This window comes from Choloepus didactylus, chromosome 8 (assembly GCF_015220235.1).
Source record: "Choloepus didactylus isolate mChoDid1 chromosome 8, mChoDid1.pri, whole genome shotgun sequence".
In the NCBI taxonomy this organism is placed as follows: domain Eukaryota; kingdom Metazoa; phylum Chordata; class Mammalia; order Pilosa; family Megalonychidae; genus Choloepus; species Choloepus didactylus.
The window spans coordinates 85,603,930-85,661,278 of NC_051314.1; the positions used below are offsets into that span (position 1 = coordinate 85,603,930).

Below are 57,349 nucleotides of genomic sequence, written 5' to 3' on the forward strand. Positions count from 1 at the left end.
AGGGAGAAAAGAACTTCTGTCCCCGCCTCCCAAGGGCCTCCCGGGTCTGCCCTCCCCCCACTTCTCTCCTTGGCCCCACAATCCAGGCATGTCCTTGCTTACTCCTGTAGTTCAGCCAGTGTGCACATGCTAATGACCAAGTTGTCCCTAACCTCCAAGGCCAGCCCAGGAGTTGGGTTCTGGGGCGGGAAAGGAAGTGGCATTCCCACAGAATGCAACGTGCATGGGGTTGCCTGGAGCTGTGCAACAGGAGGCCCTGGGCAGCCACTCTCTGCAACACCAGAAACCCCTAGCTAACTGCTCAGGGACATCACCTGGGCATCCCCCGGGCACCTCAAACTCAATCTGACCCCACCTCAACACATCAACTCCTTCTTCCTTTTTTAATAATTGTATCGTTCTCCCAGGGACTCAGCCTCCAAACCTCTGTCCCTTCGGACTCCCCTCCCTTTATCCCACATTTAGCCTCTTCCCAAGTCCTATCTGGTTCTCTCCAACTTTTCTGTCTCTGGATCATTTGTTTTTGTTTTTAATTACCAAACACTTCTAGGGCACTCATCATATGTTTGGCATCATTCTAAGTGGTTCACAATGTTAACTCACTTAGTTCTCCCATCCATCAGTTTTCAGACAAGGAAACTCAGGCCCAAAGGAGGTAAGTGTCTTGCCCAGGACTGGGATTTGAGTCCAGACAGCTGGCTCCAGTGTCCACTCTGAACTGCTGTCACAGATCACACACTCCTCACTGCCCCTTCAATCTCTCCCCCTTTGCATCCCTTCCACATGCTGCTCTCAGACTAATCTGTCTTCCTTTTTCATTTAGGAAAACACTGTAATGACAAAAATTACTAGAGCAGTTTGGTCTTTCTGAAGTATGGCTTTGAAAATGTCATTCCCCTGCTCAAAAATCCTTGAACCATGCCCTTGCCCCACCTCATACTAAGAGAATCAAGCCATCCTCTGGCTGAGGATTCAAAGATGTGACCCCAGCAATCCATCCCCAGCTCCCTTGGGGGAACCCCTTACTGTTCCCGACTCCCCTCAGGTACCCCCCACCCCCCACCTCTAGCCTTCCTACCTGTGGCTGCCCACCGCGAACCCCCCTGCCCCCCAGCACTGCCCACTCCCTTCCTGCACGGGGTGAGCTCTGCAGGACCTCAGAGGGGCTGCGTGTCTGGTTCCTCTTTGAACCACCAAAGCTTCTGCTACAGTGGAGCCCACAGAGACACACAGAACAGGCGTGATGGATGAAAGAACCAACGAAAAACTGTGTAACCAAGCTGCCGTATGAGGGTGGAAATTAATTACTTCATTAAACAATCTTTGTGGAACCCTTAAGGCTGATACTAATAGCTAACACCGAGAGAGCTTATTATGTGCTGGGCACTGTGTTTAACACTTTACATAGATCATCATTTAATCCTCTCTACAATCCTGGGAAGTTGGTATTACCACTAGCCCCCATTTTACAAATAAGGAAACTGAGGCTCTAAGCAGGGAACGAACTTGTCCAGAGTGATACGGCTTTTAAGTAGAGGAAGTGGCGCATAACCAAGGCTGTCTGACCTGTAGGCTGTGCTTTTGCTCACCATAACTAACCACTTCCAGATGCTACAGCAGTGTTACACAAACGGTCCAAAATCTGGGTAGTGTCTTAAGACCACAAAATGAGGGCAATACAAGTAAGGTCAAGGTAATAAAGTCCGACATCCACGAAATACCACAGCACTGACAATGTCAAATGTCTGAGGAATATCAAAATATCATATAATTTGCACCTTATTCATCCAAATATTTATTGAGCACTTACTACATCAGTGTCTGGCACTAGTTTAGGCCATGGGTGTAGAGCAGTGACATAGGTACAAATTCCTGACCTCATGGAGCTAATATACCAGAGAGAAAGAGAGGGATGATAAGCTAAACAAAAAACATGTCAGAGGTGATAATGGAGAAAAATAAAGCTGGGTCCAATGTGCCAGGTGAGGGTAAGCTGGGGGCACTGCTACTTTGTATAGGATCAGGGAGAACTCCCTGAAGAGGTTATGTGAAGTGAGTGAGGGAGTGAGCCATACAGGGATCTGGTGGTTATTCTAGCCAGAGGACCCAACAAGTGCAAAGACCCTAAGTTAGAAGCATGCTTGGCCCAGGCAAGGAATAGCCAAGAGGTCTGTGTAGCTGGATCAGAGTGAATGAGGACAGGAAGGAACAGGCGGGATTCTCAAACACATGAAAATGCTGACCTAAGGATAGGCTCTGCATAAAGCCACATGTTTGGGTAAGAGTAATAGCTACAATTTATTGAGTGCTTGCTACAAGCCTGGCACTGTACTCAGTTCTACAGACACAAAGACTGCTACAGACAGGACATATTAGGAGTCTAATGGGGGAAAACACCACAGTGCATGTGACAGGAGACCAAGGAGGCTTCCTGGAGGAGGTGGAACTTGAGCCCCCTTCCTCTCTGCATCCAGAATACAGATGCAGAGAGGAAGGAGGCGACTAGAACCTGGAACAGCCGGGCAGAGCTTGAGCAGTGATGCTGGGGCCTGGGAGCGGCTTGCCGGAGAAGAGATCAAGGAGCAGGGCTGAGGAGGAGAGAGAGGGGAAGGTGAGACAGAAGCAGGTGGACAGGGTGAGTGTTGGTGTGTGAGGGGCAGAGAAGAGAAAGCGAGTCAGGGAGATGAGCACTGGGGTGGACGAAGGCCAGAGGAGACAGGGAGGGGCTTGGCTTGTGGGGACCAAGAGAACCGCTGGACAGGGAGGCCCAGGTTTAGGTATGTATGGGGGGTAAGTAGGTGGTTATGGAGTGGGGGTGGGCAAGGAAGTAGAAATAGACTAAAGACTTAAATCATTTACCCACCCATCCAGGGCCTAGCTTTCTCACCAGTCCTTAGATGGCTCTAACCGGGAGATGACAGGAAAGCAGAAGGTAATTGTATAGCTCCCGCTTGCACCAAGTGATGGTTTCTCATCCCATCCAAGGAAGTTCAGATCTTTCTCTTGGGCAGATCTTTGAGTCCTCACCTCTGGTCCCCTGGTGCAGCCCAAGACACCCTGGTCGGAGATTCTTTGGTTAATAAAAACTACAACTCACATGCTTGCAGAACTTGGTGGTTTTCAAAGTGCTTTCACCACTGTAACCTGTGTGTCTTACGATAAATTTAGGATGGATAGTGCTCTGTGGTTATCCTTCTTTTCATAGGAGGATTCTGCAGCCCAGAGAGGTTACGGGCCTTGCTAAGGTCACACAGCCAGTGGGTGACTAAGTTAGGACTGGGGTACAGCTCTTGAGATTGCAAACCCCACAGTGACATTGTGGCAGCTGTGGGAAAATGGGCCGTGGTGATGGCTAAGTCCAAGGACGAGGCTGGGGAAAGTGATGGAACAAGTTCTGAAATGGGGAAAGGGGAGGAGGAGGGAGATGGAGACAGGGTTGATGGAGGCTGAGATTGGAGGCAGGAAAAGAGAGTCAGGCAGCAGGTGGAGAGGCTTTGAGGCAGAGCTAGAAGACTCTCCAGAAGGACCCTCAGGGTGAAAAAAACAGAAGCCAAATCTTCCCATCTCATGTCTCTGGGAGACAAGGTAGCGAGAGGCTTAAGGCTCCCATTTCACAGGTGAGAAAAAGGCAAAGAAGAGGTGCCTACTGGGCTTGCCCAAAGACCCATAAGCACTTAAAGGCCCAGGGGCCCTGTTAGGAGCCTGGCAGGGTAGACAAGACGTCCGGGGCTTTTCTCACTATCCAGTGGATGATGAAATGAAGATGGTGAGGGAGATGGAGATGGAGAGGGAAACCAGGGCTGCATCCAAAGAGAGCTTTAAAAACGGCAGAGGCGTGGATGGAGCCTGTTATCCGCAGAGATGAGGGAGAGCTAGGACCCTGACACCCTGCTCTGGTTACCGAGCAAGCGGTCTCGGCTGATCCGGTGTCACCGAGACACCCGCGCCTCCTCCGGCCCCCGCGGACCCGTCCACTTGGGCTGCTCTACAGCGCGACGCTCCTTTGTCCCCGGGGAGCGAGGGTGGCCATGGGGGGAGCGGGGAGGAGGGGGCCGGCGCGCACCTCCTCCCCCCGCGCGCTCGAAGCCGCAGCGTCCCCAGCAGCATCCTCCAGGCCCGCCCCCCGCGCCCCCGCTCCCGGCGCCCGATGGTACGGTCCCGCCCGCCCGGCCCGGCTGCGGTGGATGTTGCTAGAACCCACGCGGAGGAAAGAGGAGACGCAGGCAGGCTGCGGTGACCCAAGCGGCCGCCCCTGCCTCCGGGACCCCTTCCTCCCTGAGAGACGGCAGGATGACCCAGGGAAAGGTACGGGCATCTCCCCCGGACTCCCCCCTTTCCTGTCATCCCAAGCAAGCTCCCTGGAGCACTAGAAGTGTCCTCCGTCGGCTCTTGTGTAAAGGGTCCTCTGTGGTTCTTGATGAAGTCACAGGACCAAAAAGGGGCCGTTTCAAGGAATGGGTATGGGCTCCTCCCACCCACCAGGCTCGCTTCTCCTTCAGGCCCTACCCCTGTCTCCGTCCCACCCCATGCTTTGGCATCCCAGGACCCTTCATAGGTGACGAGGCCCCCTCAAAGAGTCAGCCTGGGTGATCTGTGTGTGTGTGTGTGTGTGTGTGTGTGTGTGTGTGTGTGCGTGCATGCGTGTGCCAGGCTGAGCTGGCACAGTGCTTATTGGGCATCCCCCTGTGATCCAGCTCTCCTATCCCAAACCCAACCATTTCATTCTCATCTTTTGCACCCTCCACAGAAACAGCCCCTACCTAAGTCCCCATGGCTATTCCACATCTGGATACATCCCTGCTTGGGGGTTGCTATGGCAACCCTGCATCAGGATGCTCTGATTTTTGTGTTGTTTTTGTCTGAGGCATGGGAATGGATGGGACTGGATAAAATGTCCTCCCTTTTTATCCAGTTTCAGACCTGAATTTTAGGGGAGGGGCTTGGACAGAGACTTGGCTGACCTAATGGGGTTATGTAACATCAACAGCCTGTGGCATTATACAACCACCAGGGCCTGGGCAAAGGAGTGGGGGCGGGGGGGCGTCCTCTGGCCACTGTTTATGTATAATAAGGATTGGGCAGAGAAACCAGGAGAGGGACCTATACCCCCCACCCCCCATTTCGTTTCTCCAGAATAAACCCAAGAACCAATGGCATCCTTCGCTGGGTCATCAGACCCTCCTCTCCCTGTTTTTAAGCTCAACAGGCCTCAAGATGATGTCATTCGGTGAATCCACCTCCTGCCGTTGGTCATACCTCACTTGGGAATGCCGGATGTGGGGGGCTGGGGAGCAGGAGGCTGTGGGTCCCTGAGGGGCAGGGTAGGGGGCTGGTGAGGAGCACCAGGTTTGGACAGGGCTGAAGTTAGAAGGGACAATCCTTTTCTCAGGCATGAGCCCTGGGGCTGGGTGGGCCCTGGTTCCAGGGGTCTGGGATGGAGTTTCCTGGGCGTGACCCTTCTGGTTTGGGTGATAAAGGGGACTGGGGAGTGAAGGGAAGCGGAGGAGCCGGGGGGGCCCCATTCCCACAGACCTGGGCCCCAAGTCCCTTCCCCCAGGAGGCCTGGGGAGTGATCCTGTGGTGGAGCTGAAGCACAGGCCCCTCTATTGAATCTCTCCCTCCACCTCCACCTCCACCTCCAGGCCCACGTCCACCAGGGCTGCTTCCTGTCTTGGGGTGAATGCAATTACCCCTGCCTCCTCAGTGCCTCGCCCCCAGCTTGCTGGCCAGCTCACAGGCTTTCTAGGGGGTGAAAAAGTCTCCTCCAGTTCAAAGGTCCATAGGATTAGATGGGAACCAGAGATCTTCTGGTGTCTGACCATCTCTGGGCTGCCTCAGCTAGAATCGCCAGCAGAGAAGGAACTCTGGGGCCTTCCTCAGCAGCCCTTCAGGTTTAACATGTACTTTTGGGAATCGGACCTAAATCCTATTTCCCAAGGCTCTGTCCTTTGGTTGCTCTCTCAGGCCCCCCCACCCCCTTTCACCCCAAGCTCTCCCCTGGCTGCATCATCCAGGCACCCACAGGTCATATCCTTGCACCAAAACCAAGCATACACTGTGGTGCAGGAGTGCATCTGAGTGGAGATGGACTTTGAGTTTTCGACCTGCCATTGGCACATTGCTCTCTGCGCCTCAGTTTCTTCATCTGTAGAACGAAGGAAGAGGCTGGACTAGATGCCCCCCACCAGGGTCCCTTTACAGCAGTGACATTCTGTGATTCTGTTCTGGTTTGGGGAGACGGCTGAGGTTTGGGTAGGCTGAGGCCGGAAATGGGCCTCTTGCCCTTCCTCCATCCTAAGGCCCCTTTTCCTCCTTATTTCCTCTCGTCTCCCCCTCCCTGCCTGCCCCCTGCTCGCCCCACCCACCTCCCATGTCTTCTCCAGCCCAGTAGAAGGAGGCCAGCCGCAGTGGAAGGTGCCTGGGCTCTCTGCAGCCCAGCAGGCCATGCGTGGCTCTGTGACCTTGGCCAAGTCACTTCTCTCCAATCCTCAGTTCTCTCATTTTAAAGCAGGGGTTAAAATACAACTAGTGAGGTAGCAGGGAGGTTAAATGAGAGGACCTCCCATTTGATAGGAGTTTTGAGGGTCTGCTCTGTGCCAGGCCCTTGCCTAGGCCCCATGGAAACAGCGGAACCAAACAGATCCAGTCCAGGCTCTGGTGAGAACCCCCCAGTGCTCATATTGGGCATGCCAAAGGATTTTCTCCTTCCTCAGTACTTATTTCAGCTACACTGTGTGTCTCTGGCCAGTCTTGACCATCCTAGGGCTCAATTCTCCCATCTATAAAACAGGGAGATTCTTGTCTGCACCCCACCCTCCTAGTGCAGGTGAGAAAATATCCATTGAAGTTCCAGGAAATGAAAGTCTGATAAGGAGGGGCGAGAAGGCCCCCTTTCCCTGGTGACTGTCTCTCTCTACCTCTCCCCCACAGATCTCCATGGCTAACAAGGCCCCTGGGACCGAGGGGCAGCAGCAGGCGAATGGCGAGAAGAAGGAGGCTCTGGCAGTGCCTTCGGCCCCACCCTCCTATGAGGAGGCCACCTCCAGGGAGGGGCTGAAAGCAGGGGCCTTTCCCCCAGCCCCTACGGCCGTGCCCCTCCACCCCAGCTGGGCCTATGTGGACCCCAGTAAGTCTCTCACCTCCTGGAGGCCAGAGTGCCCGGGGGAATGGTGGGACCAGATGGAAAAACCTGGGGAGGAGGAAGTTGCCCAGAGGAGATGTACTGTGTGGTTGTTCCACAAGGCTCTGCTATCAGAGGCTTAGGATTTGGAGGACTGTTCTGAGGGTAGATCAAGAAGGACTCCATGAAAAGGGGGTGATACGATGTCTGCAGTCAGGATACCCTTGGATGGGGGAGAAGGGATCTTTTCAAGTCACTGAGCTGGGGCAAATGGAAAGGATGGATGGGGGAAGAAAAACTAGGGGCTAGTATCGAAAGGCTCTCCTTTCTCCTAGGAGAAAGGGATTCAGGGAAAGGGTGGGAAAGAGGTTAGATTGAACTAAGGAAGGGGCAGTGTGAGGCTGTAGTGGCCAAGGTCCTGGCTGGGCTGGCTCCCAGGGCCTCCCCTGTGAGTGGGTTTGTAATGTTTACACATTGGCTGGTCTGAAATCTTAGTGGACTAGATCCCACCTCCTCTGGTCAGTCTCCTTGTTCCCTCTTCTCTTTCGCAGGCCTTTGCTAGGGGCAAGAGGGCAAGAAGTGGGAGAGGTATGTGGATACCAGCCAGAGACCCCTGTGTCCCTCACAGCCAGACATAATTCGTAGGCAGACTTAGGCTGAGGTGAGCTCCTTGCTGATCAGAAATCCCAGCCAATAGGAACTCATTTGGTGGGAGCTCATCTGTTGGGTTGCTTAACCTCAGGGCTAGGAGCAAGCAGCTCCCCACCAGCCCCCAAGAAGGGCCTCCTCTTCAATCCTCCTCAGCCCCTTCACCCTCCTTTGCAGTCCCTCAAACTTCCCCTCCCCCCACCTTACCAAGCCCTCCACCTGCACCCACAGCAGGATTCTAGAAGGGAGCTCAGGGACAATGCTCCAGAGAGAGCCTCTGCTCATAGGAAGTGTCCACCGTGGTCCACAGCTCTCACCACTACCCTCCTCAGCTGCAGACCTATCCCAACGTGACCTACTAGAAGGTGGACAGAGGTCTGGCAATTATGGGTGTCCTTCTCCCTGCCCCCAGAGACCCAAAAGACTGCTTTCCCTCTCCTTTTCTCCCGCCCTGTGGCCTGGCTGCTTGGGCTTTTGGCAAAGGGGATGTAGGTGGAACAGGAGGGAGAAGTGAAGGATAAGAGGCTGGGGGTCTCCAGGCCCCAAGCTGCTAAAGGGTCTATGTCTCTCCCCCTTCCTCACTTCGCATATCTTGGTTGCCAGTACTGGCTGCATTAAGGAGTGTCTTCCAAGGAATGCTTACTCTCAGTCAGTGTTTGACAAACATTTACTAAGCGTGTGCCAGGCAGCGACTGCACTGAGCTAACTTCTGGGGATACCCTGATTTGCAAGGCCTGTTGTGATTTCTGCTCCCACAGACTGACTGTTTAGACAAGTAAATGGATGACTACAACACAGTGAAACTGATACAGTGATAGAGGCTTGGGCAGCTCACCTAACTCATCTGATGATCAGGGAAGGCTTCCTGGAGGAAGGGGTAACCACACTGAGTCCTGAATGATGGGCAGGAATTAGCCTGGTGCAAAGGGGGAAAGAATCTTCAAGGCTGAAGGACTAGAACGCCCAGAGGCCCAGAAGCAAGAGAGCACATGGCTGAAAAAATATACGGAGGCTGGAGAAAAAGTGGGAGGGAGTAATGAGCAGTGGGGCTGGAGGGCCCTGCTCGTGCAAGGCCGTGGAGGCCTTGTTAAAGAACTTAGAACTTGAGTAAAGGCCAGTGGGGGCCATTGAAGAGCTCTAAGCAGGGTAGGGCCATTGTCAGCTTTGCTTGTTTTGAAAGACCAAGAAGGAGGCTGTTGCTGTGGGGCAGGGAGGGGTGGGGTGGTCATGGGGACCTGGTAGGAGGGATCAGACCACTGAGCCCACATCCGTGGGCTTGGAGCCATGTCTGACTGTGGAGCCAGTGCTCTTCCAAAAGCCTGAGTTCTGGGACCAGGTCCCCGACCTTCATCACCACCCCACACTCCCACCTCTTACCCTCCTCCTGGTTTTAATTTCCTTCCCAGTCCTCCCTCCTCACCCTGATTCCAGCTGGGGCTCCATCAGGTACACCTTCTGCCTGCATCTCCACATCCACCTAGTCCCCGCCCCAAGGGCCTCAGAACAGGCCCTGGGATGTGCTGGGTGGCAGGGAGGGTGGCTGTCCCTCTCTGATCCTTGGCTTACACCACAAAGGAGTCAGAGTGTCCATAGAAGTGGGGCAGGACACACAAGATGACAGGATGGAAGGATTATGCTTATATGGCAGGGCTTGGCCCCCAAGGAGCCCCAGTCAGAGTGGGGGCAGGAGGAGGGGAGATGTCACTTCATTCACAATACTTAGGGCATGAAAAGTAAGAAGCGACTGGAAAGAGAAGGGTATGAGGTAGGATGGGGGCTTGCAAATGGTGCTGGAGACGAGGGCCGCAGCAGATCCAGAGAGCCATTTTGACCAAAAGGCAGCTCTGAGCAGTGACCCTTGGGGACAGTATACATATGGGGAGCTCTTCATGGTTCTCCTCCTGTCCCCACCCCAGGTGGCAACTCCAACTATGATAATGATTTCTCCACTGGAGACCACCATCTCTTCACCACCTTCAGTTGGGACGACCAGAAGGTTCGCCGAGTCTTCATCAGAAAGGTAATTGCCTCTCCCCAACATTCCAGGTTTGGGGGACTGGATAAGGGGAGCCCTCAAGAGGCCCCTGGTCTGGCCCTTTCCCTCTGCAGAGGCCATCCCTCGCATCCTCTCTTGTGATCCCAGCTGATAGCACCTCTTGGGAAGTGCTTCCTGGGGTCTCACTCCAGTCCTCTGTGCTTTCCTGTAACCTAAACTATAGAGTGTCTTTTCTCCTATTCCATGCTGGGTCCATTCCAGTGACCCCCAGGAAGGAGGGTGGAGGACTCCAAATGTGGGTCTGGAGAGTAGATTGAGTGACTGGGAAGCTGGGGTCTTCCTGAGCCTCACTGGCCCCACAGGACTTCCCCAGCTGAGCAGTACCCTCTCCCACCCCCCAGGTCTATACCATCCTACTGATCCAGCTGCTGGTGACCTTGGGGGTCGTGGCTCTCTTTACCTTCTGGTGAGTTAGCAATGGTGGACCAGCACCTTTCAGGGGTGGCCGTGACCAAGCATGGGTCAGACTTCTCTTGGCATGTTTGCTTGAAGAGATCTGCATGGGGCATCAAGAAATTGGACAGCAGGCCCGAAAGGACACCTCCATGCTGGGGAAGAACCTTAGAGCATGCACATGGGCCGAGGCGTCCTCTGGCCAGTGTGGGGTGCCCAGGGGCTGGAGGCACGGGTGCCTAGAGGGCCTGCAAGTGTGAGGCAGGCCCTCCTCTTAGATCCACCTCCCTTCCCAGCCCGGTACTGAGGACAGGACTCCCTGAGCCTCCAGGGGCTGCGTTCCCTGCTTTCTTCCTGGGAACTGTGTAGGGCATGGGTGAATGCTGAACCAGAAATAGAGACTTGGGGTAAATTCTGCTGCTCTCCCCCTCTCTTTTCCCTACAGTGACCCTGTCAAGGACTATGTCCAGGCCAACCCAGGCTGGTATTGGGCGTCCTAGTGAGTATACCCCAGTCCCCCAGGCCTCCCCCCAGAGAGCTGCCAGAGACAAGGGGTGGGGGGATCTCCACTGATGGAAACCAAGCCCATGGCCTCTCCCTATCCCAGAGATGCCCCCCAGTTCTTCTGGCTTCAGAAGTATCCCTTCTGGGGTGTTTAGATATGAAGGGGAGGGAGATGGGGGCAGGTTCTGATGTCTGCACAAGGAGGGAAGGCTGGGAATGGGGCCCTGGCTGGAGAGACCTGACCCTGAGGGAAGAGGGCTAGAGCACCTTGGCCCACACTAGCACTAATGGTGCTCCTTTATTAATATTGGTATCATTAATGCTGATGAATTATTAATCATAATAGCTACCACTTATGGAGTGCCTAATAAGGGCTGAGCATTGTGCTATGTGCTCAATGTACAGTACTGCATATGATTCTCAAATCTGGGTATGATTAACTCAGAAAATTGAGACTCAGAAAGGTTGAGTAATTTGCCCAAGGTCACACAGCTAGTCAGTGGTGGAACTGGGACATGCCTGAACACAGGATTCAGGTTAAAGCCTGAGCTCTAAACCCCTCTGTTCAGCTGGCTCACTTCAGCTCTCGGGCCACCTGACTTGCTGTTCCTGTACTCCTCAAGGAATATGGCAGATAACTTGGACGTAGAGGTTTGAAGGTATAGGTGATTCTGACCCACCCTGTCTGGGCAATTCAGGGATGGTCGTGGATAATTCCAGGCCAGAACTACCCTGGGGCTCATAGCAGAGCTGCTCTTGCCACAGTGCCTCTGTGAGCCCAGCCCTGTGCTGGGGCTTCTGGGTAGGGAAGGAGAGAACCCTGTATACCCAAGCGCTCAGTCCATACCAGGCGTGCACCTCAAAAGATGGGCCAAGAGGACAGGGGATGGCATTTTGGGGGGAGAGAGCATGGCTTTGGGTGTAGACTGAAGGAGGGCTGGAAAGCTCCGTGTGGGGGAATCCTGGGACCTGTAGGAGAGCAGGGGGCCCTAGATGCAGAAGCTCTGAATGCTGTCTGAGGAGCTCCTGCACTGCAGCTGTTCCTAAAGAGATCAGCCCAGAGCTCCGAGACAGTCCCGAACCCTGAGCAGTCTCAGAGTAGGCCTAGAGTTAGCACAAGCCAGCCAAAGGCAAATGGGAAGGAGACCCTCCTGTGCGGCTCCTCAGAGCAGATCTGGCTTGATCAGGGTGGGGGCTCCAGGGGAGAAGTCACTCACACCCAGATCCTTCCTTAGGGTACAGGATGGAGGAGCCGTCTGCGGAGCAGGCACAGAGGCCTGTGTCTTGGGGAGCTGGGAGGCACTGTGTGGTAAAGCTAATGAGCCCCCAGGGACTGCCACCTGGGCCAGCCCCCATGGCAGGTTGGCATGGCTCCTGGCCCGTCAGCACTGCCTGGCAGCCTTGGGCACCCAAGAACTCAGCAGTGGAGTCCCCAGGCCTTCTGTGGGAGCGTCTGTGGGACTCCGTGCCCTAAGCAGAAGGTGGCAGGGGGCCAGCCCATGAATGAGCAGGTCGGCAAGTGGAAGCAGAGTCCTCTCCATTTGGGAGATGGTGGTGGTGCACGAGAATCTATGGTGAGAACTCGAGTCCCTCCTCCTCAGCCTTCCTAGGCAGAAAACAGAGCTGCTCTCTAGCCTACTGGTTTAGGGCAAGGGAGTCGGGTTGGGGATGAGTCAAAAGTGGACTTGGCCTGTGAATTCCACCACCAGGGTGCTGCCCTTTTCCTCCAGGAAGGCTGCCTGGGGCTCTTGCCCTCAGATCTATCCTTTCTGACCCTGAGTCTGCCTTAGTGTCTGGGTCCTGGTGGGGCTCACCTCCTCTGCACACACTGGGCTCATTCCTAGTTTCTTCCTTTTAGAATAACAATAGCAGCCATAAGAACAAAACAACTTCTTTTCTGTATGCAGAACTTCTTTTCTGTATGCAAAACACCGTGCTAAGCACTTCTCATTTCATCCTTTCTACGACAACCCTAACCAGGCAGGTAGGATTATTGTCCCCATTTTACAGATGAGGAAACAGATGAGGCTCAGAGAGAAGTCATTGCTTCCTGAAAGCAGCCTAGCCAGGATTGCAACTGAGGTCTTTGGGATTGCAGTGCCAGTGCACTTATCCTCTGTGCTTGCTGCTTCCCCAGGGCCCAGGGCTGGGTCCTCTGGCGGGCCAAGTTGGGAGAGCACACTGGGTGGGCCTTCACCTGAGCCTCAAGTCCCTGTCCTGATGCCTGTCAGCAGCGGTGGCTCCGGCCCAGTCCCTGGAGCTCAGGTTCTGACGTGCAAGTCAGTCTTTCTCTCACTTCTTCTGTGAGTCATTCTCTGCCCCCTGGGATGGCAGCCTCACTCCCCAACCCCTAGTCATCTCCCTCAGTGGGTTCTTGCCTTATTGTTGGATTGTTCCCACTGAGCCACAGCAGCTGGGGCAGCAGGAACTTCACTGCAAGGCTCCCTGCGGTGGGAAGGCGAGAGGGCTGAGGGGTGGGAGGGTGCAAGGGTGGGGCATCAGATACAAAACCAGGAAAAGTGTGAGACACTTGACAGGCAGTATCTCATTCAGTCCTGGCAACAGCCCAGCAAGTCAGTCCCATTATTCCTGGTTTACCAGTATGGAAATGGGGGAGGAGGGACTCAGCCATCAAGGAACTGGCCCCAGGTCACACGATAGTAGTTCTAGCGCTGGGACATGAATGCGTCTTTGCCCAGCTCCAAAGCCTGCACTCCCAGCCCCTCGCTGCTCTCCTCAGTCCCCTGACTTGCCTCCTGACCTTCTGTTTTGAGGGCGGAGGAGCTATTGACCAGAGAGAACAGGGGACCGGGTGCTTGTGCTCAGGAAGCTTCTAGTCTAGCCTGGAAGATGGGAACCACTCCCAGGAGACACACAGACAAGGATGTTGTTATTGTTGAGGTGACCAACCAGTGACTCAAATGAGACCAGAAGGAGGGCAGATGCTGGAGTGTTTCTAAACTGAGGCCACTGGCATTTTGGGTTCTACTGTCCTGCATAGGTCCAGTAGCTCCAGCCCCCAGCACTAGATCCCAGTAGAAAACCCTGATCACTGTGACAATAGTTCCACGTTATTTGAGAACCACTGGAGAAGGAAAGGGTTAAGATGGAGGGGTTCTACTCCCCAAATCCTACAGGCTTATCTTAACCCCTCATGCCCTGCTGACATTTCACTCAGCTGATAAAGAACAATAGAGAGCACCTCTGAGGTGCCAGGCCCGGGTTAGCTGGTGAGAATACAAAATGAATGTCACAGGCTGGCCCTCCAGGCGAGCAGGCCTGCAGGGAATGGGGGGTGTGCGGCTTTGGTTGAGGTTTGCCCGTGGGGTGTAGAGGGAGTCCCTCTGAGTGGGCATCCGGCGTTGAACCTTTCCAAGGTGGAGGAAGGCATAGGGGCGCGTGGAGAGGGTACAGAGTGGCTGTGCTGGGAGGGTTGTGTGGAAGGGGTGGAGGGTGGTCAGGGGTCTGCAGGGGTGGGCGGGCACATGGCCAGGTCTTTGGGACCTGTTAAACAGGGGAGTCACATGATCAGATCTCCCTGCGGCTCAAAGGATGAAAGGCAGGGCTGGAGGCCGGAGGCCCGGAGGGACCTGTAAGGGTGGTAGCAGGGATGGAGAAAAGAGGACAGCTTTCAGAGCTGCTTGGCAGGAGGATCAGCAGGTCCAGGGGATTTAACCGGCTGTGGTGGAGGCAGAGGCAAGCAAGGCGGAGTGGAGCTGAGGTCTCCGGCTGATGACTCAGTGGTAGCTGACAGTCTCTGCAATAGGGGGTGCAGGAGAAGGTGCAGCGAAGACAGAGTTCATTTCTAACCTGTTGCGTTTGATACGTTTCTGAATAGCCATATCTGCCCAGTAGGCCATTGGATATTCAGGGTTGAGAAGAAAAGTCTGGATGGGAAACGTGGGTGTGTGAGTTGTGAGCATTTGCCTGATAAAAGGTGTCCCATGGCACCCACCTGGGAAGAGTGTGAAGTGGGGAGTGCCCAGACAGGACTCTGGGTTGAGGGATCCAGGCATAGAGATGCCCTGGAAGACCAAGAAGGTGCGGCCAGGGAGGCTGGAGGGGACCAAGTGTGTGTCATTTTGGAACCAGGGAGAACAGCAGGAGTGATGAGATATTGTTAAGAAGTCACATAAGGTAAGGACTGACAAGTGTCAGTTGGCCTCAACGAGGTCACAGGGATGTGGCAAAACCAGCTCTTGTCAAGTGGGGTTGAGACTGGGATTGTTGGATGGAGGAGTGAGGAGGAGATGGGGAGAGGACACAGCGAGCAGAGACAAGCCTTGTAAGAAACTGGTTTGTGAGAGGGGATAGTGGCCATTGCTAGAGCCGGGGGAGATGTTGGGTACAGATAGGAAACAGCCGAGGAGGTTTGGGTGGGAGGAGGTGTACCTGCGGAAAGGCTGAGGGTATTAGGGGTGGCCGTGGCAGTGGAGGGGGTGGGAGCCAGAGCCCAGGTTGGGGGCCCTGGCCTGGGGTGGGAGGACGGATGCACTGCGTGAAGTTTGCAGTTGGCAGGCAGGTTGCTGAAGCAGCCCCATCTCACCACCTCCGACCTTCCCGGGACATATCAGGCCAGGCTGTTTGGGAGAGTGAGGTGGCCAGGGAGGTCTGCAGATGGGGGAGGAAAATGGGGAATTGCTGCTGTGGGGGATGGTTGAGGGAACTGAGGAGGGCAAGGGGGAAGGATGGCAGCACCACCTTGAGGGCTCACAGGGGCTGGAGGCCCTGCCCTGGTGGAGGCACTGACCTGGGCAGGTGTGGACTTGCCCCATCGTTGGGTCCTCCGCCCTCATCTCCTACCTCCTAGACTGGCCTCCACCTCCACTGCCCTCAGAAAATCCTCTGTCCTCCCATTGGACATCATCACCTGACCCAGCAATTCATTCCACAGCAGGAACTTCCTGCTCTGGGCCAAGTCCTGGCAGGACAGACAAGGGCCCTGTCCTTGCTGATCTTTCAGTCCAATAGAGTAGGCCAACAATAAAGTAACTAACAAGGTAGTTACAGGTAGAGATGAGGGCTGTGAAGGGCCTGAGTGAGGCAGTGTGGGGCAGTAGTTACAAGCATCAACACTGTGGTCAGAGTGCCTGGGTTCAAATCCTGCTTCTGACACATGGTGGCTGTGTGACCATGGACAAGTTGCCTGACTTCTCTGTGCCTCAGCTGTAAAGTGAAGAGCATGCTTCATGGAGAGCCAAAGATTAAATTAGTATTTGTAAAGCACTTACAACTGTGCCTGGCACATGGAAAGCACTGTATACAAGCTTTTTATTTGAAGTAATAAGATAGTGCCTGGGGAGGCCACTTTGGATTGGGTGGTCAGGGACAGCTGTCCCACAACACCCAAGATTCCACAGTTCTAGAAGCAGGCTCAGTCCATCCCCCTGGTCACCCTGCCTGGCTGCGGGGTGGGACGGGCAGGGGGGCTGGGTGCAGGGCCACAGGAGGGGCTGGCTCACTCACCCCATCCATCCATCTCACAGTGCTGTGTTCTTTGCAACGTACCTGACCCTGGCCTGCTGTTCTGGACCCAGGTATGATGGTGGTTTGAAGAGCAACTTGTGGGAACATGAACAGGAGCTTGGAAGTTGTGGCCCAGCCCCGCCTGCTGTCAGTGTGCTGTGCACCCGAGAGAGCCTCTGTCCCTCTCTGGGCCTCTGTCAAGCAGACCTGCCCTTCCCTGCTTTACACGGCACCCATGAGGTGGGGGAAGAGTGACAAAGAGATGGAGGTGGATGGAGGACGTGGGGATAGGGCTGAAGGAAGAGGCTCCAGGAGTGTGGGTGGATTTAGGCAGAGACCCCCTCCCAGCGGCAGGGCCCACCTGTGCCAGCACCTCCCGCTTACCCTCTGAACTCCGTGGCTTGCCTTGCAGGAGGCATTTCCCCTGGAACTTGATTCTTCTGACTGTCTTTGTAAGTGACCTGGGGGTGGGCTGGGGACAGAGAGGGGTGGGGATGGAAGAAGGAGGGTGGGAGGGAGGCTTCAAGGGCCAGGAAGTCTGGGTTGGGGACAGCCAATGTGAGGACACTGGGGGGGAGGGGTATTTTCACCCCACTTCTGCAAATTTCTGCCCTCTCTTTCCAAATGGGCTTAGTCTTCTCCGCCACCCTCCCCAGCCACTTGTCTCTTCATTTTTAAGAGGTTTATATGGGGCATCATAGAGCTATAGATAATGAAGAAAGGGGGAAGGGGGTCTAAGAAAGGGGGAAAGAGTGGGGATGTGAAAGAAGAAAGAGCTGGCCTGAGGCCTGTGGGGGCACTCCTTACCCAGGCCTGAGCCCTGAAAGTAAGCGTGTGGAGGGGCGAAGCAGACTCAGAGTTGAGGGTCCGTGCAAGGGTGGAGGCTGGGCTGGATCTTGAGGTTGCCTGGGCCCCCAAAGTCTGCTTCTGGAGCATTCTCTCACCATGCTTCTCCTTTCAGACACTGTCCATGGCCTACCTCACTGGGATGTTGTCCAGGTAAAGGGAACAGGTGGGAGGGGAGGGCAGTAGGCTGGGCTTGGAGCCCCTCCTGGGAGCATTTGGGTCAGAGGGGGTTCAGGCAGGCAGGGGACATCGGCCTAGAGCCCTCACCTCGTGCTCTCAGCTGGACAGTGAGTGACTCTGTCTGGGCAGTGGGGTGGGGTGGGGTGGGGGGTGGAGAGCAAGGGGAAGCCTGTCAAGCTGCTGCTTAAAAGACCCCAGACTCAGGACCATGTGCCATGTAAATCACCTCCAGGCACTGGCACAAACTTCCCCCATCCCCATTCCTGGGTGACTTCTCTACTCTTCACGATCCTTCTAGCATGATTCTGAGTCTAAGCTTGTTGGGGAGGGGCAGGGCCCAGTGGAAAGGCCAGGGAAGCAGAGAGCAGGAGGAAAGGGTGTAGGGTTGGGGCCAGAGGTGGTGGGATCATGGCCTGGCAGGAGAGGGCTGGGCTTTGCATGGGGGCTTGGGGGAGGCAGCTGACCTTCTGGCCTGGTGGTCCTGCAGTTACTACAACACCACATCTGTGCTGCTGTGCCTGGGTATCACGGCCCTTGTCTGCCTCTCAGTCACCGTCTTCAGTTTCCAAACCAAGGTCAGCCCTGGGGCCTGTGGGCAGGTGGGGTGGAGGGCTGGGGAGAGGAAAGGGGGTGAATTGGATCTGGGCAAGCCACCCGGGGAAGGGAAAGGGGAGGAACTCTGGGTTCTGAGGAGGAACACAAAACCATGGCCTGCGGGCTGCCCTGTTCCGGTCCCTCGGTAATGCCAGGCCACCCTGTGCAGGCCTGTGGGGCCACAATGGACACCCATCTTGTCCCTGCAGTTTGACTTCACCTCCTGCCAGGGTGTCCTCTTCGTGCTGCTCATGACACTTTTCTTCAGTGGACTCATCCTGGCCATCCTCCTGCCCTTCCAATATGTGAGTCTACCCACTAGGGAAGGGGTGAGAGAGTCCATGGGACCCGAGGTTGCCATTGCCTTCTGCACCCTCTAGGGAAGTTCCAGAGCCAAAGCTCCCCCAGCTGCCCTCCTGTCAGCCCCCTCCTGGCACCTTCCCCGGGCATGCTGGCAGTATGGGCAGCCCGAGAGCTGAGCACACAAGGCGGCTTTTCTTGGCAGGCCTGGCCACCTGCCTGGCTCCACCAACTACATCCGGCTTCACCTTTCCCATCCTCCCCTCTAGGGTGGAGGTGAGGCCGGGGGAGGGTGTGGAGCATTTATACCCTGGATGGGGAGGGAGCACTGGGGCTCCATGGGGCCTGAAGAAGGGCCTCCTGGGGCTCTCGGGGAATCAGCCAAGTCCAGAGAGGCTGAAGCTGCCTGGCCAACGAGGTGGGAGGTGGGACGGCAGGGCCCTGGGCATACCCTACTCCATCAGAGCATCCACTGGGCCAGCCAAATAGCAGCTCTTTTAGAGGTGTCCAGCCTGCCCTGGGGAATCCGATTGGGACTGCTCGGGGCTCAGGAACCCATTCCCAGGAGTCTCTGGCCACTGCAGAAGGAAAGGGGACAGATTGGGGGCATCCCAGGAGGGGCTTGAGGTCTGAATCTTAGGGAACCCAAGAGATGGCACTATTGGACCCCTGGTAGGCACCCAGTGGGCTGGGGCTGAGGTCCCCTGGCCTTGGTACGTGCTCCCCCACCACCCTTTTTCTACCAGGGCTGAGATCAGCACTCCTCACTCCCCTCTGCCCCTGCCCCGTCCTGCCCAGCCTCAGCCCCAGCCCCAGGGTATTTGGCTCTCAATCCAGGACATCAGAATTGGTTCTGGCATTTACTTGGCTTTTCCCAAGATCCTGTTGACCAAGGGAGGGGCCGGAGCTGGCCTGGGGGCCCTCTGTGTATCTAGAATGGGGGGAGGGGAGTCTTATAGGAAGGGGACGCCAGAACTTCAAAGAATCCTTTGTTGACCCGAGTCAGGCCGATGAGATGCCGGTGTTTCCAGGAATCTTCTGGGGGAGGGCCCTCCTCTGCGGGGCCGGGCTGGTGTGGTTCCTCTTGCAGGGTTGCCAGACACAGTGGGGAGCTCCTGGACCTGGGGGAGAACAGAGTTAGGGAAGGGGTGCTCTTCTAGCCTCTGCCGGTGATCCCATCATGTTCAGCTGGCAGGGACCCCAGACAACCCCCCACCACACCCCTGAGTTCAAGTCTTTGCCCCCTTCCATCTGAGCCCCTTGCCTCCATAGGCAGAGCCAGGGAGCTCCCTGTCAGAGGGACAAACAAACTCTGTGCTGGGCAGGAATGAGCACAGGCTGGGAAGCAGGAGCAACCCTTGGGCCAGAGAGCAGCTGGGAGCTTGACAAGGCCCTAACAGCATGAGTCATCCTCTTCCGGCCTGGGCCTGGGGCTGTGTGTGGGGAGAAGCACCCAGACAGATCACTGGGATTTTCCCTGCCAGTGACTCCATGATCTCTGTCAGCCTGGGGCTCCCCCAGAATAGCTCTCAGAGGCTCAAAGACCCCTCTCGGTGCTGGGGCTTCCTAGAGACAGCCAGGGAAGGTGGGGGGGGGGGTTGCTGGGCAAGAGAGAGACCCTATTCTCCTGGCTGAGACCTCCCCCCAGCCCCTCAGCCCCTCTGCCCCGCCACCCTATCTCGCTGGCCCTAAGCCCATTTGCCTCTGCCCCGCAGGTGCCCTGGCTTCATGCAGTGTATGCCGTGCTGGGAGCAGGCGTGTTTACGTTGGTGAGTGTGGCCTGGCCCTCTTGGGGCCTTGTCTTCCGACCATTTCCCTAGACCTCTCCAGCATCCCTATCTCCCTCCTAGTCCTTTTCCCTGAACCCTTGTGAAGCACCTGCGGGCAGGCTGGGCTCAGTGCTGCCTTGGGGGAATTCCGTCTGGTCTCCAAGATACACCAGCTGACCCGGCAGGGAGAAAGGAAGCAGGATAGAAGCTTCAGGCAGACCTGGAGCTGGGCCACAGTTACCCCTCCCTCCTGGGGAGGGTCAGCACCTCCTGTGGGGGTGGGAGAGGGGGAGAGTCCTGGCCACGTGGGCCAAGGAAGTAGTTGCTCTCCTAGAGGGAATCTGGAAAGGCTTCATTGGGGCAAGAGAGATTCCAAGTGTCCTGTGAGAGAGAGAGACACGGTTAGATTGAAGTTGTTTTTCTCAGCCTGGGAGGCTGAGAAAATTGATGATGACGATTATAATGATAATAACAATAATAGCTAATACTTATGGAGCACTTGGTTCTCCCAAAGCAAACTGTCCATGTGTATTTAATCCTTACCATAAATCTGTTAGATACCATAAAAATGTTGATTTGCTCTCAGCAAATTAAGATGAAGAAACTGAAGCTCAGAGACATGAAGTTACTTGCTCAAGGTCACATAGCATCCTAGGAAATATTAGGGCCAAATTGGGAAGCTAGACAGTCTGGCTCCAAGCCCAACTCGGAGTCAGAGGCGGCTAGATGGGGATTGAGGCAGGGTGGACGGGGGGCAGATGCCCAGGGGACAAGAGGAGACCCGTGACAGACACCTCCCTGGAGCAGCCCAGCACAGGAGCTTTGGTCAGGTGGTCTCCACACCCCTGACGGTGACACTGCTCCAGGATCCACCCAAGTGGGCAAGCTGTCATCCAAGGTAAACTTCCAATGTGGGAGCAGTAACCAGAGTCTCCTCTCCCTCATTGGAAGGAACTGAGGCTCAAATAAGTCTGGACAGAGTTCCAGGCTTAATCGTAGGCTCCAGAGGCTTGGGTTGGGGGTGCAGAGATGGAGAAAAGAATGGGGGTCAGAACTGTGAGCAGAGGTTTTGTGGGATTTGGATGGGGATCAAGCCAGGACTGAAGGTTGGTAGGTTCACCATTCATCCTTTCTGCATGGCACGTAGTGGCACTCAGTGAATATTTTGAAATGAATAAATGACTTCTAGGCTCAGAACTTGAGGATTGGATGGGACTAAAAAGGGATCACCTAGTGAAACTCCAAGCCCCTCCTTTTACAGATGAGAAAATCAAACTCTAAAGAAGTTAAGTGATTTGTCCAAGGTCTCCCAGCAAGATGATGGCAAATCAACTAACAGTGGCTTTGGTCAAAACTGGAATGACCAACTCATCCCAGTTCACCCTGGACTTTCCTGGGTTTAGCACTGACAGTCCCATTCCTGGGGAACCCCTCCATCCTGGGCAGACGAGGACAGTTGGTCACCCTAAGACACTAACTTCCCTTGGTTCCTAGACCAGTACTCTTTCCTCCAGGCAATGCCTTCTAAAGTAAAGTATCAAGTAGAAGAATGGAGTGGGGAATTCGGCTCAGAGCAAAGAAAAAGGAGGGCCAGGGTTCAAGAGAATGAGCCTGGGCGATAGCTGTCCAGAGGCCTCAGCGGGGAGGCCTCTGCCCGGGGTTAAAAGAGATGTCAAACCAGGGGAAACCAGGCCAGCCAAGAGCGGGAGGACAGCGAGCAGCAAAGGAGGGTCAGGGAGTTTAGTTGGCTGCATGTGAATCAGGTCACAGCAAGTATGTGAGTGACAGAGGGAAGTAGGGCTAGATGAACAGTAATCCCTTAAATTTGTCTAATAAGCCCTTGCATTATTAGAATAATAAAAATAATCCCAGCCACCTGTTCCAACCTTTACATTTTCCAAAGTGCTTTCACACCTATTACCTCATTGTGTCTCCACCGCAATCCAGGCAGGGAAACAGAGCTGACATTATGACTGACGGGCTTTCCCCATCTGAAGCCCTGGGTGTTAAGGAGCTGGCTCAGAATCCCACAACCTATAAAAGGGGCAGATTTAGAACCAGGACCCAGGTGTCCTGTGCCCAGCCCCTCTGCCACTTCCAGTGTCCCTGTGATTTCTTGTCAAAGAACATGATTTCTGTTGGCTTGGCCTTGGGAAGAGGCTGGGATCATTCCAGCAATTCTGCCTCTCTCTCCTGCATTTGGCAGTGTTTCCTTCTAAAAGATCCTCCCCACCACAAAAAAAAAAAAAAAAAAAAAAGAAAGAAAACATGCTTGACCTGCATATCCCAGCCCCCCACCCCCAGCTTCTGCTCCATTCTCTGCTCTCCTTATGAGAGAATCTCTAATTCCTCTTCTCTCTTCTTCCCTCCTTTCTCTCCTCGCAATTCCTCTCCAGTTTTCTCTTGAACTCTCTTTAAAATGCTCTCATCAAGAGCACCAGTGGCCTCTGTGTTGCTAACTCTAGCGGTCAATTCTCAGACCTCATCTAACTTGACTTGCAGCAGCATTTGATACAATTGCTCATTCCCTCCCCCCAGAAGCTTCTCCTTCAGTTGGCTTCCAGGCTATCACATGCTCCCGGTTTCCCTCCTGCCTCCCTGATCACACTGCGTCAGCACCCAGATCTCTGAACGTTGGGGATCCCAAGGGCCATCAGACTCTTCTCTTCCTATGCTCCCTCCCCAAGGGATCACAGTCAGCCTCATGGCTTTGAATACCATCCTTGATGGGTGACCATAAAACTGGTATCTCTAGCCTGGATCTCTCCCTTGAATTCCAGACTAGAATTTCCAATTGGCTACCCAGTATCCCCGTTTGGAATTCTAGTTGGTATCTCAAACCTAACAAGTCTAAAACCAAGCCCCAGCGCTTTCCCTGAATGCCTGTCCCTCCCACGGCCTTCCACATCCTAGTAAATGGCAACTCCATCCTTCTGGTCACGCGGGCCGAGTGCCTTAGTGACCAGCTCCTCTCCTTTCTCACGCCTCACATCTGGCCCAGCAGCAAATGCCGTTGGCTCCACTTTCTAACCAGAATCTGCCCACGTCTCTCCACTTTCACAGCTACTCCCTGGTCCGAGTCACCATCAGCTCCCAGCTGGACGGCTGCGGTGGCCTCCGCCTGCACTGCCCGCACTGCCCCCCAGCGTATTCTCAGCACAGCTGCTGGAGTTATCCTGTTACATGAATTTGGTCAGCTCATTCCTCTGCTTGGCATCCAGCAATCGCTTCCCACGGCCTCAAGGCCTGGGTCATCTGTACCTCGCTGACCTCCCCTTCTCCCACCCATCCCCAGCCCCCTCTGCTGCTGCCCCGCTGGCCTCCTCGCTGGTCTTCAGCCCTCCAGGCGCACTCCCAGCCCAGGGCCTTTGCACCTGCTGTTCCCTCATATGCTCGCAGCTCCCTCTCTTCCCTCCTTCCAGGCTTTGCACACGCACACACACACACACTGCTCCCTAACTCCCCTCCCTGCTTTATTTCTCTCTGTGGCCCTTCTCATCCTTTTCCACATTATGTATTTTTCTGATCTCTTTGTTTATTGTTTGTCTCCCTCCAGCAGAATTTAAGTTTCTTGAGAGCAGGGAGTTTTGTCTGGCTGGTTCAACGCCAAGCACCTAGAGCAGTGGCTAGCACACAGTAGGTGTCCCAGAGACATTTGCTGAATGAATGGATGTGGGAGATGGGGCCAAGGAGCAGGGCCAGGTCCGGCTGAGGTGCCGGCAGAGCGAAGACATAGAAAGCACCAGCTGCACAGTTGATTTAAGAGCTGCCCCAGTCAGTTTTCGGTGAATCACCAGGAAGGAGGAGCCCCGGCACTTAATTGCCCTGATAATGTCTCATTACGAGATCAACACGTGGATGGCCCTGACTGGGTTCATCTGCAGGTTATGGAAACATTAGTCAGGAGCACACGGGAGTGTGAATCTGTCAGCTCCACCCCCTGGCCTCCATCAGAAGGATCAGAACATGGGTCAGGTCCTCTGGGTGCCACGGGATAGGGGAAAGTTTGTGGCTGCATGGATCCCCTCCATCCTCTCAGTGTCCATCTGGTCCAAGTGGACGGGGGTCCTCAGAGACCCTGCCCCACAAGAACTGAAGTCTCAGGCCCTGCTGTTAACCCCAGCTCGGAAGGCCCTTGACCTCACCATGAACCTGCTCCCAGCTCTGTCTGTTAAATCTGTGTGGTCCCCCTGCTCCCACCCACCCCCCAGCACAATGGGGAACCATCAGTGCTGCAGCTGGGCAAGAATTTGAGACTGCACTCAGCACATCTCTGTCCCATTTGCTGCCTGAAGAAGGATATGCGGGAAGGGGGTAAAGAAAAGCATCCGAGGAGGTCCCCAAGTCTCACCGGGATCCCCCCTGAATTCCCAGCAGCCAGTCTTGGAGAAGCTGTGAGAATTGAATTATTTTCTCCCCTAGAAACTTGAAGCCCTCCCGTGAGAGACTCTGCCATCTTTGAGGGCAGGGTCACCAAGCAGAACTGGGCTGAGGTGTCGGGGTTAAGGGTAGGTCCTTCTTAGGGCCCTGGGCCAGCTTGAAGAACAGGCCCCTCCTGGGCCTCACCCAGGTCTGGCCCTGGTACGTTCTCAGGAAGCCCTGGGTTTTTGGCCCCACCAGAACCCAAATGCCAGTGGAATTGGGTGAGTCACCCAGAAAGTACTGGCCTCAGAGTGGCCCTTCCTCCCCTCCCCTTCCGTGCCCACTCCTTGGGTGTTTTTTGTTTTTTTGTTTGGTAGAAGCTCATGGAAAGTCAGTCAGGGGAGCATGAGAGCTGGGCTGGGGTGATACAGCAGGGTTGAGGGGCTGGGCAGAGCGGGGAGGGTTGGGGCAGGGAAGGAGACGGAGTGGGGCCAAGGGCCTGGCCAGCTGGTTTCTAGCTGCAGCCAAGCCTCCAGTGCCCATGTCACTCTGGGCAGTTTGCTGAACCTCAGAGTTGGTCCTTCTTTGGAGACACTAAGGTTACTAAGCTACTTAAATCATGAATCCAAGTCCCAGAGACCTAGGAAAGAAACAAGGCCTAGGACTTCTGAAATTAGGTGATGGGCCCAATGAGAACAGAACTCTCTCCTCACTACCCACTCTGGCCAGTTTGAGGTCCTTGGGATAAGCAGGGGAGAAGCAACAAGGCCACCTCACATAAAGATGATTAGTGAGAAGCTATGTGGACACGCCAGGGGCTGGGAGACGAGTTAGGAGGCCACTGCAGTGTCCCCGAGTCATGGACAGGGTGGCAGGGAGGACATGTGGTCAATACCAAATGCTTTGGGGCCTGGTGGTGTTTGAATGAGTGAAGCTTGGGTGGGAAGACACTTTGTAGAGGTGCTGGGCCTCCGAGGCTGGGGGTTGACCCCTCACCCTGGGGAGGGAGCCCACGGCCACTCTTCCTCAGTCCCTGGAAGAAAAGGACCTCAGGGAGCCTGTGCTGCAGCCCAGAGTGCACCAGCCACAGGCACCGTGTTAGCAGCCAGCCTGGCACAAAAGCCCCTTATATCCTGACTCCCGGCCCAGCGTTCTTTCTACTCTCTCTCTCTGTCCATTTCACAGATGGGAAAATGGGGGCCCACAGGGGTCCTCCACATTGACTCCACCCCACAGCACTAGGGCCAACCCACCACCCCTGAGTCTAGGCTTCCAGCACTTACTTCCATCCAGCCCCAACAGGGAATCTGTTTCCAGAGCATGACCAGCCCGGGCAAAACCCGCAGCATCTGAGGGATTTGCAAAAAATTATTCCAGCCTCTGTCGGTGCCTCCTCCTCAGTCTTTGAGCCTCCCTGCTTTTCTAGCAGGGGCTACGACGTATGCCCTATCCTCCTCACAATTATGGAAACACTTCAAAAAGTAAAAGCAACTACGCAAATACAAGGCAGGCATATGATTTTATTTTAGAGTCTTCTTTCTTACATTCAGGGTTTAGGGGCTCTTTTGACTCAGTAGTTTACACGAGGCTGAAAGATCCACCAAGTACCTTCTCTGTTCTGCCGCCCTCTCCCGCTAAAACAGCCCTCACAGCCCACCTGAGGCCTCTGGGAGTTCGAGTGGATTCCTCCAGGGTTGGAGAAAGTGTGTGGTGACCCCTCCCAGGCCTCGCCTCCGTGTCACTTCCCGAGGTGCTAATCCTCTAGCGCCAACACCCCGATCAAACCCCCAAAGTTCACAAGGACCTGACGGGGAGAAGGTGGAAGAAGCCTCCCTCCCCCAACCCAGGGATGAGGGGTGGAGGGAGAGGGTGATTCAGAGGCCCTGAGGGAGCAGGGCAGGGGAACATCTGCCTGGGGCGTGCAGGAGGGTCTTCACACAGCAGAGCCGGAAGAGGCCCTATCGGATGGTTGGGGAGGGGGGACTGGGGAGGGGGAGGAAGTTCCCCAGGGGCCTACATGCACCCCACCCAAACTACTCAGGAGGCCTAGCTCATCGTCTTACCACCATGTATCCTTGGGCAAGTTACTCAACCTCTCACTTGCCTCATCTTGAAAATGGAGCTAATATTACCTTTCTCTCAGGTCTTTTGTGGTCAGCAAATAAGATAATGTGAAAGGGGAAAAAAAACCCTTAGCCTAGCTCCTGGTACATGGTGGTTTCTCAATAGATGGTAGCTTTTACCTCATTGTAAATGTTAAGCCAGTAATTCAGAGCACCAGATTTTGGAATTAGGGTACCTGGATGCAAAAGCTGTCTCTGCCTCTTTCTAGCTGTGTACTGATCCAATTATGTAACATGTCTGGGTTTTAGTACTTGCCTCATAGGTCGTGATTTTTAAATGAATTATTATATGTAAAGCACTTAGAACAGGGCTTGGCACATAATCATTAACCAATAAGTATTTCTTGTTAGTAGTGATAAGTTGCCCAGGATCAGAACAAGATTTGAACCCAGGTTTCTGCGGCTTCCCCGCCTGTGTTCTTAGCACCATACACATGCCCTCCTCATGCAACCACACGTGGACTGTTTCATACAGTTTCCCACACAACTGCCCTTTTGTCCTGGTGTGGGCTTTCTGGCTCATACACCTGTCAAGCCCTGTTCCCTCTGTGGCCCGCCTTGAGGTGCTCCCCACGGCCCAGAGCTGCCTGCAGATGTTGTCTGCGCCATTGAAATTTTTGACACCCAGGTCAGGGATGAGGAGAAACGTATCTTCTGGCACCAGGCAAGAAATGGACCCCAGGTCTCGACCCAGTAGCCTGACCTCCACTCCCCTGTTCCATCAGCCTCTCCTGCATCCCACCCTAGGGCACAAGGGCTTAAGGCTGGTAGCCTCTCTCCAAAGAATTCCCAAAGCCCAGGCTCACCCTCCAGCTCAGAAGGGGGTGTCTGGGCCAGGTGGGCCCAGGGCTCCCTGCACCCCCACCCCAGGAAGCTGTGGCCCTGAGCTTTATTTGCTTCTCTTCCCACATCCTCCATCCTTCTGCGCACATGCGTGCGCACGCACATGCACCAGGCCCCCAAAGCAGTGTTGCATGGTGAAGAGAGAACGGAATTTGAAGTCAGAAGACTCAAGCTGTCCGCTTGGCTGTGTGATGTGCATAAGGCACTTATACCCTGGGCCTTGTCTCCTCACCTACACAACAGAGATGATAATGCAACACCTGTCACTGAGGCTTATGGTGAGAATTAAATGAAACAGTTCACAGAACACTTCCTAAGACACCTCTTCCACATTATTTTAATGCTACTTTTTTTATTTCTAACTGAATGATGTATTGATACTTTTTTTTTTTTTTCATTTAAAAAAAATCATGGAGAATAGAGATCAGGCAGAAGTCATTTTGACCTGTTCCTGATGGTTCCCCCCAGAGGTAACCGCTGTGATGATTTAGTGTCTCTCCTTCCGGACCTTCGCATATGCCTTTTTTGTAGGTATTTGCTATGACTTGCTCCTATGACATATATCATTTTGTTTTGTGAGGTTTGTTTGTTAACCTGAAAGGGGTCGTGTGATGTGGATTTTTCTGAAACTTGCTTTTTTCTCATACTAGTATATATTGGAGATGTTTCTGCCTTAGTATCGAGGCACACAGTTTAACTCTCCCTTGGTTGATAGTGTTCGGGGTTGTTTCCAGCATTTCACTGTTGGAACCAAGACTGCGTGAACAGCCTTGGGTGGGCCACCCGATGCGGTCGTGCTGGCATTTCTCTAGGACAGACATGGTCCATGTGTAATTTTTTATGCTGATTCAACACATTGCAACCCTGGGCTTTTGTTTTTGGTTTTGGTTTTTTTTTTTCCTTACTCAATGCCTGTCTGTCAGTGGCTCCAAGCTGGCTTTCCGTGGCATGCCCCACCCCCCACACCCCTCAGCTTTGTCCTTTGGGGCTGCTCAGGAAGGACAAAAGACACAGTCAGGGCACTGATGCAGCTGGGCCAGGCCAAGTGTGTGGCTGGGGACTCTGGCCAGGTCCAGCCCTGGCCAATAGGATGGACCCGGAAAGTTTGCCTTTGGCTCCCGTGGCCTCCATGCATGCCTCCACACCCTCCCACAAGCCCCCCGCGCCGTCTCTGTCAGGATGGGAAACAGATGATCTTGTTCAGGCATAGACCAGAACCTTTTCTCATATGTACAATAGTGATAATAATAGTGATAATGTCTCCTAGGACAAAATAAGAGATAAAATAAGACAAAAGTATCAGCTTGTGAAAGACTTCCCTTGTAAATTACCAGTATCCTAGTCCCACGCCCTGCTCCTCCTGCAGGGTCGCTATCAGCTGCCTACTAACTAAAGTACCTGCTGTCCTTTAAGGTGTTTGCAGTCAGCTCAGTTTTTAGTGCTCAACTAAGATCCTAACTGCCAACCAAGATGTGAACTTAACCAAGATGTCTGCTCTCAACCCACGATGTTAGTTAACAATGCTGACCATCACCCAAGGAGAGGTAGAGGGTTACTCTCCCCTACAAAGCAATGCTCACAGCCTAATCTCTGATAATGTCTTCTTGCCCTCGTTAGGCTGTCAGCTCTTTGAGGGGAAATTCCCTGGAACATAGTAGGTGCTTAATGAACATGGTTGGGAATAAATGAATGAAAAGTCTTCAGTTAACTCACAGGCATGATGGGTGGGACCAGCCTGTGAGGTTGAAATTGGATGCCAGATAGCACCTTGTAGATAAGCATCTGTGCCGCAGACCAAGGAAGAGGGTATAAATCATTTCATTCTCCTCTTCTCCAAGAGAAAAGCCAGCTGGCTGCTCTAGGAGGCCTCCTGGGTGGGTGTTCCTTGGAAGGGCCACCCCAGGCCTGATCAGCCCCAAGCCTTTTAGGTTGAGAGCTTCGATTTCATTAGCTCACCCAGGGGTGACCGGGCCCTGGGAAATCACCTGTGCAAGCTACCGATTGATAAGCCAGATCAGCAATTTATTAACCTTGCTGGCAGCTGTGACTGCTCAGCAGTCAGTTGCATTTGAGTTGGCTCTTGTGCTTGTTCGATCTCCTTACACAGGGAAAATTTACTTGAAACCAGATCTAATTCAGCAGGGGCAGAGTGGAATGGAGTGAAACGATACTAAAGAATAATAATAGCTGATGCCACCTACACTGTCGTAGTTTACTCTCAAAAATCGCACTGTACTCTGGGAAGTAGTACTCTCCCGTTTCACCAATGAGCACACAAGCTACCTAGTGGTGGATCCAGGACCCAGACACAGTCTGAACACTGCTGAGCCTGGAGAGCCCCACTCACCCTGGGCAGGGTCCTCTCCATCCTGGCCATGGCGTCCTGGGTTCTGTTTGCCCCTAGACCCAGGTCCTTCTGTAAGACTGCACAGCATTCCCTGGTAACACTTCTGCTTCCCTGTTGAGATGCAGGAGACACCAGTGTGTCCATCAGCAGTGTCTACACCTTCTCAAGAGGGCATCTCACTTCTACAGATAATAGCAATACCACGTTAATAGATGCCATTCATCAAGTGCTTCCCATGCGTCAGGCACCCTGCCTGGAGCTTTGCACTCATGATCTCACTCTCAAAACAACCTCACCAGGCAGACCCTCTCGTCTCCCTTTTACAGATAGAGACTCACAAGCTCAGAGAGGTTAAACAACTTGCCCAGAGTCACACAGCTAGTGAGCAGTGGTGCTGGGCCTGGACTCCAAGTCAGTCTAACTTTCAAGCCTGTACTTATAATCACCCCATCACCTCTACCACCACCCCCACCACCACACCTTCGAGGGTGACATGCCCTCACGTCCCACATGCTAGACTTGCTTCTGTTGGAGCCTCTGCCTCCTGTGCATGGTGGGCGTTGGCACCGAGGCAGGGATTCTCCCAGGCTTCCATGGGGCTGTGTCTGAAGCAACTCTAGGAGTCGAGGAGTTGGTGGCCGGGGTGAAGGAAGGGGAACCGTGCATGCCTCCCACCTGCAGCAGGGTAAAATCCAAGCTTCAAGGTCAGTGTCCAGCCCCTGCTCCCTCCATCCCCTTCCCCCATTGCTCCTGCCACCTGAACTTCTAGCTTTTCACACCATAACCCTCAGGCCTCCAGGGCCTTGCCTGGCCACCTCAGTCTGGCAAACTCCTACTCATCCTTCAAGCCCCAGGTAAAATGTCACCTCTCCTGGAACACCTTCCTCCTGCACAACCCGTGGCCCCCTCTTACCCAGCCTTCTTACCCCTGTTACAGCATCCACCTGTTTTATTGTAATTATCTGTAAGTACCCCCCACTAAGCTGTGAGCCTCCTGTGGGCAGGCATGGCTTGGTGTCCCTCTGTCTCCTCAGTGCTCAGCCAGTACCCGCACACAGCTGTTGCTGTATGCATACCTGTTATATAATGAAGGAGCTTCACAGAACCCAAGGAGCACAGGCTTCTGCACACAAATGACGGGAGAGCTGGGCACAGCCCAGTTCACAAGAATGTGAATAGATTTCAAGAATTCCATTCCCGCGGGGACCAGTGGTTCATAACGGTGGAGACACTGGTAAACTTGCTGGCTTCTTTCTCCAGAAAAGTGCACCATGCCAGCCAAATTTCCTAGGTTACTTCAGGAGGATTCCTGCTCCCTAGGCTTGGACCCCACAGGAAAGCTGTGTGTGGGGAGTAGGAGTTAGTGCAGACAGTGGGAAGGACTGCTGGGCAGAGGCAGGCTGCCTCTGAGGGAATGACCGTTCCTAGGCCATTAGACCAAGAAGGCACCTTAGTGAGAGCCTGTTTCCTGGGAGGGAAACAGTTAGTCCCTTGTGCTGCCCTTGCTGCCCATAAGCAGCAGAGCAGAACAGTCAAGCATGGGGTTTTGGAGCTGGGCTGCTTAGGTTCAGGTACTGGCTTTGCCATCTCCTAGCTGTGCATCCTTGGGCAAGTTATTAACATCTCTGGGCTTCAGTTTCCTCTAGGAATAATATCATCTGTACTTGGTAGGGATGTTATTAGGACTAAATGGTCCATTATCCATCCATGTTCACTGTTACCTAAAGCATTCATTTATCCTCTAACCAAAAGCAAGAAGACTAGGCCTCAGCTTGAAGGGCCCCTCCTCCACGCAGCCTTCCTTAAGTACCTGCCACATTTGCCTAGCTTAGGTGCCTTGTTATCAGTCCCACCCCCGTCCACACCCCCAGGGCACTTCATACTTCTCCTTGGTTATGCTCATCACATTTAAAACAACTTCCAACTCACCTGTGAGCTCTACAAAGGTAGGACTCTTGTATGCCTTGTTCACTGCTATATGCACAGGCCTGGCACACAGCAAGTGCTCAGTAAATAGGTGTTGAATTGAATTAGGAATGGGAGGTTTTGGGAAAGTTCCAGATTTGGGGGGGGGGAGGGGGGTTGCTGAACAGCCAGGCAGTAGGTGAGGGTCATAAAATTGGGGGTGGGCCTGGGTGGAGAAACTGGGCCCCTTTTGTCAGTGTCACAGTGACCAGAACTTCTGACTTCTCTTCTCTCTCTCCCTGCTGCCCCCCAGTTCCTGGCATTCGACACCCAGTTGCTGATAGGTAACCGACGCCACTCACTGAGCCCCGAGGAGTATATTTTTGGAGCCCTCAACATTTACCTAGACGTCATCTATATCTTCACCTTCTTCCTGCAGCTTTTTGGCACCAACCGGGAATGAGGAGCCTTTTCCTGCGTTCCTTCAGGAAATGCTCCCTTCCTGGTCCTCTGACCCTCCCTCATGCTCCTGCAAGCCCCCGATATAAAACTAGCTGCCAGCCCAGCCTGTGGCCAGCCCGCTCACTCCCCACAGCCCCTCTCTCATCCTCACCCTCTGCAGCTTGTACATTCGCCATCAGGCCCTGAGGAACCGAGGCCACCGTGTCCCCGGCACCACCCCCCTCCCTAAGTGTGTCCGATCTGGGGCCATCGAGGCTCAGGCTCCTCTGGGTTTGAGGACTAAGGGATGAATGCGGGAAGCCCTGCAGGGTATCACCTGTGGAAAAGAGACCCCAGGGAGCTGGCTGAGACCTGCACCCCCACCAAAACCCTCCTAAGGCTGCTACGGCTGTGAGGCCTCGGAGCAAATTGTCCTGTGTCCAGTCTGCCCTCTTCTTTCTGTCCCTTCCAGGTCAGGCATTGACACTTTGTAAGGTTGGGGAGATGGCTCTGAGGTGGGGGCAGGGCGCAGGAGGGAGGTTGCAGGCGGACACAGTGGCTATCCCAGGCTGCCCACCCTCTCTCAGCTCTGGGACCAGTTGTCTGTTCTGGGGACTTGGGTTCTGACACCATGGGCAATGGGAGAGTGGCGAAAAGCTATCTGCCACTAGCCTGGGTCGTGGCAGAGCACTGTGGGGCAGGAGGTGGGGGCAGTGGGCCCTCCTACGCGGGAGCCTGCCCAGCTGGGGGCAGGGCAGTTGACTGGAAGGTCTGGGCTCTGCAGCATAGCCAATCCCCCTGCCCCCTCCCCACCTGGGAGGCTTTGGGGGTGGCAGGACTAAGACCCATATTCTCTCACACTCTTCTCTTGACCCCCCAGGCTGCTCCCACAGGCCTGAGGCTGAGTGAAGTGTGCCTGGCCTAGAGGGCTGGATGTTCCAGGCGATGGGATGGTTCTAGCTGTGGGGCCAGCCCCATCTAGGGGGAATCCTGCCCTGCCCCCAGCCCCTCCCTAAGGCTGTGCCAGAGTCCTTTCTGCACGTCTTATTTCCTAATCCCTTCCTGATCTGCTGCCATTGGCTGACTTCAGCCAGGTCTCCTACAGCCTCAGTTAGCAGTGCCCACGTCCCTGCCCCCTAGCTTTCCTGGTCTCTCAGTCCTGAGTCCCGAAGCCCCCTTCCCTCCTTATCACCCCATCTCCCCAGTCTGGAAGCTGCCCAGCTGATGCTAACAGCCAGCGCCAACCCTCCAGCCGGCCCCATGTGATGAAGCTGGGGCTCCTTATCAGCCTCCGGGCGGCTGGGATCTCGGACCCTGTGTGCGTCAGCCACCCAGCCCCAGGTGGAGCACCTTTTGGTGAGGGGGGCAGGGGCCATGCCTGGAGGCAGCATGCAGCCAGTGCATGCCGTGGACTTGGAGCCCGTGGAAAGTTACCAGGAAGAGACCTAGAGCAGATACCAGGACCTTCCCCTGGCCTCTTCCTCCAGGGTTCACCTCTTTTCTCCCTTTGCTAGTGCTCTGTTTGCCCCTGGGGAAGATGACTAGGTGTGCTATTTCCAATCCCACCCCTCCACACCTTTCTTATTTACAGCTTTCAAGAAATATTGAAAAAGCATTTGTAGTTTTGTTCTATCTTGGGTACTTGAGGAGAGAAGGAACCAGGAATGGGTAGCTGTGTGCGTGTGTGTGTGTGTGTGAGAGAGAGAGAGAGCAAAAGAGAGAGAGAGAGAGAGATTGGAAGAGAGGAAATTGGGAGCATGGGTGGGATGCCCACTGGATGCTGGTTGAAATTAATCCATTACAGCAATTCTACAAAGTCAGTACTCTGCATCTCCCCATTGCAGAGGAGAGAAATTGAAGTGCTCAGAGAGGTTTGGTAACATATCCAAGGTCACACAGCCAATAAGTGGTGGATCTGCCTGACTCAAAAGACATCACACTTAGCCCCCAGATCAGGTGGGGGCTGGAAGGGGAATCTGTGGGACCCCAAAGAGGTGGTGGTTAGGCCCTGATGTCTCTGGGGATTTGCTGTCTTCAGTGTGACCCTAACCTTCCATCTCTCCCTCCCCAACATTTGTGCTCTGAGGTTTCCACCTTTTTGGACCCAGGTTGGGAGGCAAGTTTCTGATTCCAAGACTCACTGCCAACAAGTTCATGGTATTAGGCAGGTGTTTCTCCCCATCTGTGATTCAGTTTTCCTTTCAGCAAGATGGAATATCATGGCCACTGGGGAGGTGAATGGGGAGGCGTCAAAACACTTGTTTCCGCTGATTTCCTCACTCAGCTGCCGCCTCTCCTGAGGTCCCCTTGGTTTCCCTCCTGATCTCTGGCCCCAGTTCTAGAGGGGTTATCCACCCCCACCCCCCACCCTGCCCCTCCCAGTCTAGGCCTTGGTCCTGCTTGGTCCTGGGTTTCCAAGTCCTCTCTCCCTGGGACAATTTATGTAGAAACTGGGGATTGAGAAGCTCATCCGAGGCTGAGCTCCAAAAGCTTGGGATAGGGGGTAAACCCTCAGCACTCAATGCGACCAGACCGCAAATCCCGGCCATGTCAGAGCACTCCTGTGCAGTGTGGGGGAACCCAGCAGGTATGATAAGTCTCCCACTCTGGGTCTGGAGAGGGGTCCAGGGTCCCCCTGAGGGGGCAGTAGAGCTGAGGCTGAGGCCCGATCCAGGCAGTGAGGAGCCCCAGGAACACTGGATGGGTCCCGGAAGGAGGAAGGGCAGGGAGCAGAAGTGCAGGATCACGGGAATCCGAAGCTGGGCAGGTGGCACAAGCTGGAGAGGAAGTGGGGCACCTCTGGCCCCTCACATTTTTGGCAGGGGTGGGGCTGGGACCAGGAAGGAGTAAGTTGGATTTTATAAAGCTAGAGATGGCCAGTAATCTGACCATCTGTGATGTGAGGTCAGAGATCTGCTGAGGGTGGGGGCAGGAAAGGAGATCCTTCTCCTGGGGACTGTAGGTTGGGGCCAGGGAGGCTCACGGAAGTCTCTGACTTCCCTCTACCAGTTCCCAGGCACATGCTTGGTTCCTTCTGTACCTTCTGGGGAAGCCCCAAGAATCTTGGTTCATCCATTCCCTGCTCTTCCAGGGGAGTCGGGATTAGATACACCTATTCCCAAATGCTCCCCCTCCGGCCCTGTCCCTCACCAGGGGCAAGTCCCAGGTCTGCTCGCCAGGGTGGGTGGCAATTTTACAAGGGCTTTGCTGCCCCTCGGTGGCTGCTTGCGGAAACGCAGGGCCTGCTTCTGTGGGAGAGAAATAGGTCATAGCCGCCCAGGGGGTGGGAGCAGATGTAGCCGCCGGCCTTCTCTTACCCAGCTCTCCTCAGCGCTCCCCAGACCTCTCTTCTCATCAGTCTCTGGCTGTTCCCTTTTGTCCAATGGCCGTAGCATTTGTCTGACACTGTTTACCTCGTGGGCTGCTACAAGCCACCCCCTGCACGGCCCCCTCCCCTGAGCGGTCCTCCTGAGGGTCGGGGCGCAGACACCAGCACCAGGGACAGGGTCTTGGCTGCCACAGCCCCAGACACAACGACTGTCATTCTAGCCGCAGCTCCTCCAAGTTCCCCTGTGCCCTGGTCCCTTTCCCGGCCTCACCTTCCCCGGGTCTGCGACTGACCGGAGAGAAGGATAAAAGTCATTATGACACCCTAGCCACTTCCTTTGCCTTCCTTTCACTTGTTACCAAGTGGATTTCAGATGGTCCTTGGAGTCCGAGGTGCAAGTGCAGATTCAGTGCGAAGGTTTAACACCAGAACTGCTCCTTCCAGTGTAGGCAAGTTTGAGTTAAAATCCCCACGTTCATTTTCATGTGGAAGAAGTGACACTGGTCCTCTTCCTCAAAAAACCCTCACTGAGGCTCATAGGATCCCAGAGTTGGGAGGAATCCCCGAGAGCTTGCACCTGTGACTGTGCTGCTAAAGTTTCCTCCCTGACAGGAGGCTCGCTACCTTTCACGGAAGCCTGTTACCTTGTTGGCAGTTCTGTTAGAAGAGTATTCCTTATTTTGAGCAGAAATCCATCTCCCTAGAAAGAAAGCCTGTGTTGCACCTGGACAGATCCCCAAGAGCAGCAGCTTAAGGGGGATGACATCCATGAAGCCTTTCTCAATCCTTCCCCCAGGTACCCTGGCTACTCCGGAGCCCCCCTGCCCTGTACACACTGGCTGTGTCTTAACTACTCCTTCTGCCTCCTTCTTTAAGACTTGAGCTCCTTGAAGGCAGGAACTGTATCTCGTTCACCCTCGAACTTCCAGGACTTACGGCACGTAGTCAGCCTCAGTAAACAACTTTTGAATGAATGGAAGAATGGGAGAATGAAAAAGCAAATGAATGGATCCATTCCAGCCCTTTCATTTTTCCTAAAAGGAAACTGTGGAGCAGAAGGTGCTGTGACTCCTTCAAGGTCATACACGACTTAGTGACTGGGAGTGGGATTAGAGTGAACGTGGCGCTGGGGCAGGGCCCACAGGGGGTCAGTGTCACACGGGAGGAGTGGGAGATATTACCCTTGCCTCCAAGAAGGTTTTTTATAATTCAGTCGGAGCAGGGAAAGGGGAAGAGGCAATAGGGGACTCTGAAGACAGTGTAACATTTATTAAGCACCCACTGAGTACAAAGCACTTCCACAGTCACTGAGAGATGGGGGAAAGAGGAAACATCAACTGGCTGAGACTCCCAAGTAAACGCTCATTAATGTAGCCCCACTGGGAAAGTGAGTGCTGAGAGGATATGGATCAGCAGTAAGGGCTTGGATCAGAATCAGGGCTTGAAGAATGTGAAAGCCTAAGGGGCAAGAACCGGAGCAAAGGAAGGGATAGGGCAACCTAAGTGATGATGGGGATGGGGTGAAATGCTGGGCTCCCTTGTCTCTTCTCTGCCTCTGACCAGCCCTTCAGCCTCATCATGACTGTCTACCCAGTCCATCCACTCCCTTCTGTCAGCTACAAGTGGTGACCTCTGTGCACACACACACCCCCACCCTGGGGATAATCCTCCCACCAAGGCCCTTCATTCCTATTTCCCGGCCTCCAAGTGTGGCTGGAGAAATTCCAGAGCTGAGTTGATCAGATCCAGCTCACATATGCTCATCTGGCTACTCCCAGGAAATCTGTGTTTGTCCTCATTGATGGTGTCCCCCCCCACACACACACACACGCACACACACACTATCTCACAGATGGCCACAATAGACTTTATTCCCAGCCTACTATCTCCAACCCCTCTCCGGGGACAGTTGGCTCCACTTTCTTTTCTGGGAAAATCCTGACAAAAGGAGTGAGCCCCACCCCATCCCTCGTTAGATCCATCAGGACCCTTTGCCGTATATAAGAAGTCCAACTGTCCCAAGGAAGCCGTGCCAGGGAGATCATGTGCAGGTGCTGTGACCAACAGACCCAGAGGAGCCCAACCTTCCAGCCGAGCCCATGAGGTGGCAGCCATGCGAGTGAAGAAATCATCTTGGAAGTGAATTGTCTAACCTCAGCTGTCCCAGACCCTGGCGACTGAGTCTTCCCAGTTGAGGCCCAAGACATCATGGGGCATAGACAAACCATCCCCTCTCTGCCCTGTCCAAATTCCTAATCTGCAAAATCTGTGATCATAATAAAATAGTTGTCATTTTATGCCACTAAGTTTGAAGTACTTTGTTATGCAGCATTAGATAATGGGAACAGAATTTGGTACCTGGAAGTGAGGCACTGCCATAACAAAACTTAAAACATACGGCTTTGGTTTTGGGACTAGGTGATGGGACAAGCCTGACAGATCTCAAGGAGATTGTTAGGGAAAGCTGGAAGGACCTTGAAGAGACGTAGGTGAAGGCTTGAAGGAAGGTTGAGGAAAATACTATTGAAACCAGAGGAATGGAGACCCTTGTTACATAGTGGTAGGAAGTTTAGCAAAACTGCTGTCTGTACTAATGTGAAAGAAAAAACTAGAAAAAGTATCTAATGAATTGATGGATCTGTTTAAGAAGTTTTCCAGGCAGAATGGTGACAGTGTCAATTGTTTTTATTTTGTCTCTGTATAAGACACAAAAGTAAGAGGACTAAAGAAGAATTTGAAGGAGACAGAAAGAGCCTGGGGCAGTCTTTCCAGTCATCAAAGAATTCTCAAAGTGATATAGAGCCTTGGGGCGAAGATCACATCCAGGGAGATGTCATGGTCTGCAGGTGAAGATGAAGCCAAAGGTGTGACTGTAAAACCATTTGTTAAGACTTCAGAAAGTTCTAAGTTGGTGCCTCTTAGAAGCTTCCAGACAGAAGTTCTCCTAAGTATCTTGAGGGTGTATGTCGCAGACCCACTCTGTTAAACTATAGTGCTTATAAGGATCATAAGATTATTATCCTTCAGCAGCCTCACTGGAGGCCCAAGATAGAAAAGGCCCTGTCTAAAGAGATGTATTAGTATGATTTTTGACTAATGGAGTGATTCTCAGTAAGATTAATAGAAAACCCACAGAGTTTTAAAGGCAATTGCATTGGTAGATGCACCACCAGCTTGGACCGAAAGGGACAGAACAGTACAAAATGAAAAGAGGCCTTTGGACCCTTGAACTTCTAAAGGCAGGAAACAGGCTTAGAAAAGCCACTTGGCTGCAAATATGCACCATTTCCCATGAGAAAGAAAGGGTGACTCAGACTGCGAAACCAAGAGGCCAGAGGGGTAGAGTTAAGAGCTACAGGGAATCATTCCTAGGGAGCAATATTGGGCCCTAATCAAGGAACTGGCAACACTTGCCCAGCTGGAATTCAGAAATGTTATAACCAATGTCTACTGTGAGCCTCTCATTTCCTCCTTTTTTAATCAGAGTATCTATTGTGGTTACCCTATGCCTGTCCCATCACTGTATGTATGGTGTGTATGAGTGTCTGTGTGCGCATGTGTGTGTAGGGAGGAAAGCAGGGGTAAATAATTTGTCTTTCTGGTCTTCAAATTTAGAGCAATCTTGCCCAAGGAACCAAACTTGAGGAAACATATATGCATACATTTGATTTAGATATGATTCTGGACCTCAAGTCTAAGCCTGATATCAAAATGGGATGAGACTTTGGAGGGTCTCGGGAGGGCATTCGCATATTTTGCATGAGGCCAATAGATAGACTGGAGCAGTTTAAAAGAATGACCACAAATTCTTTGACATTCTTCCTATTTAGAGATTGGATATATGTCCCTTCCCCTTAAATCTGGGTAGGTTTGTGATGGCTTCAACCAATAAATATGGCAGAAGTGATGCTGTATAACTTCTAAGGACAGGTCATGAAAGGCTGTGCAGTTTCCACCTTGTTCACAGGAAAACAGAGCCTTCATGTAAGAAGTTCAACTACCCCGAAGCCACCAGGCCAGAAACACCAATTGTGGGTGCTCTGGTCAACAATTCAACTGAGCCCAGCTTTCTAGACATCTTTGCCAAGGTACCAGACATGTGAGTAAAGAAGCCATCTTGGGAGGGAATTTTCCTGCCCAGTCAGTGTAGTCAACCCCAGCCACTCACAGCTTCCCAGATGAGATCCCAGCATCATAGAGTAAATGCTCGCCATCTCTCCATGCTTTGTTTCAAGTCCTTACCCATAGAAACTGTGATCATGATAAAATGGTTGTTATTTTGTTTCCCTACATTTGGGGTGGTTTGTTATGCAGCAGTAGATAACTAGAACATCCTCCTCTCACTTCCTTCTTTCCATTCACCAAACTTCCCTAACAAATGGTCCTACTTCCTGCCACCCTCTCTCCCCTCAACTGCCGGCATTCGGTGAACGTGTATTTTTTTCCTTTTATATATAATACAGTTACGTGTTTTAAAAAGTCACATCCACATAAAAAGGCACAATTGAGAAATGCCACTCCCACCCTGGCCTCTTTTCACCCCATTCTCCCCTCTCCCTCTCCCTCTCAAAACATCCTGTAAGAGACTTCTTTCATTACTGCCTTTGATTTGTTTCCAATGTTTCTTTACGTAAACACAAAAATCTGAATGCATGCTCTTGTTCCCTCATACTTCACTGCACAAAAGGTAGCATACAGTGTACAGATTCTTCATTCTTGTTTTATTCACCCAACAACCTACCCTGAAATGGAAGATCTTTTCATTGCAGCACTTGGAGAGTGTGGTAAATTGCAAATGGACACAAATTCTTTGCAGCTTCTCCTATTAAGAATGAAGTCTATTTCTTCACTCCTTGGCTCTGGGTTTGACTTACAACTTAATTTAACTCCCAGAAATTATATTATGTGGATTCCAAGAGTTCTCTGGACCAGCAATTCTAGTAAAAGTCCTGAATTGACTCTGATGGTCCTCCTTGGTTCAGAAGCTCTCCCTGGGGCCAGTCACCATGGCACAGGGGTGTAATGCACAGACTGGCCGGACCTAAGTAGGCCATATAGTGTCCCTGGAGCTGCAGTGTGGGATCAGCTCCCTCACACACTCATGGACAAGAGTGTGTGTGTGTGGGGGGAAACAAAGGAAATTCAGAACATGGTTCTGGAACAATTTCTTCTTTCCTCTTGACTTGCTCAAATGGTGTTCATCCTTCAAAGTCTAGTTCAACTCCCACCCTATAGTAGACAGCTATGATTTTCATCTGCTCTCATCCTTTCCTTTGGGGAATTGCCCTCCCCTCATTTCGTGTGTTTATGGGGGATGGGAGTGGGAGGGGGGAGGGGGTTGTCAATCACCAGGCTGCCCCTTCCCCACCTCCCACTCTGCCACAGGGGTAGACAGATGACCCAGGCCTGGCCCATCAGGACATCCCTTCTTTCTACTCTAGTGATAGGTTCAGGGAATGGACCCTGACCTAGGTTAGGCCATCAGAGATCCCCTGACTGCTCTAGGATTTTCCTGTTCAGGTTCACCATGCTGCAGGGTTATGAAAATGGCTGTCCTTTTCCCAAACACATGGAGAAAGCCCATTTGTAGTAAGATAGAACGAGGCTTACACAAAGAGAAAAATCCCAGGCCCTACAGGAAGGTAGAGCCTCTAGAGAGGTCCCTGAAGTATCTGATAAGCAGAGTTCCCCCCATCCTTTTACCAACTGACCCACATTGGACTATGAAATTAGGGAGAATAAACTTTTATAGTGGTAGGTCACTGAGATTTGGGGGTTGTTTGGGACAGCTCTTAGCCAACCCTAATTCTGCCCTGTATTTGGAGAAACTGCTTTTACCTCCTGGGTTTCAGTTTCCTCCTCAAAATGAGAGATTTTAGACTGGATGTTCTTGTGGTTGCCTTTAAGCTATGACACTCTAAGTTATAAATTGTATGGTTGTTATTTCCAGGTGGTTTTAAACCCTACCTAGACTAATTGTAGAATTTCTCAATTATAATAAAGAGTAGACTGGGAACTGAAAATGGCTGAGGCTTTCTCCACTGAGCTGAAAAAGGAACAGAAAGTCCCCTTCAGAGCTAGTCCACGGCAACCCTCTGGCTCTCCAAGAGAGGAGAGAGACACATGTTTGCATACTGATGTAATAATCCAGTAAAGGAGAGATTAATTATGCAAGAGAGATGAAGTTCTTGATAAGGTTGGATTTTCCAGGGAGTCCCCTGCCATCTCAGGCTACTTTGGGACAAATTTCTCCTGCATTCTGGTGATCCAACCATACTGAAAGGAAGAAAGGGACAATGTCTTACTTCTCCTCATCCTTGGGATCTGGCACAAATAACAAACCTTGGGCAATGTGACCAGTTAAAAGCAGTTAAAAGACAACATTTTCCAGCCATTCTTGAATAAAGATCTGGTCCTGTGAATAAAGTCTGGCCAATAAGAAGAAAGCTGAAGTGTTCTGTAGGTTTCTGGGAGGGCTTCTCCTAGATAATCCTGCTGGATTATTCTGATAATCTGCTGGATTACAGATGTCATGGTTGGAGTTCAAACAGTCATCATGGAACACAAGGGCACCTTGAAGAAGGAAGCTAGTGCCTTGCAGCAAAAAGAGAGAATGCCTGGGGCTCTGATCACGTCGTTGAGCTGTCATAATGGACTTGCACTGCCTACCTCCAAACTTCTTTTAAGTGAGGGAAGAGACTCTTAAGGGTTCAAGCCATAACAGGAAATAGTTTCTGAATAAACTTATAACTGACCACATAAGATTAACCAAAATGCCAATATAGGGAGAAGGGAAAGAAACACTTACTGAATACAATGATGAATGAATTTTATTGCCTAAAAATGACATGTATTTTCCTACACTGAATATTACTTTATAATCCCATTAAGAAATTATTTTAAAAATTAAAAACAGAGTAAATTTATAAATGGATTATGTTCCAAAAGTTCAGGAAGGAGTCCCTTGTTGGAACACTGTTTCTGTAAGAAAATAGATTCAATATTTAAAAATAAACATAGATTCCTGCTAAACCCTCAGTTCTGAGGCCCCCCCGTTCCCTACACTAGAGGCAGTGAGTGAGGTGGGGAGGCAGGGCTGAGCAGAGCTCTGGGGCAGGAAAGGGACAGGGCAGGAGGGCGGCATGGGCTGGACCATGGGCCAGGATGTCAGCTGCACAAGGCTCCTTGGGAGGCAGTAGAAATGATTACACCTGTGAGTCATTCCTAAATTGGATATTTCCAGTTCTATATACCTCTTCATTTTAATTGTCCTTGGTTTCATGTTCTGGGCAGGGCAGAGGAGGATTTACCATGGAGGAAATGAACCTTAAGCTTCAGGGTCCTCACTCACATGCAGGACCCTACTAAGACCTTAGCCATGTGTTCACAAGGTCATTGGTTAGTGTAAAATTCAAAAAAGTAAGATCTTTTAACTGAAGACAGTTAAGATTGTTGTCCATTTCCACTTAGACTTCCCCTCCTTCACATTTCCCCTTTTGTTGGATGGCACTGGGGTGGCCACAGGTAATTTTGAGGTCCAGCTAAGGGGAAGTTTAGTTGGGCATATACTCCATTTGGGATATATCCATATGGTTTACAGTTACTGCCATGCATAGTTGGTTATTACTTGTCACTAAGATGAAGGAATAGCTTCCAGGGATACTCTTATCTACCATGCTGACTCAACCAGTGTTGTGAGGCCAGAGGTCAGATCAAGATATAAACGTGTCCTACAGTACCTGTCACAGAAATATGTGGGAGTGGAGGAGAATCCAGGTTTGAAAAGGTATGAAGGCAGAAGCTAGTCCGAAGAAAAGTCTTCCAGTCATCAGTCACACAAAAATGTAAGCAGAGAATTCCATACTTTATTGACACCCAGTCAAAACAAGTTTTGTCTTGTCGCCAATATACTCAATAGCACAGTGCATACAATTATAAAGGCACCATACCTTCTTTTCTTTTTGATAGGAATTCTACAACATACAATTTATCAGAATTCCTATGTTTAATTTTTATGATGACACAAATTATTGATATCAACACAGGTAATATAAAACTGTTAATATGACATTTATAATGATGTTTTTGAAGACAAACTGGCTAATGAGTATAGTCAGTTTGAAGAGTATATTTAAGATTAGTTCTCACACAAGGATATTTGAAATGCTCTGAAAACTTATAGCTCATTGACGAAAGAAACTTAATCAAGATTGTTTCCCCAATTTGAGATCAAACCTAAAAATTTACATGACATTGCCAATGACAAGTTGCAAACCTGAAAGAAACTAATTTGCTGAACCATCAAATAATAAATGTCGAATCTGACCCACCATGCTAGGAAAAAAATGAATTATCTTTTTGGTCTCTCTATATTATCCAATCATTGTCCTATAAAGAAGCAATCAAAGTGTATGCAGTTAAAAATGTAGGAAAAAAAGTACTATTCAGATGTGACTGGCAGTTAATCAAACAATTTTGGAAATTTTGTGGTACTTGTCAACTTTTAAAAATGTATAATTTGTTGTGATTTCTTTTCTCTTTCTAAATAAATATTCACTTTTGTACTTATCTGTGCCAGTCTGAATGTATTATGTCCCCCGAAATGCCATTATCTTTGATGTACCCTTGTGTGGGCAGATGTATCAGTGTTGATTAGATTGTAATTCTTTGAGTGTTTCTGTGGAGATGTGCCCCACTCAACTGTGGGTGATGACTCTAATTAGATAATTTCCATGGAGGTGTTACCCACCCATTGAGGGTGGGTCTAAATTAAATCACTGGAGCCATATAAATGAGCTGACAAACAGAAGGAACTCAGTGCAGCTGAGAGTGACATTTAGAAGAGGAGCTACAGCCAAGCGGGAAACTTTGAAGAATGCACAGAAGATGAGAGAGTAGCTGCAGATAAGAGACAGTTTGAAGATGGCGTTGAAAGCAGACTTTAGCTCTGGAGAAGCTAAGAGAGGATAAATGCCCCAAGAGCAACTCAGAGTGACATTTTTGAGGAGCTGAAACCTGGAGAGGAACATCCTGGGAGACAGCCATTTTGAAACCAGAACTTGGAGCAGACACCGGCCACGTGCCTTCCCAGCTAACAGAGGTTTTCCGGACACCATTAGCCATCTTCCAGTGAAGGTACCTGATTGTTGATGCATTACCTTGGACCCTTTATGGCCTTAAGACTATAACTGTGTAACCAAATAAACCCCCGTTTGTAAAAGCCAATCCGTTTCTGGTGTTTTGCATTCTGGCAGCATTAGCAAACTAGAACACTACCTTTGTATTTGTATTTTGGTATTTTTTTCTTAAATACCCTCCCACCCCAATTGTATAAGTGTCAGGCTCCACAAAACCTGGCCGACCGCAGTGCAGGGCTAGCACACTCTTAAGTCCTGCTACAGCTATGTGAGGTGCTGAGGCCAGTTACACAGCCACAGACCTAGAAGCTGGGTATTATCAGGTCACTTGGGCCAATTAAGCTCTGAAAAACAGGATAAGTTAGAAAGTCACCCGAGTGGTTCTAACCCAAATGCCTCTTAATCAGCTCACCTCTGAGGCACTTTAGGTCACCAGTGACATTCCTGGGCCCTTCCCTGTCTTTGCTTCTTAAGGAGCCTGGCAGTCAGGAGGGGCCTGCCATTCACCTGTGGTCGATTTTCCTTCTGGTGGATAGTGTTTCAAGACAAGAATAGTTGGTCCAGGTCCTTAGTGAAATTAAACTCTTGACTGCCAAAAATATATACTGTGTTTAAACAAACATAAAAGTGTTTACAAAAACGAGGATTCCAGTTTCTTGAAAATGAAGGGTTGTCAAGCATTTGTGCTAGCGTCACCTAGTGACAGAAAGGGTAAGTTCAGCTCACCAAAACTGATCAAAAACTGGGGAGGGAAATGCTGCTGTTTTCCCTCCCTTTTCTGGTTATACAGAGTGCTGTGATTTACTGAATTCCACTGCGACTTTTAGTCATTAACTTATGTCCCCTAATCTTGTAAGTAAATAGTGAAACAGCGGGCCAGGTAGAGATGAAATGTATGAAATAAAAACTAGGAGGAAGAGGGGCAGGGCCTATCAGAACCCCTGATGGCACTGTTTGCAAGGGACAGGCATCAGTCCCTTAGAGGAAGTTCAGCAAATCGCTGGCCTCATGGGAGCAGGAGACCCCTTTAGATGAGCTGCCGGGCACAACTCTGCTAACCCCTGCCTAACCCTGCTAGATATTCTGGGCCACCCTGGCTGCTCACTTGAACCTGCTAGTGAGGCTGCCCCTTCAGTTTCTCTCCTGACCAGCTGTTTTTTCTTTTTCTCACCCTCCCCCCATCTCTGGCTCAGCCCACATCTTTCCTAGCTTCTTTCTACCACGTCTGTTTCAATTCTGCTCCTTTTTCCCCTTCTATTTTAGTTTTCCTAAAACCAACCTGGCTATAGTCACCTAGTTGCATCCTCTATCGAGTGTTCATTCAACAACCATTCATTGAACCATCTTTGTGCCAGACATTATGTTCTGCATAGGAGATTCAAGGTTGAAAAATAACATAGTGTTGCAAACACAACCTTTGGAATCAGACTGCCTAGATTCAAATCCTGGTATTATCACTTCTACCTGTGTGACCACGGGCCAGTTATGAACTTGACTGTGCCTCAACGTCCTCATCTATATAAAAGGGTTAATAACTATGGTCTTTTCCTCACACGGTGGCTGAGAGAGTTGAGCTAATATGTAAAAGGTGTAGAATGGTGTCTGGTGGCTGGGAAGCACTCAGGAAGTGCTGGTTCTTAAGGCATAGTCCTTGCCTCTCCAGGCGCTCGCAGCCTACAGTTGCCCCTGTCCGCTGTACAGCATCCCTGGCAAGTAGTAGTACCCTCTGGGTCTTGTACCAGTAGGTAACAGGTACTTATGTGGCAGATTCACTGGGTGACCCAGAGAAGTAATTTCTCCTCTCTAGGTCTTATTTTATGTATTTGTAAAAGAGGGGAGTTGTACCAAAACCGATTTCCAAGATCCCAACAAGTTCCTTGTTCTGGGCCAAGTAGCCTGAGTTTCAATGTCAGCTTGAGCAAAAGTCACTTAGCCTCTCTGGGCTTGTCTCCTCACCATTACTAGCCACCTCTTGGGGTTGTGGTGAGGATTCAATATGACGACACAAGCGCTGCGCTTCAGCAGGCTGCCTGGCACCGGTGCCTGGCACGCAGGGAGCGCTCCGGGAACGCCAGCCTTTAAGGTGCTTCGGAGGACTCCCACCCACCCTCCGTCGCGGCCCTTGCCCTACGGCGCACGCGCGCTGACCTCCGAGACAGCGCTCGCCTGGCAGCAGGTTCCTGGCTTCCGGTTCCGCGGGTACCCAGAGGCGGGATTGAGGCAAATGGCGGCGTCCACAAAACGGGCCACCCGGGGCGTTGAGGAGACCGCGGCAGGGGAGGAACGGCGAGTTCTGGAACCCGGGGCCGCCCCGTTCGGAAATTTCCCTCATTACTCCCGCTTCCACCCTCCAGAGCTGAGACTCCGCCTCCTGCCCCCGGAGCTGCTTCGACGGCTCTTCCCTTCCGCCGGTCCCGACACGAGACCGATCCTGGGGCTCGACGTGGGGTGTAACTCCGGGGTGAGTGACAGGGGAGGGATCAGAGGTCAAGGAGCCAAGCGGTTGGCTGCCTTAACCTTCACTGGGGTTCTGGCCTGGGCGTGACATCACACGCATCAAGACTTTCCCAAAATGAGCTTAAAGGCGTAGCGATGATTGTTCCGTGCTCCTGCGCCCTGCGCGCCAGGGTCCCACCAATGTCTCTCTCAGGAACCTTTGGGGAGGAATCATTCTCAACTATGTTCCGAATTCCCGTGTCCCCACCCACGCGTTCGCCGCCCTCACGGCCCAACCCCGGTAGGCGGGGGGACACCCCGTCTCGGCTTCCCGCGCCTGCCTCTGGTCTACGGTAGCTGGCGACCTAGCTGGGGGGAAGGGAGTTCTGGAGACTCATGTTTGGGAGCGTGGAGTTGAGATGAGTTTACTGGGAGAGATGAGGGAGGGATGACAGAGTCGTGCCTGGAATTAAGGCTCACGTATGTGCCGTAAGTGGAGCCAAGTGATTATTTTTAAAGCATTGAGTTGAGGGAGTACAGTGGAAAAGATGGAGAAGGAAATTATAGCATCCTGCCGGAGGAATTGGAAGAGGGAGGCATTGTCGCGTCTTCTTACTGCAAAGTACTTTTTTAGGCGTATAATGATTATGGTTAAACCACATGCAAAATAGCTAGATGTCTCTTTGATACCTATTTGTATCCACTGGGTGTTCCAAAAGTTAGTACACTCATTCCATTCGCTCCATCACCACCGATCAGGGGCAGGAGGGGGTGCGGAGAATTGGACTTACTGTGTTGATGGTCTTCTGCTGAAGAGACTGGTGGAGGGTTAAAGGCCATGAGGAACACAGCTGGTAAGGAGGGGGTGGGGTGAAGAATTTGAATATAGACTTAAAGGCTGGAATGAGCATATGGCTGCGTGCGTATCCTGGTGTTCCCTGAAAATGTTTCTCCACTGTGATATTGAAAATGAGAAGGGGAAAGCAATGGAAAAGAGACCGAGTTTAAGGCTTAGAATTTCATACAAGGCATTAGGAAACAGCTGCAGACTTTAAAGTTGAGAGAGTAGTGTGTATACACATTGGAGGCAAGGACTTGCACTTGATAAAACAAGAAGTTCAAAATTCAAAAGGGTATATAGTGACTGTGTCCTCCTTTTCCCTTCCCCAGGGGCAACCAGTGTTATAATTTATTGGATATCCATCCTGTGTGTATACAAATATTTATGTATATATAAATTTGTCCCCTTTTAGTTTTATAAATAGTAGCACACCATTCTGCATCTTGCTTTTTCATTTAATAATTTGGAGATACTCATAGCTCTATATTTTTTTTTAACAGCCTCAGATGTGCCTTAATTTAGGAGTTTTTTGTTTTTTGTTATTTTTTTAATTTGATTTTTAAAACTCTAGATCTACTGAATCAGAATAAAATCAGATTTCCTTTTTTAAGCTTCCAGGGGACTTTAGGATTGGAGAATTTAGGGTGGGGAGAATGAAAAGATGTGGTAGAGGAGGAAACAATGTGAAGGAAGTGATCAAATGTGGAGCCACACTCAAGATCAGATGAGAGGAGGGAGAATGAAGAGGTAAATAGTGAGATGAGGAGAAAATCAAGCAGGGTGATATAGGGCCTTGCTACCCAAAGTGTGGGCCTTGGATTAGCAGCATTGGCATGACTTGGAAGCTAGTGTTATAAATACAGAATCTTGGCCCCTATCCCAGATTTACTAAATAGGAATCTTTAGTCTAACAAGATTCTCCACATGATTGTATGCCCATTAAAGTTTGTGAAGCCTGGCACAGAGGAAAGAACCTGATAAAGCCTTGTCTTGCCATGTACTATCCATGTAACAGGTTAGTCAGTAGCCTCTCTGAATCATAATTAAAAAAAAATTTATAGTGGTAACATATATACAACATAACATTTCCCATTTTAACCACTGAACCATAATTTTTTGGATATAGTTTTTGTTGTGAAGTGTGCCATGTATAAAGAAAAGTTCATAAAACATAAATCGGTACTTTATGAATAATTATAAAGCAAACACTTTTATGACCACTGTCCAGCTGAATAAAATATTGCCACCATCCCCCAAATTCCCCACATACCTCTTTCTGATCATAAACCTCCTCTTTACCTAGTAACTACTAGTCTGATGTTTTATTTTTCTTTCCTTGCTTTTCTTCATAGCTTACTATTATATACCTAAACAATATAGCTTAATTTTTATCTATTTGAACTTCTTGTAAATTAATGCTTACCATATATTTTCTTTTGTGTCTTCCTTTTTTCATGTAGCATTATGTATCTGTAGGAGTCATCCATGTTGTTGCACTGAGCTTAATTCCTTTGTTTTAAATCACTGTGTAGTATTCCCTCTTAATGAATATACCTCATTTATTTATCCATGCTACTATTATGGGACGTCTGGGTGGTTTCCAGCCACATTTTCTTCACCTGCACGAAGAGACTATTTTCCTCACGGGGCACAGAGCAAACGAGGTAGGGAATAGGAAAATGCCTTAAAAAAACTGTACTGAACAACACAATTTTGAGTTACTTATAATGGTTATAGAAGTAATAATGGTTATAGTTAGAGAAAGAAGATGGTAACTTGTTTAAAAGTCAAAATGGTGCTAAGATGGTAAAAATCACAAATCACTGGATTTGGCTAAAAGGAGATCAGCAGTAAATTTGGGGAGTGATGGCTACAGAAGCAGAATGTCCCAGAAGGGGTGTTGAAAACAGTAGTAAAACTGAAGCTGTGGGGTGAATGCTGAATGAAGACTTTTTGGATTCTAGGCTTTTCCAACCAAAGGTCTGAGAAGTAGGTTTTTTACAGGATGATGTTTATTCCTCACCTTCCTGGTAAGGAACTGTGGTAATATCTCTGAACCCTGTTCCTTCTTGCTCTTGTTTCTGGGGTCTGAAGTACTCAAAAAATGAAAAAAGGAAAAGATAGAAAGCTTACCAGCATGTTACTTAGGCTGGAAAACACTGCTCTAGGCTTCTTTGTTGCATCCACTGGTTTTTAACTTCCAACCAATAGGATCCAATTTGTCTCTAGTGTCAGGAAACTATAGAAATGATGCATTACAGCTTGTGACCCCTGGAGGGCGCTGAGAGCCTGGTCTGTGAAAAATTTTTTCACCCTTAGAGTACTGTTTAGGAGCCCCATGTCCCATAAAGCCAAGGACAAGTGGCATTCTCAGTGGAAGAATGAGAGATGAATGTTTCTCTTCCATTCACTGGTTGAGAGTTACAATGACAAAGCTCTTTTGGATTCCTCTAGGAGCTGAGCGTGGCTCTATACAAACACTTCCTTTCCTTATGTGATGGGGAGACCTGTTCAGATGCTGCAAGAGAACTTCGCCTCCTCTGCTGTGACATAGATCCAGTCCTGGTGGAGCGAGCTGAAAAAGAATCTCCTTTTCCTGGTGGCTTGACCTTTATCACCCTGGACTTTATGAATCAGAGGACCCGGAAGATTCTCTTGAGTTCGTTCTTAAGCCAGTTTGGGTGTTCAGTTTTCGACATTGGCTTCTGCATGTCAATAACCATGTGGATTCATCTGAACCATGGGGATCAGGGCCTGTGGGAATTCCTGGCCCACCTTTCTTCCCTCTGCCACTACCTCCTTGTGGAGCCACAGCCCTGGAAGTGTTACCGGGCAGCTGCAAGGCGTCTCCGCAAGCTGGGCCACAATGATTTTGACCACTTCCGCTCCCTTGCCATCCGAGGTGATATGGCCAATCAGATTGTGCAGATCTTGACCCAGGACCATGGCATGGAGTTAGTGTGCTGCTTTGGCAACACCAGCTGGGACCGAAGCCTTCTGCTCTTCAGGGCAAAACAGACAGAGACTCATCCAATCCCTGAATCATGATAGAAGAGGAGAAAGAAAAGAACAGATTAAGATTCTTGAGGCAGTGAGATGGGAGGAGAAGAAAACCAAGAAAAGAGATAGTGAAAGGGTCTTACACTGAGAATTAAGATTCCTGGGTTCACTCTCCTTAACTCCTTAACAGTTTGGTAGCCTCAAAATCGGGCAGAAACTTGTGGCAAAATGTCCAAGGCATGTCGTGTCCTTTTGTACCTCTGGAACTAAGCACAAGCTGTTCCTTTGCTCCCCTTCTCTCTCCCTTAACTCCTCTACTTTGCAATCTAGGTGAACTATTTGTCCTAAAAGACTGCTCAAATGTTACATTTTCTTAGAAATCTTCCCTGGCCCCTATAGTACTTTGCATTGTTCACTGCATTTTAGCGGGGACTTTGCATATTATACTATTTACCTCATCACATCATAACTGTTTACATCCCTCTTTACCATGGCCACAAGATTGATCTCCTCAAGCCCAACTTATCTCTGTACACATAGGCCTAACACAATGCCTAATACATGGCAAGAAGCCGAAAATTATTTGTTGAGTGACTATACAAATGAACAAAAGAGAAATCCACCTGAATTCAATTATTGAAAAGAAAAGGGAGACTATGATTGGGCAAAGACTACCCAGGAAACCATGAGAATTAAAGGAACTTAGAAAGTTGAGAGTGAAATAAGCTTGGCCTTTGTTCTTGAAGTTTGAGGTATGTTTTCTCAAACATGTCTTGAAGACAAATTGTCCATAACAAGGCCTTGACTATTGGTGATCTGGAAGAGGACAACAGATAAGGCTGGATAAAAAATTCGGAAGTCATTCACATAGAGTGAGTAAGATTTAGTAAATTCCAAAAATAAGTGTATATGGTAGGAGAGGGCCAGGGGCCAGGTCCTAGGTCTGAGGACTGCTCATAGTTATTGAGTGAGGGGGGAAGGAGCAACCAAAAACAGTCTGGTTAGAAACAGAAAAAAAGAAAACAAACAGAAAAAGATAATAATATAGCACCATGTGCCAGACAGTGTAACTTCATTTATCCTTGAAACAACCCTATGAGGTAGGTTCTGTTATCTCCATTTTGCAGATATGGAAACTGAAGCATAGAGAAGTAAAGAGACTTTCCCAAGGTTACACACCTGGTGAGTGGCAGAGCTGGGCTTTGAACCCAGGCAGTGTGGTTATAGAGTCTGGGCCTGAGCTGCCGTGAGATGTCCCAGAAATCGAGGTTGGGAAGAGAATTCAGAGACCCATGAGTTGAGGCAATAAAAGCATGAGCTTTGGAGTTACTGTGCTTCCTCACTGTATGTGTTCAGACCTGGGAACAAGAGACTGAGCCAGGCCACACTTAGCTATTCCTGATATTCTTAGAATTCCCCTCACAGGAGTCAGACCTAATCCTAGGTTGAGTCCTAAGTAGTGTACCTGCTGCTGCCTACCAATTAAACAGGCTTGGCCCTCATGCTACTGTCAAATTTAGGAGTTGGCAGCCACAAATGCAGACATAGACACTCTTAAGTCTTGCTCCGTCCCAGCAACCCTCTCACTTTACCCTTGACTTGCCAGCAACTCTAACCTCCTGAATTCCTTAACTTTCCGGTCTGCCCTTAGCTTTGATTCCTGAGTAGGACCTCCTGAAAGTGGGGGTCAATCTATTTCATCTCAGGACACAGGGATTCCAAGACCAACTCAAGGGTGGACTAAGATCCTGAGATCAATTGAATTGGATCCTTCTCAACCCCCTGGGATTGACTTTGGCCTGGGGTTGGTACAGTGGAAAAATACCGTTTGGAAAAAAGATCTGCTAGTAACTCCTTGTATGGTCGCCTTGTTCAAGTCATTTAACCTCTCTGAGCCTTGGTTTACTTATCTGTACAACCGAAATAACAAAATCTTCCTTTTCCTATGCCTAAATGGGCCAAAGGATATGAAGGTATTTTGCAGAATTTAGTATTAAACAAAAAGATGCTGTCACACCCTGCAAACATGCCAGAGATCATGCTCAGGCTGCCCTAGACCGCAGCTATGCTTGGTAGATCAAAAAGACTTACGAGAAAAACATCTCATTTCTGTAGAAAGCATGCATTTTACTATTTCTAATAGTTTGTTTTTTAGGATGGGGAAGTTAAAAGGAGTTCAGTTTCAGCTCTATAGAGCATTTTAAAGGAATCAGTGTTGGGAGGGAGCAATTGTTGCTAACAGAGATGAGGCCAGTTTATGATGGTCTCAGAGTGATCACAGTGGTTACAGAGATGAATTTACCCATTTCTCTGCAGATCTTAATTTAAGAACACTTTGAAACCTCTTTACCCTACTGTGGGCTCTCCCACCATCCTTCACCAAGACAGTGCAAAGGTGTATATATGGGTCCATGGTGAGCTGAAGAATGGCCCCCCAAATGTCCATGTCCTCATTCCCAAAACCTGTGAATGTTACCTTAGATGGCAAAAGGGTCTTTGTGGATGTGAACAAATTAATGATCTTGAGATCAGGAGATTAACCTGGATTATCCCATGGGGCCCCAACTGTTATCATAAGTGGTAGGAGGCAGAGAGGGAGATTTGACCACAATAGATGTGACAACACAAGAGGTTGGAGTGAGGAAGGGCCATGAGCCAAGGAATGCAGGCAGCTTCTAGAAGTTGGAAAATGTAAGGAAAATAGATTCTTTCCTGAAGCCTCCCATGGAACACAGCTCTGCCAACACTGATTTTAGATTTCTGATCTAAACTATAAAAGAATAAATTTGCATTGTTTTAAGCTACTATGTTTGTGGTGGTTTGTTACAGTGGCAACAGAAACAAACATAGGGGCTCTGACTACAATGAGATCTGGGCACAAGACCAAGCGGCACCTCTCCCAAACAGTTCTTTCATGGCATAAAATGGCTCCAGCGACCATAGTGGGAGGCAGGGGCTCTGTCTACATGGTTAACTGAAGAGTCTTCAACAACTAAAAGTTTTGGGAGATGCTTCAGTATCTGAACCTGACCTGTTGGGAGGAACCATTGTATTTCAAGTCTATGGCAGATAGTTCCAAAGAAAATATGTAATTAGTACTCATAGCTGTGTGGCCCTGGTACACCAAAAAGGTACATTATGGCCTATGAGCGCCCTTGAAGGCAGAGTATCTTTGACTCCAAAAAAAGATCATTTTATTTACCCTCAAACCAGCCTAATTGAGGATCCAATACCAAGCATGGTGAGACTTCTTAAGGGACAAAAAATAGAATGGTCTTAGGTATACTTAAAATTTTTTAAAAATATATTTTATATATCTAATATATCAAAAATATTTTCATTTCAACATATAGTCAATGTAAAAATTATGAGCTATGTTACACTATTTTCTTTATAATTCAAAATCAGAGGTGTATTTTATACCATGTCAGTTCAGACCAGCCACATTCCAGATACTCATTGGCCATACATTTTTATGGCAAATCCAAAGGTATCACATTCCTTCCATATACCCAGCTTGAATTTAGCTGCTGTAGGGGCTAGGGGAAAGTTGATAAAAGAACCCTTGACTTCCAAAGGTTATCCTTGATTTGTTCAACAATTATGTTAAAGTTGAGGAGAAAAAGAGGTTCATACAAGGTAGCAAGGTTCAGAAAAGGGAAAAATCTTTGTGGGCTAAAATGGGCATGGAAGACTTTCTGGAAGATTTGAGACTTGAGCTGTCCCTGAAAGGGAAGGTGGCATTTGGAATGAGAGACAAGAGGGGAAGGAGCATTGCCTGTGAGCCTGGAGGAAGGAACCTCTTGGCAGGGGCACACAGGAATGGGTGTGTTGTATGTTGAGGACCAGGCTGGCTGGTGTAGAATAGAGATGTCATTCTGGGCAATAATGGGAAATAATAAAGCAGTGATTCTTGCCATTTAACTAGATTATAGATGGAATAGTTACAAGTAAAAAGAAAACCATAAACATGCTAGAGCAAACAGGTAATTTTAAAAACTACCTTCTAAATATAACCCAAAAACCCATAAAGGAAAAGGTCAATAAATTTGACTACATGAATAGGGAAAAAAAAAAAATCCAATAAAATCACATGACACACTACTAACTAGGAAAACTATTTTCAATGCATGTAATAAAGGACTAATTTCACTATAATAGAAACACAACCCTTATAAATCTATTAGAAAAACATTTACAGAAAGTGATAATGGTGGATAAACACTTGAAAACTTGTTTACTCTTACTCGTTATTAATTACATGCAAATAAAACAATGAAAGAACATTTTCATCATTTAGATGAAAACAAAATTCACAAATTTTATATAACAGTGATGGTGAGAGTGTGGGGGAAATAGGTATTCTCATACCGTTAGTGGGAATGTAAATTGGCATGACCATTTGGGAGGGCAATTTGTCTATCAAACTGTATACAGCACATTCCACTGCTAGGAATTCCACTGCTAGGAATTTATTCTGTAAATCACGCTTACATAAATAGGCAAGGGTATGTGTTCAGTGTTACCCATTATGGTATGGCTAATAATAGTGAAAAGCCAGAAACAACCTAACCACCCAACAGTAGGAAACAAATCATATGGTACAACCCAAAATGGAGTACTATGCAGTTGTTAAAAAAGAACAAGGGAGATCTTTATATGTGAATATGGAAAGGTCTGCAAGATATTTTAAGTGCAAGAAACAAGGTGCAGAACAGTGTGAATGGTAAGATCCTATTTTTGTACCTTTTAAAAAGAATATACTCATGGAAGGTAATAAAACATCTAAAAATGAAAGACCAAGGAGTAGCAGAATAAGCATATTATTTAGTTACATAGAAGAATCAGCCAAAAGGTTAAAATGTCTCACTGATGGGGGTTGGAAATGGTGGTGCAGCAGATAATTACTTCTATATTATTTGAATGTTTTGACTATATGCATATATTATTTTTTAAAAAATAACTAATTTTAAATAAATTATTTTAATTAAATTAAGTAGTGTCTTTTTAAAAATAACTTTACCTTGATCCCATATCTTATCCCCCATGTCCCCACCCATATATCTCCCTAACTTTTTCCTCCCAGCATAGTCAAAATTCTTGAGTTTTAAACACTTCTTGTCTCCATTCCTTACTTTGTACATCTTTGCCAACACTTCACGATCTGGTTTTTTGTTTGGTGGTTGGTTGGTTAGCTGTATTTATTTATATTTATATATATAACCTTTTTCTTGGGTTCTGGTGAAGCACTCATCCAGTTTTCTTCCTAATTCTACAGGGATACCTCTCTATTGTCAGTGTTCCTTGTAGTTCTGTTCCAGCCCCACTTCTCCTCTCTCCTTGTATGATCTCCTCTAATCCATGGCTTCATTTACCTCCTGGGCTCTGATGACTCACCAGTTTCTCATCTCTAGCCCAGATCTCTCTCCCAACTTCAGAATTGCTTATTCAACAGCCCATTTCATTGTTTCCCAACCTTTTCCATGTCATGGTACACATAGAATATGATGTTTTCATGGCACCCCATAGTAACCCCTTCATCAGAGGGACTCACGCTGCCCTGAGGAGTGAGAAGATCACTATGCAGCACATCTGTAACATCTTCCCGAAGCACAATGGGAAGTTCTGACCTCTTATATAGACATTTGCACTTGGATGTCCCACAGGCAATTCGGTGTCAACATATTTGGAAGTGAACATATCATCTCCCAAACCTGCTCTTCCATGTTTTCTGCTTCAGTTAGTGGTCCTATCATCTTCTAGTTACCTAGTCCAGAGGTCTTGCCTTAGCTCTCTCCTGCCTTCCACTTCCAATCCCAACACCTGTTGATTCTACTACTATTTATTTCTTGAAGTCATCCCTTCTTTATCACCACTATCACTTTCCTAGTCCAGACCACATCATTTCTCACATTCCCCCTCAATTACTGCAAAAACTTTCTGTCTGGCCTCTCTGACTTCAATACTACATTGCAACTACAGTGGTGTTTTGAAAATGCAAATCTGATTATGCCACCTCTCTGCTTAAAACCATTCAAAGGCTCTGCCTTGCTCTTAGGATAAAGTATGATTTTCTCACTGCTTACCTTTCTTATCTCATTGCTTATCATACTCCATATCGAACTCCATATTTGTTATATAATGCTATATGCACAGTGTCTGGCATATAGTAAAGCCTCCATAAGCATTTTTGAGTAATGAAAAATGAGGACAAAGGGCCTCAAAGATCTATGATGTCTGTGCAAGGTAGGAGGTCTCAAAGCACATATTGGCAATGCTGTCAGAACTCAAGGAATGTGATTGTCACATGCGGAATAAGCAGCCGTAGCAGAGATCTATCCTCTTCAGCAGATGAACCAAATAGCAGCCTGTTCCCAGCCCCATTCTTCCTCTTTTTGAGTGAAAGACATTAAGAATGCACTCAGGAGCAATCCATCCTGGAAAGTAGCTGGGTTATTAAAATGTTTTGAGAGGCCAGTTACCAACCTGACCATCTCCTGAGGTCAGGAGTTCTAAACTGGGGTCTGCTTATCAACCAATGAAACACTGTGGCTAAACGGCTACAATGCCAAGCTCAGAAATGAAGATGCCCCAATGATCACATAGTATTGAAGCAGGGAACTCTATTCAGAATACTGATGTGAGCAGTGTGGGAGTGGTTCTCAGCACTATAGGCACAGTTAGCCCACGCCACCAAACTGGTTTGTTAC

At 50.2% G+C, this 57,349-nt stretch overlaps 2 protein-coding genes across 2 annotated transcripts; both read left to right on the forward strand.

The window, feature by feature from the left end:
• The first annotated feature begins 4,146 nt into the window (after positions 1-4,146).
• FAIM2 (Fas apoptotic inhibitory molecule 2) lies at positions 4,147-37,522 on the forward strand. Its single transcript, XM_037846796.1, has 12 exons — positions 4,147-4,305; positions 6,931-7,126; positions 9,685-9,788; positions 10,166-10,230; positions 10,663-10,716; positions 16,208-16,258; positions 16,600-16,639; positions 17,149-17,186; positions 17,701-17,788; positions 18,017-18,112; positions 19,823-19,876; positions 31,770-37,522. Exons 1-12 carry the CDS (start codon positions 4,291-4,293, stop codon positions 31,917-31,919), a joined length of 951 nt encoding a protein of 316 aa, XP_037702724.1. The 5' UTR covers positions 4,147-4,290; the 3' UTR covers positions 31,920-37,522.
• Positions 37,523-46,563: 9,041 nt separating this feature from the next.
• On the forward strand, positions 46,564-53,444 carry BCDIN3D (BCDIN3 domain containing RNA methyltransferase). Its single transcript, XM_037845858.1, is given in 3 exon segments — positions 46,564-46,823; positions 50,094-50,682; positions 50,685-53,444. Coding segments are annotated over 3 exon segments (876 nt in total). The 5' UTR covers positions 46,564-46,586; the 3' UTR covers positions 50,735-53,444.
• The last annotated feature ends 3,905 nt before the right edge of the window (positions 53,445-57,349 follow it).

Coding starts and splice junctions, on each gene's coding strand:
- FAIM2 (XM_037846796.1), top strand. Junction 9,789..10,165: donor GCCGAGTCTTCATCAGAAAG/GTAATTGCCTCT, acceptor CCCACCCCCCAG/GTCTATACCATCCTACTGAT. Junction 10,717..16,207: donor GGCTGGTATTGGGCGTCCTA/GTGAGTATACCC, acceptor TCCATCTCACAG/TGCTGTGTTCTTTGCAACGT.